Source organism: Anas platyrhynchos, chromosome 34 (genome assembly GCF_047663525.1).
Source record: "Anas platyrhynchos isolate ZD024472 breed Pekin duck chromosome 34, IASCAAS_PekinDuck_T2T, whole genome shotgun sequence".
Taxonomy (NCBI): Eukaryota; Metazoa; Chordata; class Aves; order Anseriformes; family Anatidae; genus Anas; species Anas platyrhynchos.
The window spans coordinates 5995396-6067484 of record NC_092622.1 but is presented as its reverse complement, the minus strand read 5'-3'; positions in this window follow the sequence as shown (position 1 = coordinate 6067484).

Genomic DNA, 72089 nt, shown 5'->3' with positions numbered 1-72089 from the left:
ATTGCCAGTACTAGGCTGGATGTTCAAGGGAAGGGTCCCCTCTACGCATCATGCAACTGATGCTACATGGAGCAAGTGGGTTGCACTGATTACTCAGCGGGCTCGAATAGGAAACCCCAGTCGCCCAGGAATATTGGAAGTGATCATGGACTGGCCAGAAGGCAAATACTTTGGGATATCATCAGAGGAGGAGGTGGGTCGTGCTGAAGAAGCCCCACTGTACAACCAGTTGCCAGAGAATGAAAAGAAATATGCCCTGTTCACTGATGGGTCCTGTCGTATTGTGGGGAAGCATCGGAGATGGAAGGCTGCTGTATGGAGTCCTACGCGACGAGTTGCAGAAGCTGCTGAGGGAGAAGGTGAATCGAGTCAGTTTGCAGAAGTGAAAGCCATTCAGCTGGCTTTAGACATTGCTGAACGAGAAAAATGGCCAGTTCTCTATCTCTACACCGATTCATGGATGGTAGCAAATGCCCTGTGGGGATGGTTACAGCAATGGAAGCAAAACAACTGGCAGCGCAGGGGCAAACCCATCTGGGCTGCTGCATTGTGGCAAGATATTGCTGCTCGGGTAGAGAACCTGGCTGTGAAAGTACGCCACGTAGATGCTCATGTGCCCAAGAATCGGGCTACTGAAGAACATCAAAACAACCAGCAGGTGGATCAGGCTGCTAAGATTGAAGTAGCTCAGGTGGACCTGGATTGGCAGCATAAAGGTGAATTATTTATAGCCCGATGGGCCCATGACACCTCAGGCCATCAAGGTAGAGACGCAACATACAGATGGGCTCGTGATCGAGGGGTGGACTTGACCATGGACGCTATAGCACAGGTTATTCATGACTGTGAAACATGTGCTGCAATCAAGCAAGCCAAACGGTCAAAGCCTCTTTGGTATGGAGGACGATGGCTGAAATATAAATATGGAGAGGCCTGGCAGATTGATTACATCACACTCCCTCAAACTCGCAATGGCAAGCGCCACGTACTTACAATGGTGGAAGCAACCACTGGATGGCTGGAAACATATCCTGTGCCTCATGCCACCGCCCGGAACACCATCCTGGGCCTTGAAAAGCAAGTCCTATGGCGACATGGCACCCCAGAAAGAATAGAATCAGACAATGGGACTCACTTCCGAAACAACCTTATAGACACTTGGGCCAAAGAACATGGTATTGAATGGGTGTATCACATCCCCTATCATGCACCAGCCTCCGGGAAAGTTGAACGATACAATGGCCTGTTAAAGACTACCTTGAAAGCAATGGGCGCTGGGACGTTCAAAAACTGGGATACGCATTTGGCAAAGGCCACCTGGTTAGTCAATACTAGGGGATCTACCAACCGAGCTGGACCTGCCCAATCAAACCTGTTACGTACTGTAGATGGGGATAAGGTTCCTGTAGTGCATGTAAAAAATATGCTGGGTAAAACAGTCTGGGCTACTCCTGCCTCAGGAAAAGGCAAACCTATTCGTGGAATTGTTTTCGCTCAGGGACCTGGATACACTTGGTGGGTGATGCAAAAGAACGGAGAGGTCCGGTGTGTACCTCAAGGAGATTTAATACTGGGTGAGAATAGCCCATAAACTGAATTGTACCATGTTAATTAGTATATTACACTGTATGTTATCACTACCATGATTACTATAGGTGACTAATTAGAATGTATGGAAAAGAGTGTAACCTGAGCATGACATAAATGGTATGGAATAAGGGGTGGATAGATGTCCTGGTTTCAGTTAGCACAGAATTAATTTTCTTCCTAGTAGCTGGTGGAATGCTGTGTTTTGGCTTAGGATGAGAAGAGTGCTGATAACACCCCGATGCTTTAATTGTTGCAGAGCAGTGCTTATACTAAGCCAAGGACATCTCAGCCTTTTGCTCTGTCCTGCCAACGGGCAGGCTGGGGGTGCAGTAAGAGCTGGGAGGGGACAGACCCCGGACAGGTGACCCAAACTAGCCAAAGGGGTATTCCATACCATCTGACGTCATGCTAAACAATATATAGGGGTGGCTAGCCGGGCGGAGGGGGCCGGACTGCTCGGGGTTAGGCTGGGCATCGGTCAGCGAGTGGTGAGCAATTGCATTGTGCATCACTTGTTTGTACATATTATTATTATTTCCCTATTATCACCATATTATTATTATTGTTATTATTGTTATTATTATTTTGTTATTATTATTTTCCTGTCTTATTAAACTGTCTTTATCTCAACTCACGGGCTTCACTTTCCATTTCTCTCCCCCGTCCCAGAGAGGGAGGGGGGAGGGTGAGCGAACGGCTGCGTGGTGTTTAGCTGCCGGCCGGGTAAAACCACGACACTGTCTTTGACCTGGGTTTCTCTGGCAACAGCTAAATAATAAGCAGGCAGACCCTTTTGCAAGGAACAAGTACAGAGAGTTCAGATGTGTCTGGATCTGTTCGGAGCTACAGGAGTCCTGGAGAATTTGGCATGCTGCTGCTGATTAGCCTTTAATTTGCAATGCTGTAATTAAGGCCAAGTGTAGGGAATTCCCAACAATGCTGTAATTCTCTAAAACCAGGAGATGTGAGCAAGCCATCTCTTTCTGTGCCAGGGCCGTAGTTTCCCAGTTTAGTGGCAATTCAGACTTACTGGTTCTGGATCAAAGGGGAAGCTACTGATGCTGAAAGATAAAATAAGCTTTGGTTATTTTCCTGCTCAGAACAGAGAAGAGCTGCTGCTGTCTCCTGCAAGACTTGCATGCCCAGGGTGTGCTGTAAGCTTTGAGCCAAGATTCCTCCCTAAGTGTGGTACATGACTTGTGTGCTTCATATAAAGGGGGCCACTGATGGAGCACTTCCAGCATGGTTACCATTGAGGCCACTTGTGTGGAAAACAGAGCAAGGGCTGATGATCATCTGCATTCACTGGAGAAGGCTGTGATACATGCAGTGATTGTCTTTTCCAGAGCTGTTTTGTGTCTGCAGAGTATGTGGCTGGTGATCCCAGTAAAGTTGGGTTTGTTGTTGTCTCCATCCATCGTTCCCAATCTCTATGCACAGTGACATCCTGAGAGGTGACAGGATATCTCAGGGAGGAGAAGGAATTACCCCTGCAAAGATCAGTTACCTGTGTTTGTAGGCAGTGTGTATTTAATATTTAAAGTATTATTAAAGTATTAATATTAAAGTATTTAATAATTAAATATTAAAACCATTGCTCCAACTGCGGCTATTTAATTCCCACCAACTATTCCATTCACAATATCCAAAACTGCCATTTAATGTTTTTTCTAACATCAATATATTGACAATACACATAATGCACAAGAAAATTTACAAATTACAAGTGAAGACTCCATATACTGAAGTTATAATTGCACAGGACTTTAAAAACAAGCATTTCTGTAGGTTGCATTTCACCTGTCCACATTTTGGCACTGACGGGAACAATTCAGCAAAACGTAATAAGCCAAAACACACTCTCCATCCAGCAAACGTGATGTGCTCCACTTCAGTTTGCCAGAAGTATCATTTACAGGACATCAGAGTTACCGTGGGCAGAGTTACCGTGACACATTCGTTGTGGCTCAGCACCCGTCCTGCCGGGCACCATCGGGCTCCGAGCCCCGCAGGGACGGGTGCTGAGCCCTCCTTGCTGGTCCCGGCTTCGAGGGCTTTGCGTTTTGTTTCAGTTTAGGCTGTGGAGAACGCGGCGGGGTGGGCGCGGAGAGCGCGGTCCGTGAAGGAACGGCGAGGGGAAGGAAGGGGGGCGCTGAGGGGAGGAAGGGCTGCAGCGGTTTTAAGTTTATTGTTTGGTGGTTTTTTGTTTTTTTTTTTTGCTTTTTTTCCGCGTCAAGCGTCCCCATTCGATGCGAATGGTGCAGGAATGCATCGCCTAACACGAGTCGGAGAACCTCAAAGCCTTCGCTGAGGGAACTGCAGCCGCAGAGCAGGCAGCAGAGCTCAGCTGCTGAGCACAACGAGGCTCGCTCATCTCGGCGGCTGTGTGGCCTCAGCCGCTCCCGGTGCCTAAAAATAAAGCCAAAATAAAAATAAAAGTAAAAAAAAAAAAGCCGTATGGGAGCTCAGCGGCCCCGGCCGGGGCTACGCACACGGTCCCGGGGCTGCCTCAGCTGCCCACCCGCGCACCAGCCATCAGGAGGGGAAATCGTGGGAGGAAAAAAAGCCACGATGTTTTGAAATTAACACGTGTGTTTTGTTTCTCTGTCGCAGGGTGCTCTCTCCTCCCTTTCTGCCTTCCCCCCCCCCCCCGAGGAGCACGTCTCCGCAGCACTGGAGGCAGGAGCTTGCTACACGCAGGTACGGTGGAGGTAAACGCCTTGGTAATGCACCTGTGTGTAAAAACTTACACGGTCGGTGTGTAAACCGACTCAAAAGCCCCTTTCCAGTCTTCTGGAGTTGTCAAGTGGTATTACCGCATCATGCCATGAAAATGAGCGAGGTGCATTTACGGTTCCTTAACGGTGAACAGATTCTCCAAACTAATCTGTGATAAAAGAGCATTTCCTATAAGGAAAAATAAAACTTTCACCTATCTATTTCACAACAATGAAAGGTCCGGGAATCTAGTATTTCCACAGCTCAAAGCCAAAATAGATTACTTAATTATTCATTTCTCCAGATCTTTTTGGTGTAAAATCTGAAAGTAACTCAAACAACAAAATCTTCAGAATAAATTAGGGCATGTGTTAGAACTGAGAGAAAAAATCACAAGAACAGACTTTCACATGTTTTTCAGAACACCTACAAGTAACTATCAGTTGGGTGTGGTGGCATCCTGTAAAATACCTTTTGTTAAACAGATGGAAATGAAACTTGTGTGCCATCAGCCTCTTGTGGTGGCATGTTGAGAAGTAGCAAAGCTAGTTAGAAAATAATACACATGTACAGATTTAAGAAATGGACAACGTTTCACTGTAGATGTTTATTCTAGTAACAAAAACCTGTGAAGTCCCATATTTTAATGTACAGTGATATATTTTGTCCTATAAAATACAACTTACAGAAATTTCTATCAAGTAAACCTAAACAAACACACTTGCTTTTTGCATACTTTTACGTGTATCTTTAAATTAAAAACATCTCATTAAGAAAAATCTTACACCATAGTAGATGTTTGCATTTAATACCGCCTCTTTGCATTTTAACATTTTGTCTACGGGTTCAGAATACAGACCAATATTACTAATAATTAATATTACTAAATAATTAATAATTATTAAAATTACTCAATAATTAATAATTAATATTACTAATACTTAATAATTAATATTACCAATCTTCTTTTCAAACTTAATGCAGTTTTATACCTTTTTCAGTGGACAGTCTTATATACGCTACCAGCATAAGCAGGGTCTGACAACAGTGACACTTTTTTTTTTTCTTTTTTTTTTTTCAGGAGCAAAACACTTTTAGAGTGGAAAGTACAGGACAATGGAGACATTTCTTAAATTTCCAGCAAAGTTCTGCCAAAAGAAAACCCAAGAAATGTCCCACATAATTAATTTAAATCGAAGAAATAAATTCCATGGCCCATTTAATAAACTTCTTTTATTTAACAAACTTCTTTTTCTTTCCTTTGGTATACCAATTCATTTGTAGTCTTAGCTCTTTGCCAATAGATGTCTGATTTTTTTAATTTTTTTGCTGGTTATAAAGGTGCTACTTTTATATACTCTTTAATTGCAGGTTTGTAAAAATGTGAAATTAAAAACCCCTCATCCACATGAAAAACTAGGTACGTTTTTTTTCGTTGTTGTACACTTAACAGATGGATTTCAAAACACAAAATACCTGTATATAAAAAGGAAGATAGTGCACTTTAAGCTTATAACATTCCATTTTCAAATCCTCCGTCCAATAATCAGTAACACCGTTCTTCTGCAGCCTTCTCCTAAATACGCATGACCCTTCCATCGTAAAATAAACAAGACAGCAATATTTGACTCCTTGTTTAAAGCGTGTGCTGTAGGAACAACTTTGACACCAAAATATCACATACATGAGATGTAAAGGTATGGCTCCTAAGGTCTTGATTAAATTCTTTTACAAAATTACAATTCAAGTTACTGGAAAACATAACTTTATAATTTTAAAAAGCAATATGGGCTCTTCTTAGACTTTTTCCATTTCTGTACTGTAAATGGAAATTTTAAGATAAAGATGCAAGTAGGAAAAACAAAATCTCAGAACAGGTAACGCTGTGAATTTTTATAAGAAAAACATTATGCACAAAATGCAGCAAGTGAAAGTCCAGTATGTTCTTGCCTTTTACCTATTTGAATATTGTCATTCACAGTTGTTCAAAAATTGCTAATTTGTCAGTACATTTTGTAAGGCTAGATTTACAACAGCATTTTTGCAAAAGTGAGAATATACAGTATATACAGAAGACATTGACTCAGTCCTTGCAGTGGTGTATATTATCTATGGGCAATATAACAGCAGTTATAGTTCTATGACTGATTAGTGGAAGATGAAGCTTCTGCTTCTGTTGGTTTCTGACCTTCCTTAGGTGTTTCTGGCTTCATCTCTTTACCGATCTCCCTACTTTTACTCCGATCTTTCCGATCTTTTCCTCTTTCACGATCTTGATCTCTGTCTTGATCTTGCTCTTTTTCCCTGCTTCGATCCCGGTCTCGGTCTCTGTCACGATCTCTGTCTCTGCTTCTTGATCGTTCTCTGTCACGTTGGTTTCTGTCTCTGTTTTTATCCCATTCTTTGTCTCTGTGTCTCTCCCAGTCCCTGTCTCTGTTCCAGTTTCTGCCACGGTCTCTTTCCCAAGGTCTGCCATGTTCTCGATCCCTTCGTCTTTCCTCAAAGGGTCTGCTTTGTCGATTATCTGCTTGCTGAGGCTCTGGCTGATCTAAAACCTTGTCTTTACTTCCTCCTTCGTATCTCTCTCTCTGTCTCCCTTCAAATGTCTGGCCTCTAAATTCAAGATTTTTGCCTTCTCGGAAGTCAGATCCTGACCACTGTCCTTCTGACTCGGGCCCTTGCCCAGGAATACCAGAAAGAGGTGCAGACGGCCCAGCTTCCTCCCACATCTCCTTTCTGTGGCCTGGTGGATGACTGGGAAGGTCCAGGAGTGGTCTTGGGGTTGGCTTCATATTTTGTGGCGACTGTGGTCCATGCTGTGTAGAAAATAAGGAAGGAATGGGACCCTTTTGACTTCCAAATCTTCCAGGGGCAGATCCTCTTTGTCCATCGTTATTTGGAGAAACATGCTCTTCTGAGAACTGTGGCGCTGGGCCTCTAAAATTAGGTCCATGAGGTCCTCCGTGTGCATTGAGCATCAGTGGTGCTGGAGGTCCTCCTTTCTGCCCAGACAAAGAAAACGGACCTCCAGCTCGGTTCTCCTCAAAGTGCTGTGGGAGAGGTCCACCCTCACCCTGAACTGGTGGAGATTCAGTTTGTTCTACAAATTGATGAGGCTGAGGGTTTCTTTGTTCTTCGTATTGCACCGCAGAAAGACCCCTGTCTGTTTCAAAGTGACCAGGTCCCTTTTCCTGAGAAGTAAACATTGGATTTGCCTCGTTTGACCAGGATACTTTGTGCATATCTTGCAAAGACTGACTGTCATTAGATGTGGAGAAATTAGGCTGAAAAGACGTACTTGGAGGTGTCGGAAGCAGCACTTTACGTAAAGGCCTGGATGTAGAAGGTTCTGCAGAAACTGCTTGACTCACATTTTCCAAAGTAACTTGAACAGTATTTTCAAATTTGCTATTAGGTGCCTCTTTTTGGAGCACTGCAGGAGGCTTTTCACTGGAAACCCAGTTATCACCACCGTAACTAAGCTGAGTAGCAGGAATTAAAGTTTTATCTTCCTGACCAAGTGAAGTCTGCAAAGTGTTTGGAAAACTCGCTTGAGGGTCACAGCTCTGGTTTAAAACTTGTGCTTGCTGATTGGAAGATGAAGGTAAATCTACTTTTTGCGCAGCCTGTTGGTCCTGATGGAACAATTCAGTCTCTATTAGGGAAGATTTTGGTGGAGGTGACATTAAAGCATCAGACACCGAGAAGTGAGCCACTGAAACACCAACAGCTGCTCGTTGTTGTCTGAGGGCTTCTTCTTGCTCCTCAGTTTGTCGTTTCTGCTCTTCTAATTGTTTGTTTAATTCTTCTAACATTTTTTGCAGTTCCACCAAGGATGAAGACGCAGATAAATCTGGCACATACGAGGCAGGTGTTTCCACGGAAGTGTTTTTAGTGTCTGTATACATTTTGTTAGGTAAATCATCAACCGTAACTTTTGCTTCCTCCAAGATAGTTTTGTCTTCCAGATCATAGGCCTCATCCTTTAGTTCTGCTGTGTTACTGGGCTTCTCCACACTATACAGTTTTTTGCTTTCACCGGTCTGCATTTCAAAAGCTTTCTCTGGATCATATTCTTCTTCGGTATCGTATGGCCTGTCATCCTCCTCATCTTCTGTAGCTTTGTCTTTTGACATCTGTCCAAACTGTTGTGCAATGGGATCTAGCAAAGGAACAGCTGACACACCTCCATCCACAGCTGCTTTAGCTTCCTGATTTGAAGACTGGACAATTTCAGTCTCCTTAGCAAGAGGTTCAAAAGTCTTCTTTTTACCAAAAAGTGTCTGGAGGATGTACTCAAGAGGTGTGGTAGTTTTTGAGGATGAAGAATGCGTAGCAGTAGCACTTGTAGAAGCGGTAGCTGAAACTGGTGGTGGTACAGTACTTGTGGTTCCACTCTTAATCGAGGACGGTATTTTTAATACTGAAGGTGTAACTGATGAGGTTTCTGGAACGGGAAGTGGGGGTGGAGGTGGAGGAGATCCAGGTAGTGTTGTACTTACAGCTGAGTCTCCCGAATACAGTGTGTATTTCGGAGTTTTCTTTTCTTGTGAAGAAGCTACTGGCCCCTTAGAGTACAGCGATGTTTCTGTTTCCTCTTGCACCTGAATTCGGCTGCGCTTTGTCTCTATTTTGTCTGTATCCATGGTAGTAGCAGGACGCTTCCCTTTCTGACAGATAACCAATCCAAGAATTAAATTCGGACGTGAAGACTCGAGACCTGAAAGGAAACACAAAGATTGCATATGTAAAAAAACTACTATTTTTTATCTGTGTTCTCAATAGGAACTTATCATTTTATATAATGGCAGCTATGAGTCATAACAGTAACAGTTCTTCTAAATTTCATGCAGTGACATTATCCCATAAGCCTATGTGTCTATATTTAATTACTATTTATATAAATTTGTATACAGTAACTAAAAATGTTTTAATTCTTTCCCTGATATTTTTTAATATTGCAGTAACAGGTGAATCTTACTGAAAGATGTCCTTGTAAATGTCTCTGCTGTTCAAAAATTAAAGAAAGTTTTCCTATTTTTGTATTATTACTTTCTACTTATTATTGTCCACTTCCTCCCCCAATCAAATATTTCCTTTCTAAATACTTTGCAAATACCTTATATACACAGAGATACTGATAAGTGAGAAAACCTGGACAAGCAATCTAACTTTCTGTAGGGCTACGTTGGAATTGAAGAACTAGAAATAAAGAGAAAAAAACTAATGCTATTAAAACAAACAAACAGACAAACAACAACAACAAACGCTTCACTTTCTGTTACAAAGAAAGCACAAGGCATTGTTAAACTTAATAATTACATTTCTGTTCTAATCTGTGCTAAAATACCGGACTGACATTTACACCATTCCATCAAGGTGACTTTTAACACTGTTGTAGAATTGAGTTTGATGCCACAGACCCTTCCCTAAGTAAGAAATGTGAGCAGAATTACTCCATTGTGAAAGCTTCAGGCTTGAATCCCTGGAGAAGCATTTCCAGAAATGACCAGAAAGTTTCCCATAAAGAGGAAAAATGCAAACAGCTGAAGGTCCGTTTCACATTATCGTATTCCTTCCTTGTACATTCACATTTCCCACAGGCACTCGTGGAAGACAAATACAACCAGAATAAAGAGCAGGGAATAAATCCTTTAACATACAGTCAGTGGCAAATGTAGAAAAAACATATAAAGAGAGGATTTTAACTTCTGGATTTAGTGACTTGAGATCCTCATTTGGGAGCCATATTAATATTTGCATCCAGCTAGGAATCAGGAATATAGAAACGAAACTAACAGCAAAGAGATTTACTGTGGTTATACGATGAGGACTCTAAAACCTACACTGTCCCTTATATTCATGACCCTTAAGTAAGAGTTTAAAAGAGGTGTAATATATGAATTTATGTATATCTTTAGTCTCTTACTAAACAAAACCAACTGCTCACTAAGGAACAACTTATAAATAACTAATTATTGCCACTGAAAACTTCTTGATACCAGCAAAACCCCAAACTTCCCATAGTTGCAGATAAATTCTATTTGCCATTACCAGTCATAAGTATGAACCTTTGCTGAAACAACTGAATTCAAAGTTTTAAGGGGGCTCCTAAATTTACTATCTTATGAGAAAATTACATCAGCTGTTTTTATTTGTATAGCTGAAATTATATTCACGTACGCTAAGAAAGAATTAAATGAGGTAAGCCTATTTCTTAAGTTCAATGTGAGGTTTCCTCAGCAAGAGGATTATAACCAGGTAAGTCAAGACGATGACTTCTTCAACACAGCTTCATTAAGCATAAATATTTCATTAAGCAGTAACCTGCCTAAATTCTGAAATTCTGTGTTCTTCTGACTGTGACTGGTAATAGTACAGCACGCCTGTTTTAGCCACATAATGGAGAGACCAGCAAAATCTGGTTACTCACTAGAAGGTCTTTGCAAAAAGACAGAAAAAATTGAGGCCAATGCAAAATCTACTTGAAGTTTCCTATCAGAAGCAGCTCTCATCTTAAGTATTTTGAAAAAAAATAACACTGAAATTTGATTGAATGCATTCTAGTTCCACAGCTGATTTCAGATTACTTCAAAGTTCAGTGTTTGAGTTTTACATAGTTCTGTGGTTGAGAGGATGTTGGCCATGTTGGTTTAAATAAACTTCTATACTATTTCCTACTTGTACATTTAAAACTCAGTGCCAAGTTTTTTCCTCCAGATATAGTATTTCAGTATTTTGTGTTGCCAATTTTCACTTTCTTCCATGGTTAGAAATATATATATATATATACACACGAATCATAAATGCATCAAGAAAATGACCTAGCTATACTAACCAAAACTAAGACTTGCTTATAATTTAGTTTGCTTATAATTCTATACAGATTGCCCTTGTGAGAGGGCAGGGACGGCAAGATGTACAACGAAAGGAGGCAGGACAGGAACTAAACAAGTAATTATCTTTGGTGAATCTAAGATTATTTGGAAAGGATCACAAATCCTTGATTCACCCAGTTAAAAACTCCTTTCAACCCACTGCCTAAAAGCAATCCTAGAAATTCTGATCACTATAGTTTACTACCCCAGATGAAGTTACATTAATGCATAACATCAGGGCATAGCTCAAAAGACAGCTTACTTGGGAAGACTGTGTACACTCTGAAGAGACTCAATAGTTAGGTATGATTCACTCTGAGTGACTGCTTTACATTTTTTCTTTATCAGCATGTGAGTAATGACTCCACATTTGGTCAGCATCGACCCGTGCAGAGTATCTCTCAAATCTGTGTTCACCCTAAAACTCCTCGTAAGCATTCACTGTTCTTCTGTCATTAACGTATTGGTTATCTGCTCTTCTGCAGAGACCTGTGATTTGTCCAACTAGTCACAACATGCATCTCAAACATTGACTAATTGAAACGAACAGGTTTCAAAAATCTATTGGACTGTGTATCTAAAATTAACAGCAAAAAGTTAAAAAAAACAGTTCTGAATCCCTGTAAGAGACAGAGATCATCGCTAATAAAAACAGAGTAAAACTTAAACACACGTTCAAGATAAATTCCAGATGAAAGTGTAGAGATGAAAGTGCTAAATAGTGTTGTGTGTATGTGAAACGAGACAAACAAATTCACATACAGTAAACTACCAGAAAAAAAAAAAAAAAAAAAAAAAACAATGCTGAACATCCCACCAACACATAATATCTGGTAATAAATATCTGAGGTGGTTGAAGTGAATAGATGTGAATATCCTTCCATGTTCCTCTATATTTATATCACCCATGACAAAGTTTTGTAGATCTTCTAGGCACTACAGCAGGTCAGAGGTCCCCAGTTGTGTTCCAAATCCAGTCCATCAGAAAACAGGAGAGATTCATAATCCGTATACACCTGATGGAGTTGGTTGAGACAGCTGGAATATCTTCCAACTAGGACTTCTGGAGTGATGGGATTATTGTCCTCTCCCTCCTCCCGCCCCCAGTCATATTTATCAAAGTATCTTACACTGTCATGTTTTTTGAGTACTTGCTAAACACTATTTGAAGGTACACAAATTTAAGGAGATAATGACCACTTACCAAAAAATATCTTTATTGGGTATAAAAAACAGTAAATTCCATCAGATGTCAGTAACAAGTATGTATTACAAGTCTTTTACGCTGCGGTATTAATACATGCCTGCAAGTGTTTATACCTATGTTTCTTCTGGGCAATTACCTCCAGTTTTGAAAGAACTTTTCCTATTTACATTTTGTAAAAACCAGCCTGACGTGCCTCATTTCTATGCTAACAAGTCTGTCTACTTTTGCCAGGCCTCCACTTTAAAAGCTTCATTTGAAATGAAATCTACAACAGAAATATAAGATAGTGTACAAGGACAGCCTATGTTTGCTCAAGAATGCAAGGAGGGGAAGATCATTTAAATGCTTCCCTAGAGCAGGTTAAAAGCACAGCGGAAGACTGCAGATGTAGCCAATTCAATGGCAAACTCATTCTTATATGTTACTGTCCAGAAAGGAATGTATTTCAGTTATTCGGGCTGGAAAATCTAGCCCACAGTTTAGGACTCTGTCTGCCTCCCTGTGCCAAGTGTTAACACTTACATGTTCTTGTTTTTTGGTTATGAAACAGGAATAATAGTTTTTGCCTACTTTTCAAGAACTGGGTAAATTAAAGACTACCAGGTGCTTACATTCAGCTTATAGAGACTACATGATGACTTAAGGTAGCAACAAGCCTGCCTTTTTAGCTGTAGCCTGAAAACAATGACGTAGACTGTGCACTGTTCAGGGATGGATAAGACAGGCTCAGAGTGTATGAGAAAAATCTTGTCCAAGAACACAAAGCAAGCGCCCTTTGCAATTTCATGCAGGAAAGAAGAGTATTTTCCTAGCATTACATTACTTGTTGGTGGTGTTTTTCTGTTATTGTTTTTTAAGTTGTATGCCATTAACATGTGAAAACCTGGCCAGGCAGAAGACACCTCTGTTTATGAATATAAGCCCTGAGAATGCTTTATTGAGTTTAGTCCTAAACTTGTATTTGGGTAGCAGAGGACAGTCAGCTTGTCAGAAAGGTCAGCTCCTTACATGTTTTAATGTGTAATTATTTTGCGCTGTTTAGTATTTTGCAAACCATCCTTACAACAATGAAGTATTGCCTTCATTGTAACCTGTAGCTCTTAAGCTCCTCAACCTGTTACTCTATATGAAAAAAGGTACTTATTTGGAAACTAAGCATATGCACCGCCTCCATCCTCAGATGAAGATGACTTCAAATTTTGTAATATAAAGGTGTTTCACATCTGAACTCATTCTCATTTCATTCTGTTTCCATGTTCAATGCACAAAGATGGAGCAAATTCAAGCCATACATTACTGCTGATAACTCTAACTAAAAATAGAAGAGCGTAATATATACCAACCTATACCACCTACTGTCTGCCACCTACGCAAAAGGAATTTGCCTGCTCCCAGGCAAACCAATGTTCTGAAGTCAGTGATTTGTCTGGAACTTGATCCAGGTAGCACAGAATATTTCAGACCCCGTGTACATGCATATTGCATGCACAGCGTAATACATACCATGAGATAACAACAATGTAGTGAAACCATAAACGTTACCTTTGTCTTCAGAGATTTCTTGACTGCTCCGTGGGATAAGAGTCTCCTATGTGATTTAGGGGACAGCACATGGCTTGTAGGGCCCTAAAACTTGGTGGATTTATGGGTTGTTGAAAGTAGGGTCGGTTGAATGTTCTGATAATGTTTGCTTGTTTGTCTCAATATAGTGGCTGTTCTATGTACTCCATTTTATGGGTAAACAAATCCTCCTAACAGCAGAGATTTATCTTGTTGGAAAGGCTATGTGAGTTTCAGACCATGTCACCTTGAGATGATTGACTTTGCAATTTTTTCCTATATGCACACTTTTAAAATGTTTTTATAAAATTATATATTTTTTAATTATGCTTACATTAAACATTCAAAACCAATTGGTCTCTGATTTACTCGTTTTGTAATTTGACCTAGCAGTTAACCTCCCCTAAATTTTGTGCTTACCTGGTCCCTCAAAGGGCAAGAGGTTGGAAGGAATTGGGTCCTTAGAACTCAGTGGGATCAGGTAGAGATTCTTGACATGTCTGTTGTTATTAGTTACAACACCAAAACAACCACGTCTGATAAAATAGGAGTAGAGAGAGATATAGGCAACTTCTTCTTCTTCTGTGGCAGGATGGAAACGAATCAAACGAATCAAAAACAATTCCTGAAATACAAAATCAAAGTGGAAAAATTCAACCTGTAACACATCAGCAAGTAAAATTGTTTTCCACTTTCATCCAATATAGGATGAAAGTCTGGAGCAGCTTTAAACCAAGATTTAAGAAAATACTGTCATTCAATTGGTAATATTAAACCAGAATCAATTTTGTCATTTTCAGAAATACCAACTATTTACGTATCTCACATCAAGCTACACCTCTTTAGGTTCAGAATATTCAAATAATTATGAAAGAAATGGAAAATTCTTAGATTATATTTGCATACTGTGCTTCATTTTTACTAAATCCATAAGGGTTTTAGTAGTAAAATTTATTACATACACTTACTAATAATTTCCTAGTCTTTTAAAATTGAATTTCTATCTTCAGTAACTGAATAAATAGATTGTTTATATTCAATCATTAAAAAACAATAGGTTGTATGAATGTTTAACTACTACACAGGGGAAAGACGATTGGCAGCTCAACAGGCAAACCTGTTTCTTCAATAAATCAAAAATTTCAATGGAATAAGTGGTAGCAGTAGTTTTCTAGGTATGATCGACATCAATATAAATTAGTAACAAGGAAATTCTATCAAAAGCTGCTGTATATTTCTTCCTGGTTTTCCAAAGGATTTTAAGTAAATACCTTACAAAGTGAAGATCTGAGTTTGCCAACATAATCCCAGACTGCCTTCGGTGAGATCTTCCCACCAATATGAATCGTGTCTGGTAAATCCTAAACAAGAAGCATTACATGGTCGTATAAGAAAAGGAAAGAGAGGCTACAGTTTTGAACCAGCACAGATTGCCCCATCCCAGTAGCTTAGGCGATAATACAGTACTATGTTTTACTAAACTTGCACATATACATTCCTAATTTCAGACAGGCTGTTTCCAAAATGCAAGGAGTTCATTATGGCATATTACTGGAAGGCTGGCAGTACACACAAAACAGAAAAAGCACTGCCTGACGAAGATAGCAGTGGAAGGTCAAATACTTTTGTATGCCTATCAGCCGATTCTATTTGTTAGCTTTGCTTTTACAGGGAACCTGTTATATGTAGTATAGCTTTTATCTACGCTTTCAATTTATCTGAAATTTTTGCACCCATATGAATTCTAGTTAGCTTCCTGTCATGATGACAGTGAAACCTGTTTTAGCAAAAACAACAAGAGAGCCACCAACCCTCCTAAGAAAAGACCTAAACTACATGCCTGAAACCCTCAATCACAACAAATACACTTCTTCAGAGAAGTTAAATAACTGCTCAGTTGTTTCATCACAAGCTGTCATACTACCTAATTAGTTGAATGTACACCCTCCCAAAATATAAAAGCAGTTGCATCAAAGTTAATCAAAGGATGATATTTTTAATAAATGGCCAAACTTTTCTAATAGATCACATCAGTGATCCATCCATCTGTTTGTGAGCAGAACAGGGCATCTCTTTCAAAACACATGCTGATGATGCTTCTCATCAAAAACTGATCTTGCTATTATCAAGCTATTATTCTATGTTAGATACTAACATATATATAAACATATTAACAGACATGAGAATTCTTCACAAATACGTGAGGAATTTTTTTTAAAAGGCTTTCTCTCCTCCCCCCTGCCTCAGGCTACTGTTCCTATTACTAAAGGAGATTACTAAAGGGATGCAATTTTTTTTTTTTTTGTTACACGTCCAATATAACAACATACACAGTGACCCCAGCCTTTCTAACAACAGGAACTGCAATACATTCTAAACGCATAAACATGTCAGTGCTAACCTCACTAAGATAATCAAAGCACCCAGAGACAGGATATGCTTTAGTGATAAATTTGGCCACACTCTGCAGATTAATAAATCCTTTCCAAATGGTGTTGAGGCGAGAGAGGAAGAGAGAAGTATCGCTGCCTTGAGGTGAGCGTGGCTCAGCAACACTGCAAAACAAATCCAAAAGAGAAACGTTATAGAGCACAGTAAGAATGCTTCCTTCTTCTTCTTTTCTTCCCTCCTCTTATTGATCAATTACTTTATTTTAAAAAAGCAAGTAACAGAAGCCTTAGTAAATGCTTTGTTAATGTTTTCCACTTTCATCCAATATAGGATGAAAGTCTGGAGCAGCTTTAAACCAACCCTCACAAACACTTAATATATTTGAATGCACATGCAGATTTAAAGTCAAATATCTTATAAGTTTTATTTATCTGTTAAAACACATTGAAGAATTTTTACTGTCAATATATAACGATGCTCAGAAAATTTTACCAACTAGAGAAGTTAAACAAGGAGATGACGAATTAAAAATTTAAAGTTCAGGTGATCGCATTTAAAGTTGAACATGCCTTTTGATTATTGGCAGGGGAGGGTAAGAAGCAAAGGGGGACAAACAAACTGACCATAGCGAGACCAGAGATTCAGTGGCTTAGCTTACTATTAAATATACACACCTGATATTGGGTGACTGATGAACAGCTAAGTATCTTGGATCTGGTGAGGACGATGGCTTTGTTAATATTGATTTGGGAACAGTCATAACTGGTTTTGACATTTCCTGCTTTGTCTCCCCTGTTAAAACTTCACCAGATGCAGTACCAGAACGCAGGGCTGTCGTCGTAGTACCAGAGGAGCCGCTCATTGGTGTTCTAGGCTCTCGGCCAGAAACTGTTACAGTTGTGACAACTGCACCGGTGCAAGAGGCAGGAAAAGTCGAAGGTTCTTCAGATGAAGAATCTGTGTTGTTATGGCCTTGGGTTGTAGGAATGTAAGTTCTTTCTAAGCTTGACTGGGAAACTGCTTCTGCTGCAGGTGCAACTTCGGTTTCCTCTGTGTTTTCAGAGGCTGCCTCTTTAGCAGGCTCCGCTGCTGCTGATGGTGCAGAACTTTCATATTTTCTCTGAACTTCTGGTTTAGATTTTGACACTGCTTTTTTAGCAGAAGCCATTAATTTTATCTTCTTCGGTGGTAATTCATCTTCAGATGCTGAAATCTGACCTACAAAATTAATTTTAAAGTGTTTTTGATTACTGTTTAACAATGAAAAGGTCTGAAGAGAAAAACAAGTAAGCAAGCAATGCTCTTAATAATTCTTTTACTTCAGACAAAGTCAACACTGTAGATACCTGTACAGATTTTGCAGTTCAGGTCAAAAAGATGGGCTCGATGTTCATTTGTTGTATCCTTCAACATACTGCTAAAAACGTCTAGAGAAGGAGCACTATTTACATTTTGTACAGTTTGGGTTGACTTCTGCTGCTCCTGGAAATGAACAAACACAGAAAACATTCTGGTTGATTGCTAAATTCAATCATAAAAAAATACTTTTGAAACCGTTAATTCCAGTTCTTTAAAAAGATATTAAGGGCTGTGCAGAACTACTGCTCTGAGCAGCACTTACAAAAAGATGGAATTTTGAAATATTCTTCCCCTTTTATCATTTGTTTAAGAATATCATGTCAAACAGAGTTCTCAAATAGTATTTGTCCTCATTTCATTTCATGTAATTCCGAAGTAGATACTATCACATTAACTGCTTCCTGAGAATACAGAATTGTAATACTGATCACATTTTTGGGGGGGAAAACAATTGGCTAAGATTTTGCTGTAAACTGAGGCAAAGGTCTGAAAAACACGCATCATCTGATATTTTAGAAGCACATGTGATATATGCCCGATATTAGGTTGTTGCATTCCTTCAAACCAAAAGGAAAATGCTCATAGCACACCTACTAGGTGATATTCTTACAGTTCATTGAAACAACCTGCATTTCTGATACAAAATTTGAGGCCCTAGTTAGCATTTATCTCCCTTGGCACCTCCATGCTAAAGCAATAGCTAATACTTATATCAGAATCAGACACCGGGGGAGAATCTTCCATATTTACATCTGGCACTTGTTCCCGTTTTACAGCTGCTTTCTTGATCTCGTGTGATTTGTTTCTTGACTCTAACATCTGAGAGAAACAAAAACACTTTAGTAACAAGTCTGCATACTGATTTTATAATTTTATTTTGTATTTTCTTATCAGTTGGCTAGTGGAAGAGAAAAAGCTTACGTTATTCATATTTCATTAGGAAGAAAACAATATATTAATTATGGGTGGTAAGGGCTGGTGAAGTTACTGGTAGTTCATATCTAAGGACACACTGGAGAATCGTATTGCTTACCGCTTTGGCTGGTTTCTCCTTCCATACAGACAGTTCTTTAGATAAAAGTTCTTCGGGTTTCATTCTCACTAGTTTTGACACTGAGATTTCTCCACGAAGAACACGATGAAAAAGTCCCTAAAAAAAAAAAAAAACAAACCACACTTTGTTGCCATGCTGAATAACTTAAGCAACTAACATGATTTGCAGTGCTGGACTGTCAAAACCCTTTCAGGTTTCTTAATTCCCTATTAAAAATGCCAGTTAATCTTAAGAAAACTTAGCACGGTGCAGCAACCAGAAACTAATGATGAAATCATCATGAAGTATGAATTTTCCACATTACCATAAAATAGACTATCAATTCTACTGAACAGGAATTTTGAGAGATGAACTGCCATTCCTGTTTCATATCTATAGTAGAATTTTTTTTTAAAAAATTACGTTGTCTAGTCACTATTCCCATCTGCACCAGCTTCTTTTTCCTTTAAAAGATAAATTATCATGTACACAAGTGGTCTCCCATACAAACCACAGAACGTCACAGAAGAAAAACATTTATTTTTTTTCTAAGAATGCCATTCAATAAACAAATATTTCACTACAAAGGCCAATCTTAATAAATACACGCGATCCAACTGGACTTCCATTCCAACTGGATTATTTAATATTTGAATGGCTTTAAAACAATTTTTAGAGCATAATTCATAAGTCTCTCTCTTGAAACTACATATTGATGTATTATTTAAAAAACAGAATATATTTCAGTACGTTTACTGTTTAAGTAAATTCCAAACCTGGTTTTTTGGGTCCTTGAGATTGAACATGATGCTGCGGTATTCACTCTTGTATCGGTTGTCCGTAACTTGAAACAAATTAAACATCTCCTTTTCAATATTGAGTGCTACTTTCCCTACTTCACTCTCTGTCATGACCAGATCATCACTATCATTGACTCTGTCAAAAACAAGAAAGGGTATGCGCATTTACGTTAGGCACAAATTCTTCAGGCAGCATTCATAAAAACTAAATTTTCAGAGGAAGGAGTTAACCACGCTTTTATTCACTCAGTGAGGACTTCCTTAAAACACATTTCAAAGCCAAAGTCTATCTCAGGACCTCAAAATGTCAACAATGGCAACCTTTTGCTACTGTCTACAGAAGACCACGGAAGACAGCCTTAACGAACTGAAGCCAGGTCAGTCCTTACAAATACTCCTACTCATGACACTGCAATTAGTTTTTTGTTGTTGTTTTTTGTCATGAGCTACTGAGGGAGCTAAAACACTTCAGTTTTAATCTTAGACCCTCCACTGTGAACAGCATTTCTATTTCAGAGACACTACCAGAGCACAGTGGCCTAAGTCTTGACAGCTGACAAGAGCTTTAATATTTGTGGGACAATGTTTCAGCTTTTTTTTTTTTTTTTTTTTTTTTTTAAAAAAAAATAGTAATACAGTTGCTAACTTTGGGAGAAGAAGGAACCTCTGCCTCAGCAAGCCCTTCCAACCTTTCACTGTGATATTCCCTACACTATGCTTCGTACAACCCCTACATCTCCAAACACCACCATTGCCAGATATCAGCTTCAGGTCACCTGCATTATAAACATCTCTATGCTGTGATTTAATTCTTCAACTGTAATTGTCTCTCACTACAAATGGGATAGTGACTTTTTTTTAAAGGCTTTTTCACATGCCCAATTATTTGGCATCAGATTTTTTATTTTTAATAAAGCTCTAATGCTAAAAATACTTGTAGTAATTTCTAGCACAAATTAAATCCCTTAGTATCACTTAGCAAGAAAGAAACAAAACTCTGCAGGCTAACCCTTTACTTCTAGTTGTAGTTTCCTATATAAAATAAGTGCTTTGAATTCTCACCCACCTCTTCCATAACATTTCTTTTAGGGACTGACGAATATGTTGTCGAATCTGTGAGTTGGGCTGCGACTGGATAGGGCTAGCTTGTGTTTTTGCTTGTCTACTTCCAGATGCAGTAGAAACGGAAGACAGCGAAGGCCTTTTGAGTCCTCCAGCCAAACTGGATGCAGCTAGTTTTTTGGAAACTGGCGAGTCATGAGAAGAAGCTGCTTGTTTTGAAGGAACGCCACCTGTTGAAGGCCATGGTTTCTTGGGAATTTCACCTTTGAAACTCCCAGCAGGTTTAAGCGTCTGCTTCATTAGCGATGTGCTAGACATGGAAGGGGACTTCTTTGGAGAAAAATTTTTAGTGAGGGAAGATGCATGTTTCTCCACCATAGATGCTGAAGCAATAGCTTTCTTTGATGCCCCTATAAACTCTGTCGCTTTATCTTTTTTTCTCTTCTCTTCCTTTTGAGCTGTTAAAACAAAGAAGAAAATGCAGTATTAAATGCTTAACATTATAACTTCCTGTTTATGAAGACCAGCTGCCAACCTATAAGGAAGTCTGTGAAATACCTCTGGAGAACTACCAAGTATATAATTTAAGCCATTCATTTTTAAAGCCTTTTTAAAGCCTTTTTAAAAAATGTGTAAAAGTTGACTTTTTTAAGAAGAAGTTTGCCTTTGATCCTGCAGAGAGCACTTCTCAGAGACTGTCTGAAGAGTTTAAAAGAGTTGCATTTTGGTTGTAAAGGTTGAAAATCTCAGTCACAAGCTATGCAAGAAAATTAAAAAAAAAAAAAAAGACACCACCTTCAAAGATTCCTGAGTTGGACTTCATGATTAAGCTTCAAAACAAACAAACAAACAAACAAACATTTTCACAAAGTCTTTAAAAAAAAAAAAAAAAGCAACACAACCCATATCTCACATTTAAGCAGAAATCCTCGCTCCAAACTTTCTACTTTAAGGAGCAAGCAAAGAGAGTCAAGTTAAACAACAAATCAATTGCTTAAAATTTTAAATATACGTTCAAGCCATTTGGTTGCTAGTATGAGTATCACACTGTCGCTATAAACTATCAGATCTTCTCATTTACTTTCCAGTTAAACTCTAGATTTAATACTATAATATTTAATAATTAAATATTAAAACCATTGCTCAAACTGCGGCTATTTAATTCCCACCAACTATTCCATTCACAATATCCAAAACTGCCATTTAATGTTTTTTCTAACATCAATATATTGACAATACACATAATGCACAAGAAAATTTACAAATTACAAGCGAAGACTCCATATACTGAAGTTATAATTGCACAGGACTTTAAAAACAAGCATTTCTGTAGGTTGCATTTCACCTGTCCACATTTTGGCACTGACGGGAACAATTCAGCAAAACGTAATAAGCCAAAACACACTCTCCATCCAGCAAACGTGATGTGCTCCACTTCAGTTTGCCAGAAGTCTCGTTTACAGGACATCAGAGTTACCGTGGGCAGAGTTACCGTGACACATTCGTTGTGACAGCACAAAGGTTCCGAGGGAAACCAAGAAACAACTCCTGAGATGAAGTTGTTCTGATTAGAAAAGCTAAAGTTACTTCCCCAAAAGTCTTTTTTCTCCTCATAAATCTGCATTTGACTACTGACCAGTTTGTGATTTCTTAATTTTTTCATTATTATCTGATGTTTTTAGCTAGCAAGGTTTTGTAATCAGAATTAGTCCCACAGCCCCATCTGCAGAGAGCTATGTGCTTCCCGGGAAGGATGCAGAAATTTAACTTTGGTTAATTTCACCACAAACCAAATGGACCCTTTTGGTCTTCCATACCTGCTACAGTGAGAACAGACATTATCAGGGAGGGTCTAACAACCGATTTTTCTCAGACTTGAGGGGGACAAAGGTAGGGAGCACCCTTCTGAAGCCCAGTTCGCCCAGTTCAAAAAATCCTATAACAGCATACTGTTTGAATAGAAATACACCTCAGAAAGGGGAAGATTTGGATTACCTGAGAAACAATGTCACTACTCATTTCTGAGTGAAACAGCCTTCCCACCTTTGCCGGTCGTTAAATTCTGTTAGACGCTGAGCGTTTGTAGTAGGCACCTCCAGCAGAACGCAAGCTTGTAACGAGCTGCACTACACTGCCTCTTACTGCCAGCATGTTTCACCACCAATACACAAGCTGGTGGTTAAGATGAACCATAAAACCGATGCTGTACCTGAATTTTCATAAGGCTAGGCAGAGAAGCAGGTGCTAAACGTTGCCTGGAATACAAAGTGAAGAGGAGGATGCAGAAGCACTAGCTATGTGGATCCACTGTGAGTGGATGCCTTGCTAAAGGTTTCTGAGTGAAAGTTATCTGAAGTGTAAGATGAAACACACTACATTAAATCATTCCAAAGAGCGTGAAGATCTTACTAGAGATTAAACTTCTTGTTCACCCACTGTTCCCGTACTTTTCCCTAGGGACTGGTCTCAAGTACTGACAAACTGAACACAAACCCAGGGGGATGTTGAGCTGGACTCACACGGACTTCTCTTCTGTTTCTATTATCTCCCAAAGCCTACCCCACTAACCTTACACTATCCGTCAGGAGGCATTGAGCTATCCCAGGAAGGAGAACAGGGATCAGAAACTATCAGTGACATTTTCAGTTTGGTCTAATGAGGCACCTGGAACTTAATACACTGAGGTAAAAAGCTGAACTACTTTGAATGAACAGTCTTGAAAAGCTAGAAGATGAATATCCAAAATATGTGTACAATAAGGTTGTGAGAATTTCTCTACTTCTGGTTCCTGGTTTATCTTCTGCCCAGACTTGTCTCTTCAGGCCGGTGGGACAGCGCACCTCTGTCTCACTACGGAGCGGCAGGACAGCACAGCTCAGGGTTCAAAATGACCACAGTACAATTCGGTCCTCGGTGCTATGATTTTAGTTCTTTTGGGTTGCAGCAGAAGTACAAAACATGAAATACTAAGCTTACATTCCATACTTACAGTTTTATCATCTGTTCAAATTAGTTAACAAGCACGCTGATAGAACTAAGAACAGCAGTTAAGATATTGTGTATATAAAAAATATATCCGTGCCCCAAACCTTCCTGTGTTCCAACGGCTATATCATGGTAAAACTATATACATGTAAAATAAATAAATAAATGGCACTAGCACAAAGGTAGATTGAAGTTCCCAGGGTTGATAGGCAGCAGCATCAGTATGGGTTCAAGAAGAAAGATGCACAAGCATCCTTTATTCTGCCAGTTCACGTCATGGCTATTTTGAAATGTTTCTACAGTAGAGCACAGAACTCAATGCTTCTTTAGCCAACAGAAAATGAGCAGATATTTCAGCCTCATGGAAGTCTAACAGTCTCACAAACTAAAATACTACTTTATAATTACAACTGTCTACCTAACTACTTGCTGGCAGGGATTCTGCATGTAGTAAAAGATACCTACACTACATAGGCTATTCGGTGTTTCAGAACACCTGTGAAGTACTTTCTCAAATCTGCAGGACACCTCACTACATTTGAAGGATAGTGAAGTGGTGTGTGTGTTTTGACAAAGTATTGAAGGTACTTACATCCCACATATGTTAACAACCTCATCTTAAAAAAAAAAAAAGAAAACACCCTCATATCCCATTTTGACTATGACAAAATGGATAGGCCCTGACAGATTTTTTTGGTTTACTGACAGGATTAGTGTTCTGCCAGACAATCCAGCTGCACCAACTCACGCTGTCCTTGCACAGCTCTTGTATCCAATGCACAGGAGGGCAGGAGCACACAGCCGAGCGCGGGGAAGGAGCAGGACTGTTGGCGTTAGGTCAGAAGTTGGACTCGATGATCTTGAGGTCTCTTCCAACCTAGATATTCTGTGATTCTGTGATTCTGGCAGCAGCTCACCAGTCCATTGCCTCAGCTGCAAGGCGAGCATGCCCCCCAGCCAGCACCATCTTCTGATGGGCGCTGTTTCTGGTGCGCGTTTGGAAAAGTTACCAGAAGTGAGTACTCTTTTCAGAGAGCAGTATGCCAACACAGGAGGGTCCCCGCCGCCCCTTCAGCCCACCCTAGCGCTGAGGGGACCGAAGGCTCCCCCCGGGCAGCTCCAACCCCGCAAGGCCTACCGAGGAGCCGCCTCCAACAGCCGCTCCACCGCCCCCCTCCCTGCGCCCTGAGGGCGGCTTCGCCAACCGCCATGAGGGGGCGGCTCGGCCCCTCGCCGTCCTGCCGGGCACCATCGGGCTCCGAGCCCCACAGGGACGGGTGCTGAGCCCTCCTTGCTGGTCCCGGCTTCGAGGGCTTTGCGTTTTGTTTCAGTTTAGGCTGTGGAGAACGCGGCGGGGTGGGCGCGGAGAGCGCGGTCCGTGAAGGAACGGCGAGGGGAAGGAAGGGGGGCGCTGAGGGGAGGAAGGGCTGCAGAGGTTTTAAGTTTATTGTTTGGTGGTTTTTTGGTTTTTTTTTTTGCTTTTTTTCCGCGTCAAGCGTCCCCATTCGATGCGAATGGTGCAGGAATGCATCGCCTAACACGAGTCGGAGAACCTCAAAGCCTTCGCTGAGGGAACTGCAGCCGCAGAGCAGGCAGCAGAGCTCAGCTGCTGAGCACAACGAAGCTCGCTCATCTCGGCGGCTGTGTGGCCTCAGCCGCTCCCGGTGCCTAAAAATAAAGCCAAAATAAAAATAAAAGTAAAAAAAAAAAAGCCGTATGGGAGCTCAGCGGCCCCGGCCGGGGCTACGCACACGGTCCCGGGGCTGCCTCAGCTGCCCACCCGCGCACCAGCCATCAGGAGGGGAAATCGTGGGAGGAAAAAAAGCCACGATGTTTTGAAATTAACACGTGTGTTTTGTTTCTCTGTCGCAGGGTGCTCTCTCCTCCCTTTCTGCCTTCCCCCCCCCCCCGAGGAGCACGTCTCCGCAGCACTGGAGGCAGGAGCTTGCTACACGCAGGTACGGTGGAGGTAAACGCCTTGGTAATGCACCTGTGTGTAAAAACTTACACGGTCGGTGTGTAAACCGACTCAAAAGCCCCTTTCCAGTCTTCTGGAGTTGTCAAGTGGTATTACCGCATCATGCCATGAAAATGAGCGAGGTACATTTACGGTTCCTTAACGGTGAACAGATTCTCCAAACTAATCTGTGATAAAAGAGCATTTCCTATAAGGAAAAATAAAACTATATATTGCTTGACACTCACAAAGGATAGTTATTCTACCTGTGATTATTCTTTTATTTGCTAACGAGGAACATAACATTGCACAATTAGGCTTTTAATCGGTGCCTTACCTGCTCCTGTGGTTGTCACTTCTGGTTTTGTTGGAGGTATGAAAGGAGGCCAGTGTGGCGGGTGCTTCTGGACCAGCTCAAACATCCGTAGACTCTGCTGCTTTAGAATCTCCTGAGGACAGAATGCTTTCATTTTAAAAGCTGGCTCGGGAGACGCTTCAAATACAAAACGTGTCTGCTTAATTGAAAGTGTTTTTTAATTACGCATGTCCATCAGGAAAAAAAAGTCTTTATACAGACATACTGTGAAATCCAAGCACCATGGTCTCTGTAATACATCCCTAGTTAAAACACATCTGGAAGACAGATCTCTTGAACTGTACTACAAATTATCAGTCTTATCATCTTTTGATATCAGCTTTGATATCTGCAAACCTGTAATTTTGTTTACATGTAGCAAGCACACTAGGAATGTACAATATTTTCTGCTTTTTAAAAGGAAGTTGCTTGCATAGAACTCTCCTCAAGTTTTCTGTTGATCAATAGCACAAAAGACAGATCTATCAGCTCCTCCAAAGGGGAAAAAAAAAAAACAAAAAAACGCATCAGATTTTGAAGGACAGGTTTTGGTCAGGAAAAAAGGTGTTCCTGAAGCCAAACGCTATTCCTCTTCAAAGAGAAGTTACCTTCTGTCCTGTATTTCAGTTATTTACAAACTGTTTTCCTTAGATGATTTTTTTTTTTTTTTTTAAATAAATGCCTTTAGAGGTTGATGGTACTTTACATTCAGACGTCTGGTGCTTAGCTTAACAGCTGCATGCAGAAACATCCTCAAGTCTGTTTCCTGTGGCAGCCAGCACCTTCTGTTCTCCCTAGATCAGCAGGAGCTAGAGGCCTGCAGCACTTACAGAATCAGATCTTTAAGATAGCAGGGACTAACAGTCATAATTAGAACACGCAATCTATTATGTCAAACAATAAAAAAGGATCAGGAAGCAAATCATTGATACATCACTACAATATGGCAGTTAAACCTTAGTCATTTAGTGAGAATTAGAAGTTAAAAGCAAGTGTCACCCAGTAACACCTTCAAGTGTGGATGTTTACACCCATTTTCCAACTGGCAGGGTTTGTGGCTGGTAAAGTGCTGAACAATTTCCAATTAGCAATTCAGTAGTATTGCCTTACCCTGATGCTTTAATGCATTCTTCTCCATGGCTCATACAATTTGTATACAAAGGAAAATGCAAAGGAAAATTTTACAAAAAACAGACAATAAAAACCAGACTTTATAAAGAACAAATCGAGATGCTAAGTTCCCACTCTTACCTTTTGTACAAGACTACACCGGTTATCAAAATCACATTCTTCTTTGCAAAAGAAGCCCTTAGGGGAAAAAACAAACACACAGAGTTTTACCTTTGCAGATGGTAGGTATGTGGTACCAGCAGGTAAGGCGGTTTGACCTCTGATACAGTAATGCCCTGTACGATCAGTAGATATAAGACTCCAAATATGTGGCAGCTCTAGGGAGAGAACCCACGGGGAGAACAAGGCCCTGCAAACCCCTAACGAAATAGTCAAGCAAAAAATAGCAGCAGCTCCTGTGTGCTCCTCCATGGAGCGCCACCCAGTTCCTACAGTCCAGGTATCAGCAGAAGCTGAAAACTTGTAGATGATGGACCACCTAAGGAACATTTCCATTCTGGTATCTATACTGAAAATATTTGCTCTTCATTATGATTTTGTCTGTCTCGTTGCATCATGCCACATTTTGCACAGTTACGTAGTAAAGTATTAAAACAAAACAAAACAAAAAAACTTTCTAAAAAGCAGCAGTATTAAAAAACAGGTATGTGAATGAATGACAGATACCGGTATCTTTACAGATTGTTTAAAGCTTTAGAAACACATCCCACTGGTGACAACTGCCAATCACCCAATCACAGGATACTGGCATGGGATCAGATCCAATTTTTTCAAATACCACAGTACCCCCATGACATTTTGGGTGAATTACAAATAACACATTTGTATTTGTAATTTGGGGTGAAATACAATAATTCCACTTAAACATTTTCAACTTATGATATAAAGTAAGTTTAAGTAACTTGTCTAGAGGTGACCAAACATAAAGTAGTGATAGAATAAAACACGTAAACCTGTTTCAGTTCCTTGCTCTGACCATTATAATGCCTCTTGAAAGAAGTAAAAGCTGCTCAGTAAAGAAAACAAAGCGAGCTCCTACAGTACAGACAGCTCCCCACTTGCCCTAAGATTCTCCATGTAGTTATGTACAAACTACTATGTGTTGATCACAGAAGACAGCTTTGTGATCTTGGTTCTGTTCAAGGAGATGCATTGCTGCCCTTACCAATGTAGAGAGACATTACTTTGAGATAAAGTACATGCATTCCAGATTTCCTGACACTTACTAAAGCTACTGAAGGGTCCAAATTCATGATCTTCATTCTATGTGGGGCTTCCTGGCAGTGGAAACTCTCATCGTCAACCGTGCCATTTTCTTCTGAATCTACAAAGCTTTGAGTGGTGTGAGGGTCCAGATAGATCAGCTCATTGCCTGGATGGGTAAAAGCCGTATGTTAAAAATAAGCAAGTGACATTAATAAGCACTTGGTCCAGAACTGTAAAATAGAAATTAGATTGCCATCGCAGTCAGTATAATCTAGACTTTCCAGCTAGGGATTCTTTAAGAGAATCGGAAGGTTTAGACACAGCGTTTCCCACAGGGTATTTAGTATAACTTCCTATTGTCACCTATTACTGTAATTTTTTGGTTGGTTATGTTCTATCTTTGTCACATACTTTTATTTTTCCATGTGAGATCCAGTACTTTTTTTTTTTTTTTTTAAATCTCAAGTGTTGTAAACACTAACATTTGACAGATTAAAAGGTACAGGATGTTCACAGATGCAATCTGTAATCCCATTAGGCATTCATTCAGAAATTGGAACAAAAAAGCCTAACTAAAACAGGTTAGGTTTTACAAAAGGACAAAATAGGGTTGCAAAATTTTGGCCCAAAGTGGGGTGAAATCTGAAGGAATGCATTTTAAATTAATTAGAGCAATACTTAATAACAGAAGGTATGCAAAAGGTGAAAAAGATACTGCTATCAGAAACAGTTTTGAAATACAAGAAAATAAAAGTGACATTTGACCAATACACTTGTCAAATGCTATCAGCTATTCTCAGTATGTTGCTCTTGTTGATGTCATCACTTATTTTTACACCTAGCTTTGCTGTTAACTTTCTGCTCCTGTTAAGGATCATCTCATACTGTTTCTAAACTCTTTTAGATATGCTTCTTCATTTATTTTATTCTATTCTCATCTTTCTTTACTTCTAGAGGTTCACGCTTAGACCCCTTACTATTTCCCCTTCAAAAAATGTTCTCTTTTGATCATCTGCACATTTGGAATAAGTTTCTTTTTTCCTTACCTAAAAATCCTATGAAATAATAGGCATTATTTGGTTTCCCTCCTAATGCTCCCAAAGACTGTGGCATCTTAAAGCATTCCTAGGAGTTCAAAAGGAATAAAGGAAATTGTCATTCATTTCTTTACTGACATCACAGATACCCAAACTTCTTTGACAGTAACAAGCAATGAACTGAAAGAAAACCTTACTTTAAATGCATCAATATATACGGGATTTATGTGATTTATCCCTAGTCGTAGAGGTATAATAAGCAAGAGGGCTTTCCAGCCTGTGCAGAGTCCTCCTGCCTTCTTGCTTCGGCCAAGAGCACTTCTGTGCAAATGTGCACTGCTGTGGGACGCGCTGCTGCTCTGAGGAGGGCACCAGCACATTTTTTCTGCGGGAATAAAACTAGAAATCAGTCAACGCACAGAGGAACACAAAGCAGATCTTCCTCTCAGTAGTGAATTAAGCTAGTTTGCCAGGGATCTTTATAGGGCACCCAAGACAAAACGAGCCGGGCATGGCAATTACAGCTATTTAGTAGAAGTAATTCTAGCAGACAGTATGTGCTGGCACGTCCAAGTGAGACGTTAGATCAATGATTGGGGGATGACAATTTAAGACTGCAGTGACATGTCCTATTAATGTTATTAATAGTGTCAAGCTTTGCCTATAAAACGCCAGAGAAATGAAATGGCAGCAATGATGACAGTAGAAATTCTTCAAGGAGCTCTTCACATCCAGTGATGTGAGCACGAAGTTGGCATCAGGGATCAAAAAAACACAACTGAGTTTGTATGTCCTTCTTCCCTCTTCTTACCCTTGCAAGACAAACCCATGGCCCCCCAAGTATTTGTTCATGTTTAGATACATGCTGGCAAATGGAGACAAATCAGAAACTGTTACCAGAAAACTGATGAGGTGTCACTTCCTGATGTCTTCAATGACCACCGTATTGCCCATAGATACATAAACTGCTAATGAATTCCATTCATCAAATAAAGCAAGCTTCCTAGAAAACATTAAGGTACTAATTAATATAAACTAGTTGGATCAAAAGGGTAGCTTTACACTCAGAACCATTTATTTATTTTTTTTTTCTTAAGAAAAAACATCCTTTCTGCATTTTTTAAAGTCTCCATGTAAGAAAAAGAAAACTTTAAACATTAAATGTTTAATATCTTTAGAAAAATAGGTACTGAGTGGTACCAGGAAAAACATATGCGCTGCACCATGTGCAAACTGTTTTGTCTTACTGCTAAGTGCAGTGACAGTAACAGTTCAACTACATCAAGTTTATTACTTTTTATTGCACTCGACAGTCTCTGCACTGGGTTCTTGCCCAATTGTGTCTTTTCTCATCTGGAAAAGAAAAAAATTCCTATGCCGGTTTTGCAGATTACTTTTTGCTTAAGAAATTCCACTGAATTCAGTGGAATTACTTCTGCCTGAGCCTGCGTGCACAGCAGAAATGGGGCGTTAAAAGCTAAATCAGCTAAGGGTTTGGGGCACCAAAACTTCAGTGGGAGACAGCAGCACACAGTTTTATGTCCACTTCTGCAAAATCCAAACCTTTGCGGAAGGGAGCTACACTCTTAAGCTGCACTGGCAGAATTAGCTGTTTCAAATAAGCCAGAAAGAAATGGGGGTGAGCGTTTCACCATGAAAAACTTGGCCATGAAAGATCTGGAGTCCAGGGCATGCTTCAGCTCCCCTCCCTCTTCAGATCATGTGCCTGTTCCAGGGTGTCAAAGACTTGCTGCTGAGCTCGCAGGACCTGTAGCCTAGCCCCTGCCTGAGGTAAGACACCTCCACGTACCCCTGGAGAACTGAGCAGCCTCAGTTCCTTTCAGTGTGGCTCCCAGACTATGAGGAGCTGCCCATCTTTATCCAGTAGCCTTGCTGGCAGAACTGCTGCTCAGAAAGGGAGGAATTGCAGCTCAGTTCCCTCCTCAGCCGAGATGGCTTCTCTCTGATGTTTCACACCACCACTCCGACCTACACGGTGGCACTCTCGACCTGCCAGAGCTGTGCCACTGTGCAGAAAGGAATATACATCTGTGGTGTGACTGGTGAGGGCATGCAGACGGCGTAGCAGGAGACTTTCCTGCAGTTTCTTCTCCTCAGGCTCTTCCTTTATTAAAATTTAGAGGTCACCCATTCCCAACTCAGTACCTGCACACCGAGCTGTGGCATGACATTCCATGCTGCGCTTGTAAATAGATGGCAAGTACATTCCTGACTGTGGGACAGGGGGAGATGCAGCCTTCAAAACTCTGCCTGGGCCTTCTCTTGGCTGCCCCAGGGGAGTACGTTCTGAATGAGACTGGTATGATCTCACTTACTTTAGTACTTGAGCAACTGTATTTGGTCCAAACCATTCTCCAATTGACTTCCCCTCTCCAACACCCACCTGTGCTGTTTTCATAGTGAAAAAAAGACACACGTACACAAAATCAAAGAAAAATGAGACCATAAAGAATGTGGGAACAATATACAGTAAATACTGTGACTGTCAAACATTCTAGAGTAACTGCAATCTGTATTTAGCAATAACAATTATTTTCTCAATCTATGCTCTTTTCAAAACTTAGGGAGTGCCAGTTTCTTTAATAAACAAAAGGCTTCTAAACTACAATGAGAATTACAAGTTAACAAATGTTAGTGCCCTTTATTACAAATTACAGCAATAAGCTACAAGACTGTCTATTCTAACATTACTGACTCTGGTACCCAAGGCTTACAGAGTTTATCAAGAGCTAGATTCTAGTACATGGCTTTATTTAGGTCTCAGGGAATGTTTCTGTACTACTAGTCTTTGCGCCCATCTGCATACCTTTTTATTTTTGTATAAGCATACACCTTGTCTTCACATCCACTTTTTAAAATTATGAATTAACATACTGCAAATTAGTGATTCAACACAGTAGAAATTTCAGTGGAAAAAACCTGAAAGTTTATGTTTGTTCTTACCCATCTGGTGGATTGAATAACAGCAAGCCTTCCTGTCGAGAAAGCATCGTAGGATTCTGTGATATTCTTCTGGTTGTTTTTTGTGTTTTTCCCATTGCCAATCTGAAAGGAAAAATTGATATAGAATAAAAAATGGTGACGTTTTCATTACACTGATCAAATGTCTAGACAGCAGAAAGCTTTATAATGAGATGTTAAAAGACATTTCAATTCATCTCGAATATTTACATTTTGTGTAGAGCTCCTAGAATTCCAAGCTTGTTATTTATCATCAAGCTGCCCTTTATCATCATAGGCTAGATTGTCAAAACAGGGAAAATAAAACAAAACAAAAACATCAACTGCAAACATATTCTGACGGATCATGCTGCGTGTTGATAGCCATTCCAGTATCTCTGAGCTTCCAAGATTATTTAAAAGTACAGGCTGTGTTTAGACCTTGTTGGATTTCTAAGCACCCATTAAATAACAACATAAGATCCATACAGAAAGTCCAAACACTCCACTGGCAGCATCCTGGGATGTGACATGCATGCTTAAGAGCTTGCACCAGGGGGGTTTGGACCTCGTGCTGCTGACAAGTGAGTAGTGAAGAGAAGGGTAAGAGCACTGTCCCACGGTGGCAGGTTTTCCCTTGGCCTCAACTTGGGTGTTACACTAAAAGGTTTATAAAATAATGGCGACAGGATTCCCCATTTGTTCTCCTTCTATGCCTATTTCTCTGCTTCAGGCTGGGATGATTTCACCCAGCTGAATATGAATTGATTCATTAGGAACTGTTACCAGGGCATCAAAGAAAGTCTCACTAATAAATTCAGGGTTTGTGCTTTTAATGGAGTACTTACGAAGAAGCGTCTGCAGACAATACCGAAGTTCCCTCAGGACCAGCACTCACCTCTCCCTAAGTGTCTGCAGATCAGTGCTTGGGCCAGCATCATCTGCCCGCATCGCAGCATACATCCCCAGCCAGCGTCCGACGAAGGACCCGTGCCTCCTGTTAGGAAAGTTCATCACAATCAGTGCAGGCTTTCAACTGGGTGCAGCACCACAGAGGACATTTCAGACTGCTAGAAAACAGATAGGGCTGCTGAAGCCTCCATGAACTGTCCTACAGATAAAAGGCACACAGCAAGACTTTGGTTCCATGCTGTTGGTCTAATTCTAATCTCTGCATTGCACAAATAAACAAAATTCATTTATTCCTTGTGGAGCTGACTTACTCTTTTCATTCTTCAAGCAGCATTCACAAACCATTTACTGCATGCTATACAACATGATCACCTGTTTACATACAGACATAAATAAACACTGATTTTAATAATCTTCATGTTTGCATAAACAGTTAAAATGATGCTCAAAATGCGCTGATACTCTAGAAATATTTTCCCAGCCTACGATGCCATCACTTATCTTGCTATTTAATTTAGAACAATGCAGCAAATCTGCAGTATACTCACCACTAGGCGAAAACTTTCTTCTATACGTAAACCACGTTAAACCACAGTAAACCACACGTAAACACACCTTGGCTTATTGTCTGACTTTGGCTTATGGTGCGTCTGTTGCTGTGTCCAGCACAGTGCAGCCCCTAAATTGCTACCAAAACCTTGCCACAAACCTCAATCCCCCTGTTAAAAGAGACCCTCTTGTTTGTTGCCCTTCTTTCGACACTCTCTAACAGGTTTATGTCTTTTTCTTATACTGTGGAGCCCAAAACTGCACTCAGTACTCAGTACATGGAATACCAACAGAGACTGCCTGGCATTTTCTCTTCTCTGCAGAAGCTCTGTTGCTAACACTGTCCAGAAATCACCACTGTCACAGACAGTAGTAGCATTCCCTCCTCCCACAGTTTGTTCTGCCCCCCAAGACTTAGACACCACCCAGAAAAAGAAGAATAATAATACTAATAAAATAAAATAAAATAAAATAAAATAAAATAAAATAAAATAAAATAAAATAAAATAAAATAAAATAAAATAAAATAAAATAAAATAAAATAAAATAGTCAAAAGCCATCAGGAAGGCAGTGGTGCAGACTGTGGAGAGCCTGGGTTCAAATCCTTCTTCTGTGAGGCTCTGAACCTATATCCCACCACAATCTCTCTGCTAATGTATGGCAGGGAAAGGAGGAAGAAAGAACATATCTCCTGCACTTTCCATTTATTGTTGACTGACAATTCTGTAGAGTTATAAAGCCTCAGTCAGTGAGATACAGGGTTCTTCTCACACTGTCTCACTGTGCCCTAAGCAGAACAGCTCTCATTTAATAGATGCTTCACCACAAAATCATGAGTCATCTGCAGTTTTGAACTTTTCTGGGATCAAGTCCCTTCAGATGGTTGAGGAATCTGCTCCAGCACCTATGTAAACTGGTGCTCTACTAAGCTAGTGAGTGAACAAGAGAGAAATCCTCTGCTAGATGACTTGACAAATTGGGTCTGAAAATAGTGTTGAGGCAGAATAGTCCACGATTTTTGCCTTGGGTGCACAGAGGGATTGGGTGTTGTAGACTTCTTTTATTCTTCATTAAGATAAACATTTTCAAAAATGTGCTTGTTCAACCTTGCTCCCACTGTGTGCATGGGAGGGAGATAACTGAAGGTGGGGAGCGTTGCTTGGATCCTGCAAGTGGCTGAGGTCCAGTGGGGTTGGAGGCTTTCTTCCTCCTTTTGGAAATGCAAAGCAACCCTGCACCTCCCCTGCACTTGCAGAAGGATCGTGACAGCCCAAAGCACAGCGGCTTTGTAATTGCTGCATACACTTCGATCGGATTTACGTGGCAAGGGTTTGGTAGCAGGGGCCTGCAGGGATGGCGTCTGTGAGAACAATCCAGACAACAGCCAGCTCCAGATAGCTCCAAAAGGGCCCCGGCGCTTGCCAGAGCTGAGCCAATAAGCGATGTTGTTTGCACCTCTGGGAGAGCAGATGTAAGCAGGGGGAAATACTGCTGCACAACAGAAGCTGGAAGAGCAAGGAGTGAGAAGCAGCCCTGCAGCCCCCAAGGTGAGTGCAGCAGGAGGCAGGAGGTGCTCCAGGCTCACAGCAGCAGTTCCCCTGCGGGCTGTGCAGGGAGAGGCCCCTGGTGGAGCAGGCTGTCCCCCTGCACCCATGGGTCCCCCATGGAGCAGATCTCCACGCTGCTGCCCCCCTGTGGGTGGAGGAGCCCCCGGTGGAGCAGGTGGCTGTGGCCTGGAGGAGGCTGCGGCCTGTGGAGAGCCCCCGCAGGAGCAGGCCCCGGGCCGCAGCTGCAGCCATGGAGAGGAGCCCCCGCAGGAGCAGGGGGGCTGGGGGGAGCTGCCGCCCAGCCGTGGGGGACCCGTGCTGGAGCAGTTTGCTCCTGGGGGATGGATGGATGGATGGAGCCCGTGGGACGGAGCCGTGTGGGAGCAGTGCTTGAGGAGCTGCTGCCTGTGGGCAGCCCGTGTGGGATCAGCTGGGGAAGGACGGCATCCCATGGGAGGGACCCCACGGGGAGCAGGGGCAGGGAGGGACCCTGAGGGTCACTCTGCTGAGTCTGCTTTGCCCGTCACGATACTTGTTGAGCCATCGCCCTGTCCTTATCTCAGCCCTGGAGCCCTTTGCATCGTATTTTCTCCCCCTTTCCCTTTGAGGAGGGGGAGTGAGAGAGCGGCCGTGGTGGAACTCGGCTGCCCACCCGCTTTGAACCACCGCAGTTGCAAAGTCCCGGGAAAGATTTCTTTCAAGAAATTAAACAAGGTGTTTAACAAAGAAATGCAGAGTTTCCTTTTGAAGGCTTCCTGGAGAATTGGGCTTCTTTCCTATTCCCAGCTCAGAGGAAGGGAATTGTTGATTTCACCTTCTTTTTTCTGACATGGAAATCAAAGGTGAACTGCTCTACAAGGACGAGGAATGTCTCAGAATCAAGCTCTTTTGCTCTGTAGTCCTTTCTCAAGGAAAAGATTGATCACCCACCTTCCACAGATGTAGGGGAGCAGGGAATAATTTGGGAACTACTCTAATTCAAGTCAGTTTGGGCATAGTGGTACTTCCCTAGCTGTTTCTGAGACAGACGCATTAGCAACAGAGAGTGTTGTGCCGTCACTGGGAGGCGCCTGCGGTGATGACTTCAGAAACAGAACTGAATTGTGTCACCACAGCACTTTGGCAACAGCTGCCTCTGTGCACGTTTAGCTGGGAGGCACAGAGAAGGGTGCTGGATGCGATGAAACCACGTGAGGATTTGTGGATCTCCCCTTGAGGTGCACAGAGAGGGACCATGCCCTTCTGTAAGTGTTTTGATGCTTGGCTGCGGAAAAAAATGTGGTTTTGTTGTGAATGCTTCATTGTAGTATTCTGTAGTTTGTGTCAAGTCCTTACAGAAGCCTCAAGGTTGGTACTTTGCTCAATGATGGAGCTGCACAGAGTGAGAACAGACCCAATGTACGGGTGAGGGCCTCTGCACGTTCTCTTCTTCCTACAGACAATCAACAAATAAGGGGAGACAGAGAAGAGTGTGCTGTGGTCCTCCCATAGACCGCAAGTACTAAAGCATAAACAAGAGGCTTAAGAGTCCCCCTGTCATGTTAAAATTCAGGCAGCAATGGACTTCCTCACACGGGCTGGCCTGTCGACTAGTGTCTCAGGCTGTGGCGTATGAAGATGCACTCCATCTGCTTTCAGGGTAGCAATGGCAGTGGGCAAGCTGCCTGACCTTAACATTTGTCATTTCATTTCTCACCTGAGTTTTGGTGGTTCTCCACGATTCATTCTTGGTCTAGAAAAAAAAAAAAAAAAAAAAAAAAAGTGAATTTGGATCAAAATAAAAGGATAAAAGGATTTCCTTTCCATTAATTACATGTTCTTACCTTTGTAACAGATTTGGTTATTGACTTAGAAGGCAAATATCTGGCCAGACTGCAAGACTTGTGCTCGCAGCGTGGGACAGCTCTCGTAAAGGTGATTCAGGGCAGTTTCTGGAAAACAAGACATCAGATCTCCCAAACAGCTTTCTTTGTGCTAATGTAGGAAGGGTGAGTAAGTGTAAAGGTAAGAGCCCAGATACCGTAAGAAGCAGAAAGTGTGAAGGAAACTTCCTTCTGGCTGATACAGCTCCATATCTAGTTGTCAAGTATGAAGAGAGCAGTGCTAAGTTTCTTGGGGAGAGGAAAACAAAGAGGCTGGGAGAGTGTACAAAGAAAAAAATGGGATGAGCTATTTCAGGAAATCCTAGGAACTGGAAATAGAGATTGGAAGAGTGCTTTAAGCCAAGACAGACATGTTTTAAAACTAAAACCTAGGAGTTGAATGAACCAAGAAATGAATCCCTTTTGATTATGCAGTTGTGTCCAGTGTTATCTTGGGAAATATGGTTTCCACATAAAACATATCTGGGGCTTGAAGTTCTCCTAAGGCCCTTCTCTGTGTATTCCCTACTGTTTGGTAAGCGCTGAGGTCACACTGCAGACAGCAGCACGTCCTCTCCCCACTACTTAGCTGTCTGTTCTCACAACACGTCTAGGAACAGAATGGCTTGGACACAACTGCGCCTAGGACCGAGTTCATTCAAGCTGCTGGACGAGGTAAAAGCTCTGGACAAGCGAAGGGGAGGGAGGGATGGGTGGACATACAATATGATCACTTTAATCTCATTTCTCTAAGAATCCTGGCTGAGAAAACAAAACAAAACAGAATCAAAAAGAACAGAACAGAACAAATGAAGCAAGCAGCTAGCTTGCTGGAGACATTGTCTGGGAAGCAGTGAAAACACTTGCAAACAAAAACACGTCAAAGGACTAACTCTTTGAGCTTAATTCTAATCCAACAGCATAACCTCAAAGTCCTGTTTCTGTTCGTAACAGGCTGGTCCAGTAACATGTCCCATTGGATGACTTTGCAGCATAGATGTCAGGAATGCAGCTTGGGATCCCCTCCTTCTACTCAGAGTTCACTTTGAAGGGATGAGCAAGTAATTCTTCCTGGGTTGACGGAAATCTAAAGTCTGTTTTCTAACACTCTTGCAGACGCTTCTCTGTCCATCGGCCTGTCCTGCCAACTCTGGTGTGAGTGTGAAGTTGTGGCAAGAGGGATTTCCCATTCCTATTTGACCTGATGGACACCAGCTTTCCTCGGAAATGGCTGATGTTGCTGAGGAGGCAGCAGTATCAAAGCCCTTGCTGATGAAGGTACAACCAGCTAGGGAGGCTTTGGCATTTCTGCACAACGCTGCTCCCTGACTGTCACTCCAGACTCAGATTCGGAAAGAAGCAAAGCAAGCTAGAGGAAAACTGGATGTCCTGGTAATTTTCTTTTTCTTTTATTTCTTCATTCTTCACTTGTAAGAAAATCTAAATCTTAACCCTTTGTTTGAAAACACGGCTTTATGGAAATGCTTATGGGTGTGCTCCTTCACCTTGTGTGGAACCTGCTTCACCTCGCTTCAGCTATAGGACACCTATGCTCCAATTTATGCTTCCCATGATAAAGCGGTGTTCTTTCGGTGTTCTTTTCTGTGATGCTTGCAGGCGAGGTTGAAAAGAGTTGTCAGTAGGATTCTTCGTTTCCTTTGCAGTATCCAAAGCTCCGTATTACCGTGGATCTTCTCCTCTGATCTGGAAAGCTTCACAGGCCAAAAGAGAATTGAGATGAAGAAGGAAATAGAGAATGCTGACCAATATTGCCAAGTACCACCCGTAAGTTTTGTGAAAGAATCCGGTGCATTTCTGTAGTGGTAGAAAGTTCATAAAATCATCGTCGTGCACTTGAAGGCAAGCAATGCTGTAAAAATGAAGAATGCAAGGCCCTGCTTAAGGACAATCTTCAGGCTGCTTCTAGATCAACAGCTTATTTGCTTCTTCCACAACCTCATCTCCGCTTGCTTAGAAGTTGTGAAGGTCGGAAGCACACTCCGTCTTTTTCATCCCCTCTGTGTATCTTTTCCCTGACAGCAACTTCTGTCTTGGCTCTTCACATCCAGCCAGAGCAGTTGCTTTGCCTCCGCAACCTGCAGGCTGACCTCTCGTGTGTACCTGTGCTGGACTGAGGGTAATGCTTGTAACGCACACAGATGCTGCATTCACTGTGACTTTTAGAAAAGAGAGCAAGAAGCTAACCTGCACAGCAGACTCTTAGGTTTCTGTATCTCTCTCTCTCTCTCTCTCTCTCTCTCTCTCTCTCTATCTGCATATATATTTCAGTACTTATTTACTTCTTTAAAGATACCTTAAATAGAATAGATACTTTAAGAAAGCTTACTTGTTCTTCCCCTTTCCTTGTTTTGAACGTTTGCTTTTCTAACCAATCCTTAATGTTACAACATGGGATTGATGCAGTACTCAGTCCTTAGAAGTTCTCAAAGCACATCAGTGATTTCTCTATTTCTCAACCTTTCCATCTTCATTGAGATCTCTCATCTGAATTTAGGTACGAGGTGAAGAAGAACACTGCAAGCAGCTGAAGCCGTATCAGACACATGCTTCTGCTAGGAAGTCATTCCGAGTGATTCCACGGTGTACTTTAGACAGGTTTGCTCTGGTCCTCTGGACTCAGCATCCCCAAGGGATATTTCAAAGCTCTCGGAAGGACCCGTCATTATCTCTGACACTGCAGCCTCCAGTAGGAAGGGGTAGATATTCCTGGCCCTTGTGCAAAGGAACTACTCAGTTAGCTGTTTCTAACCCAAATCTCGTTGTTGTCTTCTATTGACAGACACCACCCGGCTAGCCAAGCTAAACCACGGAAAATGGAAGGAGTGGGACATCTTGCAAAGCCTGCTGCTGCTTCTAAGCAGAAGTGCGCTGTAGGTGGGGACACAGCAAGAGGAAACGTCCAGGCCACGGTGGAACTGCAAGGCACCTGTCTGAGCCACACAACGAAGTCAGCGATTCCCAGTTGGAGACTGTTGCTCGACCAGTGACACAGCAGCTGGAGCGCTTCTGGTTGCTGCTGATGGGTTCCCGTGAATCAGCCAGGGACAGGAGCTATGAGAACGACTGAAGCGATTTGAAGTTACCCGAAAGAAAGAAGAGAGGAGAGAAGAAGACAAGAGGGGAGGGAAGGGGAGGGAATAAAAGGAAGGGAGGGCAGGGGAGGGGAGGGCAGGGGGAGGGTAGGATAGGATAGGATAGGATAGGATAGGATAGGATAGGATAGGATAGGATAGGATAGGATAGGATAGGATAGGATAGGATAGGATAGGATAGGATAGGGTGGGGTAGGGTAGGGTAGGGTAGGGTAGGGTAGGGTAGGGTAGGGTAGGGTAGGGTAGGGTAGGGTAGGGTAGGGTAGGGTAGGGTAGGGTAGTGTAGCATAGCGTAGTGTAGCGTGTTAGAGGGGAGGGGAGCATAGGAGAGTATAGGGTAGTGTAGGGGATCGGAGTTTAGGGGAGTGTAGGGTAGGATACTGGAGGGGAGTGTAGGAGAGTGTAGGGGAGGGGGGCATAGGGTATTGTAGGGTAGTGTAGCGAACGGGAGTTTAGGGTAGGATAGGGGAGGGGAGTGTAGGAGTGTGTAGGGTAGTATAGGGGAGGGGAGTGTACAGAGTGTAGGGACAGGGAGCATAGGGGAGGGGGTGTAGGGGAGGGGAGGAGACGGGAGGGGAGGGGAGAGGATGGGGGGGAGGGGAGGGGAGAGGATGGGGGGGAGGGGAGGGGAGGCAAAAGTGGGGAGAGGAGGCAAAAGAGGGGAGGGGAGGGGAGGGGAGGGGAGGGGAGGGGAGGGGAGGGGAGGGGAGGGGAGGGGAGGGGAGGGGAGGGGAGGGGAGTGCTACCATAAATAAAATTGCCAAATACATGACATTTTGGATCTGGAGGCAAATCTTTGTGTACATGTCCTCTCCGTAGCCCCACGTGCTGACCACCCACCCGAATCTATCATACTGTTGGTCAGAAAGAACAGGGAGCATAGGGGAGGGCAGGGGAGTGGAGGGAAGGGAAAAGAGGGGATGGGAGGGGTGGGGAGCGCTACCATCAATAAAATTGCCAAATACGATGAAGGAGCAGCAGAGCCTGCAACCTCCAGTCCCCAACATCCTCCAACCACCCCCCACTGCTCCGTGGGAAATAGATAGAAGAATCAAGACTGAGGTTTAGCCCGGGATGGAGGTAGTGTGGCGAGGTGGTTTTCTGTTTGGTTGGTTGGTTGGTTGGTTGGTTGGTTTTAAAGTTTTTAAATTCTCACTGTCCTACTTTGTGATCAGTTGGCAATAAATTCAATTACTCTTCCCCAAGCCAAGTCTGTTTTGTCCATGAAGCCATCTTCCAGTCCTGAAATAAGAAAGGAAACAGACCTGCAAGCAACTGTTACACAAGTGCAGGAAGAGTGACAAAGGAGGGTTTTGAGGCATGAAGTTCCTGCAAGGATGCTCTGCTCTTTCCTCACTTCAGTATGAAAAGCACGGCACTAGTGGGTGGTCTGTGGTGGTAGTTGTTTTTTTGTTGTTTGTTTGTTTGTTTGTTGTTTTGTCAGCTCCACCCCACAGTATTTTGCTTGTTCTACTTGTTTTGGTGTGCCCCCATTCCCTCCCTCAAGGTAAAACATCCCTAGGGGCCATAACTTGCTGTTAGCAAACAAGATCTTGCAAAAGAGTGAAGTTAACATGGCACCACCTGCACTGGTGTATAAATAGTTCAAATATTTTCCCTCACTTTCCTGTAACTTTCCTGTAAATTGCTGGTCAGGAGATAACAAGTGGAGAAATTTAGGATAAGAGAGAGAAAGTTGTGTTTCCTATTGCCCTGGAGTTTCTGTTGGTCTGGCCACGGAAATGGAGTACTCAAAATCCTCAGGACACTCAGTTTATACCAGATTTATCCTAAAACTGCAGTATTTCTAGGCCCTTGGGATTCTTATCAATTAAAACATACTTTTTCACGCACAGAAGATGCAAAAAAGTGCGTCTACTGCAGTATGCAGACAGAGCCAGTCCTGTCTCTTGATTCCTTCTGCCTTCTGCCTGAAGAGCAGCAGACAATCGAGTTCTTGTCTTCAGTAGCTACGGCCTTAACCAACTGTGCAGTCTGTCCATTCATACACAGAGGAGGAAAAATAGCGTGGAATAACTCCTCTCCTTTGTGCTAACAGAGGAGGGTACAGCTTCCTCACTCCAACCCCACCGAGGCAAACCAGTCAGCAGTGCACGCCAGAGCCTCTGTCTCTTCCCCGTCTCATGATGTGCAGCTGGATCACTCTCCCTTCTATCCCCAGGATCGCTTTCAGCACAGTCACAGAAGGGTCAGACTCACAGCTTTAGGAGCCATCAGAAGAGGCTTTCACTCTTCTGCCACCACACCCCCTATACACATGCAATTTCACACATGCAAAGAGACACCATGGATTGGGGAGTTGCACAGAGAGGAGACCACACCCGTTTGCCTGCCTGCAGTTTGACACCAGTAGGGAGGTAATTCCCGTCAGGAGTTTCCATAGAGATGACAGAATATGGCCCTAGGGTCCTGCTGCTTCTTTCAGCCCTAATTCTTCAAATCCATAGGAACGGAAGAAACCTTCCCAGCCAAGTGCTGCATATCTTGAAGGTTGGAGAACCCACAGCCTTCTGCTTCATTTCATTTTAAAGATCAATCCCAATGTCACTCCCATAGAAGTAGTGGAAGCCATCTGGCTGGCTTGGCTTTCTCTCCAAAGAAGACCAAATGAGAGTTGGTCACGGGTGAGGATGAGCCCTGACAGTTCCTGCATTTTGGTTCTCCTGCAGCCCACAAAGCTCTCACTGCCTTGCCTGAATTTGAACCCCTTTGGAACCAAATCTACAGATTATCTCTGTAAATCCAAAACAGCACTTATTCACCATGTGAACAACAAATGCCTGGGATGGTTAACAGCACTTAGGTGCAAAAAAGAGCCCCCGCAGGAGCAGGCCCCGGGCCGCAGCTGCAGCCATGGAGAGGAGCCCACGGGGAGCAGGGGCAGAGAGGGACCTTGGAGGAGGGAACTGTATCCTCTTTTTTCATCGGTGCTGAGATTGAGGATCAGGATTTCGTGGTAGGAATTTGTTTAGATGAACCAATTTACCTCCATATGGGTTTTGTATGTTTGTTTCACCTTGTCTTGCAGGACCATCTTGGCTGGGTCTGCAGTGTTGTGCAAAAGTGAAGTTTTTCACAATAAAGAGCAGCTTTTTTTTCGGGGAAAAGGCTGAGGTGGCCTTCATCAGAGTCTTGTGACCTGAAAATGCAGAAAATGGGTGCATGGCTGGCTGGATGGGTGGGTGGGAGTTGGGAATTCAGCCTTGGGATCAGAACTGGGACGTTGTTGGGATAGGAAATGATCAGTGGGATGGGAAGTGATGATGGGGATAGGAACTCATTGGGATGGGATAAATGGGTTTTATTTTTATTGCATTAAATCCACTTTATTGACTGTGTTGTACAGTATGGCGTTGTTTTATTACTATAAAATTATGATGATTATTATTTAATCTTATTAATTAAACAATTTTTATACGTTATTATATTATAAATTATAAATATTAATATTTATTATATTGTTTTTATTCCTTTTCTACCCTATTAAACTCTCTTTATCCCAGTGCACTGCTTTGGACTTTAGTTTTCCTTCCGAGTCGTTGTGGATTCACTCCGGATGGGGGGACATTAGTGAACGCCTGTGTGCTTCAGATCCAAGGTCACCTTTGCCCTCAACTCAAGATACATGTTTGCATCTATTGTCGTGAAACAATGTTAACAACATCAACAAAAAAGTTCCCTACTTGCTAGCAGCATCCCTACGTTTGCTGGGGTCTGCTCTGTGCATTTTGAAGACCGTTCCATGCTATTCAGCCCCTTCAGGAGGAAATGGATGGTTCTAGGAAAATGCGTCTTGACCTGATGCAAAGCTGTGACTCAGCACCCTGCAGCCCCCGCAACCCCTGGCATTTTACCTGCAGCCCCTCCAACAACTCTGATGTTCCCTGCATCGACTTCAACCACTGCGCTGGGACCTGAGGCCCCTCAAACCCGTGTCACTCGCCCTGCAGCCCCTCCAGCCCCTGGCATGTTCCCTGCAGCACCTCGAGCCCCTGGCATGTTCCCTGCAGCCACTCCAAGCCTGGCACAGGCCCTACAGCTGGCTGCGGGGACTATCCAGAAATCTGCTCCAGAAATACAGTGATGGCAAGGAGCCCTCCACTTCATTCTTCCTTTTTTTTCTAGCTGGAAGCATTCAGAGTTGTCAACGGAATTGGTTTGGAGGAGTAGGAAAGACAGAATTGCTGGGTTTCTGCTTTCTCCCAGAAACTATCAGACCACAACATGACAGTTGTCTTTCTTTTACGTTCTTTTACACCTGGATCTTTCTCACTTTTATGAGTGTGGGGTATTCCTTCTTTCTCCCTTTACCTTCCTCCCTCCCTCCCTTTACCTTCCTTCCTTCCTTCCTTCCTTCCTTCCTTCCTTCCTTCCTTCCTTCCTTCCTTCCTTCCTTCCTTCCTTCCTTCCTTCCTTCCTTCCTTCCTTCCTTCCTTCTTTCCTTCCTTCCTTCCCTCCTTTCGTTCTGTCTGTCTGTCTGTCTGTCTCTCTTTCTCTCTTTCTGTCCAGCACTGATTTTATGGCTACGTGTGCATATCCACAGTGTACAGTTTTTCTCCGTTCCGTTTCTTCCCTGAGTCTTGCCCCTCTTCCCTGCAACTGAACAGCATTTGCCTTGATCAAGGAAGTGGCAACATGCGGCTTACACAGTAAACTGCTGAAATTACAGCTATAACCATGGAGCACAGCTGCCGATCAACACAAGACCACCAATCGCTCACATTTCTAAACTGCTCGTCACAATTCTTCCGTATGTAGGCTGTGATGCTGCTCATTTCTTAAGCACCCATCCATTTCTTCTCTTCCCAGACCCTCAAGGTGTCCTGGTCAAACCACCTCCCTTCCTCTTGCTCCATCTGGCTCTCCCACCTTCCTTTTCCCTCAAGGCTCAACTTTTTTTTTTTTTTTTTCCAGCATAGCTGCTCCATAGAAGCTGCTGCTGCCCACCTCCGAGTTGAGTAGGGCTGAACTACTGAAAAAGAAAAGAAAATCTATAAATAAAAGTGAGAGATGGTGAATACCCAACCATCTCTTAAAAGCAGGATTTTAAGAGAATAAGTAATTGATAAATGGAGTTAAGATCGGAGGGAAAAAAGTCCACTGTTGCAATCAATAGAGTTAAGAATTTTTTCAAGTACATTAGGAACAAAAATTAGAGTAATGACACAGATCTGATACGGGATGGGTATTGCTTCAGTGAGAAATGATGGAAAAAAACACAACACAACACATGTGTATGTGTTGTTGGGTATTTGTAAAAAAAAAAAAGAAACAAAAAACAGGTTAATGAAAACTGCATGCTCAATTAGATGATTTTTTTGTTGTCATTGGTATGGAATTGTGGGCTTTACAACACAATATGTGTTATATATATATATTATATATGTTTTATATATGTTTTAATAAAATAAGGAAATGATATTTTTTTCTACGTTTGTGGTTTCCAAACTGTAGTTAATAAACATTAAACAAGATGCAATAGGATCTCGTTAACTCTTTTGTTTGAAAAAACAGTGGCCCTGATCGAGAGGTGCAAGTGAGAGGAGACAATATTCAGTATTTCTCTATGTTGTCATTTATTGGTGAAGATGAAAGTCTGCAATTCATGTTCATTACACTAGCATGACAACATGACCACAAGGGGGACTGTCTGGTAGTGAAAAGGAACTTCAGCATGGATTAAAAATCTTTGCCTTTCTTTATTCTGAACTGTTTTTCTTATGGCTGCTAGAGAGAGATTCTCTGCCTTAGAAATAAAACTGCCCAGGCTGTTCTGATAAACCTGTAGGGTTAAGGCACTTCTACCAAAACAGATTTCAAAAGGCAAGAAGTCAAAAAGCAACAATTCAGTAATCTGTGTACGCTTCTATATTAAGTTTTAAGATCACCTGGTTTATATTTAGTTCACACAAATTAACCAAACATAGCAGCATACAACCTAAGAAAAGCTTAAGAAATTTATTAGATGCACAGATAAAGTGCTGTAACAGAGAAACTTGTGTAAATCTATTCTAAAATAAATAAGGTACAGTTAAACCACCTTTGACTCGTTTTAACTCGGAAAGAAATAACCTAAGTTTTAATCATTTGAATTTTAAGGTCAAGGTGAAATATACCATAACTATAACAGTGGTTGTGATCTGTATCAACTATTTGAGGCTCCTGTTCCTCTTGAGGTCTCCCAGAAACAGGAAGGCTATTGCAAAATGAGTCCATTAGACATAGTTCCTTTTACAGAAACATTTTTGTAATAAAGTCTGGTTGCTCAAATACATGTTAAAATATTTAACAAGGAAACAATTTTCTCCTGATCCAGTCAATCTTTTAAACAAGACAATGTATTTTTCCTATGACGCAGCCCACAGGAGGGAACAGAAGTAAACATCCTCCTGAACTGAAGACTGTTTTGCTTGAAGAACTAAACTATTGCATTATTATATGAGAGCAAGAAATATCCATTTGGGTTATCCCTTTCTCCAAACATGGTGCCCAGTGATACATGTATTTTTGCCTTAATCTCAAAGGCCCGTTTGTCTCCAGGTAAGGTACGTTAAAAAGAGATTCCCTTTAAGCATCTTATCACAAGATCTCTTACTGCCTTTCCACCCGGGGAAGCTTGTGTGTTAAACTGCCCTTGGAGTTTTGGATGCTACTAGATTTCTGTGCTCTGTTATCCATAATTTCAGGCACTTCGGGGCTAACATGGCTGTTTAAGTCAATGCAATAATATTACCAATATATTCAACACTCAGAAGAGTCACCACAGTTTCCTTCACACACTCAGGATTTCAAATTCTTCTTCCAATTCAAATAGCTTGTCAGTAGATTCAATGAGTTCTGTAAAAAAAGATAAAGAAAAAAATGCTTCTAAAGACATGCCTGATTTTGTTCACTTAAAAAAAAAAACTTTGAAAGACGCATTCCAGAAAAGTACTTTGTAAGAGTGAAAAAAAAAATCTGTGCTAGCAATTGTATGGCTTGTTTGGATACATGCCTGCTATATATTGCTTGACACTCACAAAGGATAGTTATTCTACCTGTGATTATTCTTTTATTTGCTAACGAGGAACATAACATTGCACAATTAGGCTTTTAATCGGTGCCTTACCTGCTCCTGTGGTTGTCACTTCTGGTTTTGTTGGAGGTATGAAAGGAGGCCAGTGTGGCGGGTGCTTCTGGACCAGCTCAAACATCCGTAGACTCTGCTGCTTTAGAATCTCCTGAGGACAGAATGCTTTCATTTTAAAAGCTGGCTCGGGAGACGCTTCAAACACAAAACGTGTCTGCTTAATTGAAAGTGTTTTTTAATTACGCATGTCCATCAGGAAAAAAAAGTCTTTATACAGACATACTGTGAAATCCAAGCACCATGGTCTCTGTAATACATCCCTAGTTAAAACACATCTGGAAGACAGATCTCTTGAACTGTACTACAAATTATCAGTCTTATCATCTTTTGATATCAGCTTTGATATCTGCAAACCTGTAATTTTGTTTACAGGTAGCAAGCACACTAGGAATGTACAATATTTTCTGCTTTTTAAAAGAAAGTTGCTTGCATAGAACTCTCCTCAAGTTTTCTGTTGATCAATAGCACAAAAGACAGATCTATCAGCTCCTCCAAAGGGGGAAAAAAAAAAAAAAAAACGCATCAGATTTTGAAGGACAGGTTTTGGTCAGGAAAAAAGGTGTTCCTGAAGCCAAACGCTATTCCTCTTCAAAGAGAAGTTACCTTCTGTCCTGTATTTCAGTTATTTACAAACTGTTTTCCTTAGATGATTTTTTTTTTTAAAATAAATGCCCTTAGAGGTTGATGGTACTTTACATTCAGACGTCTGGTGCTTAGCCTAACAGCTGCATGCAGAAACATCCTCAAGTCTGTTTCCTGTGGCAGCCAGCACCTTCTGTTCTCCCTAGATCAGCAGGAGCTAGAGGCCTGCAGCACTTACAGAATCAGATCTTTAAGATAGCAGGGACTAACAGTCATAATTAGAACACGCAATCTATTATGTCAAACAATAAAAAAGGATCAGGAAGCAAATCATTGATACATCACTACAATATGGCAGTTAAACCTTAGTCATTTAGTGAGAATTAGAAGTTAAAAGCAAGTGTCACCCAGTAACACCTTCAAGTGTGGATGTTTACACCCATTTTCCAACTGGCAGGGTTTGTGGCTGGTAAAGTGCTGAACAATTTCCAATTAGCAATTCAGTAGTATTGCCTTACCCTGATGCTTTAATGCATTCTTCTCCATGGCTCATACAATTTGTATACAAAGGAAAATGCAAAGGAAAATTTTACAAAAAACAGACAATAAAAACCAGACTTTATAAAGAACAAATCGAGATGCTAAGTTCCCACTCTTACCTTTTGTACAAGACTACACCGGTTATCAAAATCACATTCTTCTTTGCAAAAGAAGCCCTTAGGGGAAAAAACAAACACACAGAGTTTTACCTTTGCAGATGGTAGGTATGTGGTACCAGCAGGTAAGGCGGTTTGACCTCTGATACAGTAATGCCCTGTACGATCAGTAGATATAAGACTCCAAATATGTGGCAGCTCTAGGGAGAGAACCCACGGGGAGAACAAGGCCCTGCAAACCCCTTACGAAATAGTCAAGCAAAAAATAGCAGCAGCTCCTGTGTGCTCCTCCATGGAGCGCCACCCAGTTCCTACAGTCCTGGTATCAGCAGAAGCTGAAAACTTGTAGATGATGGACCACCTAAGGAACATTTCCATTCTGGTATCTATACTGAAAATATTTGCTCTTCATTATGATTTTGTCTGTCTCGTTGCATCATGCCACATTTTGCACAGTTACGTAGTTAAGTATTAAAACAAAACAAAACAAAAAAACTTTCTAAAAAGCAGCAGTATTAAAAAACAGGTATGTGAATGAATGACAGATACCGGTATCTTTACAGATTGTTTAAAGCTTTAGAAACACATCCCACTGGTGACAACTGCCAATCACCCAATCACAGGATACTGGCATGGGATCAGATCCAATTTTTTCAAATACCACAGTACCCCCATGACATTTTGGGTGAATTACAAATAATACATTTGTATTTGTAATTTGGGGTGAAATACAATAATTCCACTTAAACATTTTCAACTTATGATATAAAGTAAGTTTAAGTAACTTGTCTAGAGGTTACCAAACATAAAGTAGTGATAGAATAAAACACGTAAACCTGTTTCAGTTCCTTGCTCTGACCATTATAATGCCTCTTGAAAGAAGTAAAAGCTGCTCAGTAAAGAAAACAAAGCGAGCTCCCTACAGTACAGACAGCTCCCCACTTGCCCTAAGATTCTCCATGTAGTTATGTACAAACTACTATGTGTTGATCACAGAAGACAGCTTTGTGATCTTGGTTCTGTTCAAGGAGATGCATTGCTGCCCTTACCAATGTAGAGAGACATTACTTTGAGATAAAGTACATGCATTCAAGATTTCCTGACACTTACTAAAGCTACTGAAGGGTCCAAATTCATGATCTTCATTCTATGTGGGGCTTCCTGGCAGTGGAAACTCTCATCGTCAACCGTGCCATTTTCTTCTGAATCTACAAAGCTTTGAGTGGTGTGAGGGTCCAGATAGATCAGCTCATTGCCTGGATGGGTAAAAGCCGTATGTTAAAAATAAGCAAGTGACATTAATAAGCACTTGGTCCAGAACTGTAAAATAGAAATTAGATTGCCATCGCAGTCAGTATAATCTAGACTTTCCAGCTAGGGATTCTTTAAGAGAATCGGAAGGTTTAGACACAGCGTTTCCCACAGGGTATTTAGTATAACTTCCTATTGTCACCTATTACTGTAATTTTTTGGTTGGTTATGTTCTATCTTTGTCACATACTTTTATTTTTCCATGTGAGATCCAGTACTTTTTTTTTTTTTTTTTTTTTAAATCTCAAGTGTTGTAAACACTAACATTTGACAGATTAAAAGGTACAGGATGTTCACAGATGCAATCTGTAATCCCATTAGGCATTCATTCAGAAATTGGAACAAAAAAGCCTAACTAAAACAGGTTAGGTTTTACAAAAGGACAAAATAGGGTTGCAAAATTTTGGCCCAAAGTGGGGTGAAATCTGAAGGAATGCATTTTAAATTAATTAGAGCAATACTTAATAACAGAAGGTATGCAAAAGGTGAAAAAGATACTGCTATCAGAAACAGTTTTGAAATACAAGAAAATAAAAGTGACATTTGACCAATACACTTGTCAAATGCTATCAGCTATTCTCAGTATGTTGCTCTTGTTGATATCATCACTTATTTTTACACCTAGCTTTGCTGTTAACTTTCTGCTCCTGTTAAGGATCATCTCATACTGTTTCTAAACTCTTTTAGATATGCTTCTTCATTTATTTTATTCTATTCTCATCTTTCTTTACTTCTAGAGGTTCACGCTTAGACCCCTTACTATTTCCCCTTCAAAAAATGTTCTCTTTTGATCATCTGCACATTTGGAATAAGTTTCTTTTTTCCTTACCTAAAAATCCTATGAAATAATAGGCATTATTTGGTTTCCCTCCTAATGCTCCCAAAGACTGTGGCATCTTAAAGCATTCCTAGGAGTTCAAAAGGAATAAAGGAAATTGTCATTCATTTCTTTACTGACATCACAGATACCCAAACTTATTTGACAGTAACGAGCAATGAATTGAAAGAAAACCTTACTTTAAATGCATCAATATATACGGGATTTATGTGATTTATCCCTAGTCGTAGAGGTATAATAAGCAAGAGGGCTTTCCAGCCTGTGCAGAGTCCTCCTGCCTTCTTGCTTCGGCCAAGAGCACTTCTGTGCAAATGTGCACTGCTGTGGGACGCGCTGCTGCTCTGAGGAGGGCACCAGCACATTTTTTCTGCGGGAATAAAACTAGAAATCAGTCAACGCACAGAGGAACACAAAGCAGATCTTCCTCTCAGTAGTGAATTAAGCTAGTTTGCCAGGGATCTTTATAGGGCACCCAAGACAAAACGAGCCGGGCATGGCAATTACAGCTGTTTAGTAGAAGTAATTCTAGCAGACAGTATGTGCTGGCACGTCCAAGTGAGACGTTAGATCAATGATTGGGGGATGACAATTTAAGACTGCAGTGACATGTCCTATTAATGTTATTAATAGTGTCAAGCTTTGCCTATAAAACGCCAGAGAAATGAAATGGCAGCAATGATGACAGTAGAAATTCTTCAAGGAGCTCTTCACATCCAGTGATGTGAGCACGAAGTTGGCATCAGGGATCAAAAAAACACAACTGAGTTTGTATGTCCTTCTTCCCTCTTCTTACCCTTGCAAGACAAACCCATGGCCCCCCAAGTATTTGTTCATGTTTAGATACATGCTGGCAAATGGAGACAAATCAGAAACTGTTACCAGAAAACTGATGAGGTGTCACTTCCTGATGTCTTCAATGACCACCGTATTGCCCATAGATACATAAACTGCTAATGAATTCCATTCATCAAATAAAGCAAGCTTCCTAGAAAACATTAAGGTACTAATTAATATAAACTAGTTGGATCAAAAGGGTAGCTTTACACTCAGAACCATTTATTTATTTTTTTTTTCTTAAGAAAAAACATCCTTTCTGCATTTTTTAAAGTCTCCATGTAAGAAAAAGAAAACTTTAAACATTAAATGTTTAATATCTTTAGAAAAATAGGTACTGAGTGGTACCAGGAAAAACATATGCGCTGCACCATGTGCAAACTGTTTTGTCTTACTGCTAAGTGCAGTGACAGTAACAGTTCAACTACATCAAGTTTATTACTTTTTATTGCACTCGACAGTCTCTGCACTGGGTTCTTGCCCAATTGTGTCTTTTCTCATCTGGAAAAGAAAAAAATTCCTATGCCAGTTTTGCAGATTACTTTTTGCTTAAGAAATTCCACTGAATTCAGTGGAATTACTTCTGCCTGAGCCTGCGTGCACAGCAGAAATGGGGCGTTAAAAGCTAAATCAGCTAAGGGTTTGGGGCACCAAAACTTCAGTGGGAGACAGCAGCACACAGTTTTATGTCCACTTCTGCAAAATCCAAACCTTTGGGGAAGGGAGCTACACTCTTAAGCTGCACTGGCAGAATTAGCTGTTTCAAATAAGCCAGAAAGAAATGGGGGTGAGCGTTTCACCATGAAAAACTTGGCCATGAAAGATCTGGAGTCCAGGGCATGCTTCAGCTCCCCTCCCTCTTCAGATCATGTGCCTGTTCCAGGGTGTCAAAGACTTGCTGCTGAGCTCGCAGGACCTGTAGCCTAGCCCCTGCCTGAGGTAAGACACCTCCACGTACCCCTGGAGAACTGAGCAGCCTCAGTTCCTTTCAGTGTGGCTCCCAGACTATGAGGAGCTGCCCATCTTTATCCAGTAGCCTTGCTGGCAGAACTGCTGCTCAGAAAGGGAGGAATTGCAGCTCAGTTCCCTCCTCAGCCGAGATGGCTTCTCTCTGATGTTTCACACCACCACTCCGACCTACACGGTGGCACTCTCGACCTGCCAGAGCTGTGCCACTGTGCAGAAAGGAATATACATCTGTGGTGTGACTGGTGAGGGCATGCAGACGGCGTAGCAGGAGACTTTCCTGCAGTTTCTTCTCCTCAGGCTCTTCCTTTATTAAAATTTAGAGGTCACCCATTCCCAACTCAGTACCTGCACACCGAGCTGTGGCATGACATTCCATGCTGCACTTGTAAATAGATGGCAAGTACATTCCTGACTGTGGGACAGGGGAAGATGCAGCCTTCAAAACTCTGCCTGGGCCTTCTCTTGGCTGCCCCAGGGGAGTACGTTCTGAATGAGACTGGTATGATCTCACTTACTTTAGTACTTGAGCAACTGTATTTGGTCCAAACCATTCTCCAATTGACTTCCCCTCTCCAACACCCACCTGTGCTGTTTTCATAGTGAAAAAAAGACACACGTACACAAAATCAAAGAAAAATGAGACCATAAAGAATGTGGGAACAATATACAGTAAATACTGTGACTGTCAAACATTCTAGAGTAACTGCAATCTGTATTTAGCAATAACAATTATTTTCTCAATCTATGCTCTTTTCAAAACTTAGGGAGTGCCAGTTTCTTTAATAAACAAAAGGCTTCTAAACTACAATGAGAATTACAAGTTAACAAATGTTAGTGCCCTTTATTACAAATTACAGCAATAAGCTACAAGACTGTCTATTCTAACATTACTGACTCTGGTACCCAAGGCTTACAGAGTTTATCAAGAGCTACATTCTAGTACATGGCTTTATTTAGGTCTCAGGGAATGTTTCTGTACTACTAGTCTTTGCGCCCATCTGCATACCTTTTTATTTTTGTATAAGCATACACATTGTCTTCACATCCACTTTTTAAAACTATGAATTAACATACTGCAAATTAGTGATTCAACACAGTAGAAATTTCAGTGGAAAAAACCTGAAAGTTTATGTTTGTTCTTACCCATCTGCTGGATTGAATAACAGCAAGCCTTCCTGTCGAGAAAGCATCGTAGGATTCTGTGATATTCTTCTGGTTGTTTTTTGTGTTTTTCCCATAGCCAATCTGAAAGGAAAAATTGATATAGAATAAAAAATGGTGACGTTTTCATTACACTGATCAAATGTCTAGACAGCAGAAAGCTTTATAATGAGATGTTAAAAGACATTTCAATTCATCTCGAATATTTACATTTTGTGTAGAGCTCCTAGAATTCCAAGCTTGTTATTTATCATCAAGCTGCCCTTTATCATCATAGGCTAGATTGTAAAAACAGGGAAAATAAAACAAAACAAAAACATCAACTGCAAACATATTCTGACGGATCATGCTGCGTGTTGATAGCCATTCCAGTATCTCTGAGCTTCCAAGATTATTTAAAAGTACAGGCTGTGTTTAGACCTTGTTGGATTTCTAAGCACCCATTAAATAACAACATAAGATCCATACAGAAAGTCCAAACACTCCACTGGCAGCATCCTGGGATGTGACATGCATGCTTAAGAGCTTGCACCAGGGGGGTTTGGACCTCGTGCTGCTGACAAGTGAGGAGTGAAGAGAAGGGTAAGAGCACTGTCCCACGGTGGCAGGTTTTCCCTTGGCCTCAACTTGGGTGTTACACTAAAAGGTTTATAAAATAATGGCGACAGGATTCCCCATTTGTTCTCCTTCTATGCCTATTTCTCTGCTTCAGGCTGGGATGATTTCACCCAGCTGAATATGAATTGATTCATTAGGAACTGTTACCAGGGCATCAAAGAAAGTCTCACTAATAAATTCAGGGTTTGTGCTTTTAATGGAGTACTTACGAAGAAGCGTCTGCAGACAATACCGAAGTTCCCTCAGGACCAGCACTCACCTCTCCCTAAGTGTCTGCAGATCAGTGCTTGGGCCAGCATCATCTGCCCGCATCGCAGCATACATCCCCAGCCAGCGTCCGACGAAGGACCCGTGCCTCCTGTTAGGAAAGTTCATCACAATCAGTGCAGGCTTTCAACTGGGTGCAGCACCACAGAGGACATTTCAGACTGCTAGAAAACAGATAGGGCTGCTGAAGCCTCCATGAACTGTCCTACAGATAAAAGGCACACAGCAAGACTTTGGTTCCATGCTGTTGGTCTAATTCTAATCTCTGCATTGCACAAATAAACAAAATTCATTTATTCCTTGTGGAGCTGACTTACTCTTTTCATTCTTCAAGCAGCATTCACAAACCATTTACTGCATGCTATACAACATGATCACCTGTTTACATACAGACATAAATAAACACTGATTTTAATAATCTTCATGTTTGCATAAACAGTTAAAATGATGCTCAAAATGCGCTGATACTCTAGAAATATTTTCCCAGCCTACGATGCCATCACTTATCTTGCTATTTAATTTAGAACAATGCACCAAATCTGCAGTATACTCACCAATAGGCAAAAACTTTCTTCTATACGTAAACCACGTTAAACCACAGTAAACCACACGTGAACACACCTTGGCTTATTGTCTGACTTTGGCTTATGGTGCGTCTGTTGCTGTGTCCAGCACAGTGCAGCCCCTAAATTGCTACCAAAACCTTGCCACAAACCTCAATCCCCCTGTTAAAAGAGACCCTCTTGTTTGTTGCCCTTCTTTCGACACTCTCTAACAGGTTTATGTCTTTTTCTTATACTGTGGAGCCCAAAACTGCACTCAGTACTCAGTACATGGAATACCAACAGAGACTGCCTGGCATTTTCTCTTCTCTGCAGAAGCTCTGTTGCTAACACTGTCCAGAAATCACCACTGTCACAGACAGTAGTAGCATTCCCTCCTCCCACAGTTTGTTCTTCCCCCCAAGACTTAGACACCACCCAGAAAAAGAAGAATAATAATACTAATAAAATAAAATAAAATAAAATAAAATAAAATAAAATAAAATAAAATAAAATAAAATAAAATAAAATAAAATAAAATAAAATAAAATAAAATAAAATAAAATAAAATAGTCAAAAGCCATCAGGAAGGCAGTGGTGCAGACTGTGGAGAGCCTGGGTTCAAATCCTTCTTCTGTGAGGCTCTGAACCTATATCCCACCACAATCTCTCTGCTAATGTATGGCAGGGAAAGGAGGAAGAAAGAACATATCTCCTGCACTTTCCATTTATTGTTGACTGACAATTCTGTAGAGTTATAAAGCCTCAATCAGTGAGATACAGGGTTCTTCTCACACTGTCTCACTGTGCCCTAAGCGGAACAGCTCTCATTTAATAGATGCTTCACCACAAAATCATGAGTCATCTGCAGTTTTGAACTTTTCTGGGATCAAGTCCCTTCAGATGGTTGAGGAATCTGCTCCAGCACCTATGTAAACTGGTGCTCTACTAAGCTAGTGAGTGAACAAGAGAGAAATCCTCTGCTAGATGACTTGACAAATTGGGTCTGAAAATAGTGTTGAGGCAGAATAGTCCACGATTTTTGCCTTGGGTGCACAGAGGGATTGGGTGTTGTAGACTTCTTTTATTCTTCATTAAGATAAACATTTTCAAAAATGTGCTTGTTCAACCTTGCTCCCACTGTGTGCATGGGAGGGAGATAACTGAAGGTGGGGAGCGTTGCTTGGATCCTGCAAGTGGCTGAGGTCCAGTGGGGTTGGAGGCTTTCTTCCTCCTTTTGGAAATGCAAAGCAACCCTGCACCTCCCCTGCACTTGCAGAAGGATCGTGACAGCCCAAAGCACAGCGGCTTTGTAATTGCTGCATACACTTCGATCGGATTTACGTGGCAAGGGTTTGGTAGCAGGGGCCTGCAGGGATGGCGTCTGTGAGAACAATCCAGACAACAGCCAGCTCCAGATAGCTCCAAAAGGGCCCCGGCGCTTGCCAGAGCTGAGCCAATAAGCGATGTTGTTTGCACCTCTGGGAGAGCAGATGTAAGCAGGGGGAAATACTGCTGCACAACAGAAGCTGGAAGAGCAAGGAGTGAGAAGCAGCCCTGCAGCCCCCAAGGTGAGTGCAGCAGGAGGCAGGAGGTGCTCCAGGCTCACAGCAGCAGTTCCCCTGCGGGCTGTGCAGGGAGAGGCCCCTGGTGGAGCAGGCTGTCCCCCTGCACCCATGGGTCCCCCATGGAGCAGATCTCCACGCTGCTGCCCCCCTGTGGGTGGAGGAGCCCCCGGTGGAGCAGGTGGCTGTGGCCTGGAGGAGGCTGCGGCCTGTGGAGAGCCCCCGCAGGAGCAGGCCCCGGGCCGCAGCTGCAGCCATGGAGAGGAGCCCCCGCAGGAGCAGGGGGGCTGGGGGGAGCTGCCGCCCAGCCGTGGGGGACCCGTGCTGGAGCAGTTTGCTCCTGGGGGATGGATGGATGGATGGAGCCCGTGGGACGGAGCCGTGTGGGAGCAGTGCTTGAGGAGCTGCTGCCTGTGGGCAGCCCGTGTGGGATCAGCTGGGGAAGGACGGCATCCCATGGGAGGGACCCCACGGGGAGCAGGGGCAGGGAGGGACCCTGAGGGTCACTCTGCTGAGTCTGCTTTGCCCGTCACGATACTTGTTGAGCCATCGCCCTGTCCTTATCTCAGCCCTGGAGCCCTTTGCATCGTATTTTCTCCCCCTTTCCCTTTGAGGAGGGGGAGTGAGAGAGCGGCCGTGGTGGAACTCGGCTGCCCACCCGCTTTGAACCACCGCAGTTGCAAAGTCCTGGGAAAGATTTCTTTCAAGAAATTAAACAAGGTGTTTAACAAAGAAATGCAGAGTTTCCTTTTGAAGGCTTCCTGGAGAATTGGGCTTCTTTCCTATTCCCAGCTCAGAGGAAGGGAATTGTTGATTTCACCTTCTTTTTTCTGACATGGAAATCAAAGGTGAACTGCTCTACAAGGACGGGCAATGTCTCAGAATCAAGCTCTTTTGCTCTGTAGTCCTTTCTCAAGGAAAAGATTGATCACACACCTTCCACAGATGTAGGGGAGCAGGGAATAATTTGGGAACTACTCTAATTCAAGTCAGTTTGGGCATAGTGGTACTTCCCTAGCTGTTTCTGAGACAGACGCATTAGCAACAGAGAGTGTTGTGCCGTCACTGGGAGGCGCCTGCGGTGATGACTTCAGAAACAGAACTGAATTGTGTCACCACAGCACTTTGGCAACAGCTGCCTCTGTGCACGTTTAGCTGGGAGGCACAGAGAAGGGTGCTGGATGCGATGAAACCACGTGAGGATTTGTGGATCTCCCCTTGAGGTGCACAGAGAGGGACCATGCCCTTCTGTAAGTGTTTTGATGCTTGGCTGCGGAAAAAAATGTGGTTTTGTTGTGAATGCTTCATTGTAGTATTCTGTAGTTTGTGTCAAGTCCTTACAGAAGCCTCAAGGTTGGTACTTTGCTCAATGATGGAGCTGCACAGAGTGAGAACAGACCCAATGTACGGGTGAGGGCCTCTGCACGTTCTCTTCTTCCTACAGACGATCAACAAATAAGGGGAGACAGAGAAGAGTGTGCTGTGGTCCTCCCATAGACCGCAAGTACTAAAGCATAAACAAGAGGCTTAAGAGTCCCCCTGTCATGTTAAAATTCAGGCAGCAATGGACTTCCTCACACGGGCTGGCCTGTCGACTAGTGTCTCAGGCTGTGGCGTATGAAGATGCACTCCATCTGCTTTCAGGGTAGCAATGGCAGTGGGCAAGCTGCCTGACCTTAACATTTGTCATTTCATTTCTCACCTGAGTTTTGGATCAAAATAAAAGGATAAAAGGATTTCCTTTCCATTAATTACATGTTCTTACCTTTGTAACAGATTTGGTTATTGACTTAGAAGGCAAATATCTGGCCAGACTGCAAGACTTGTGCTCGCAGCGTGGGACAGCTCTCGTAAAGGTGATTCAGGGCAGTTTCTGGAAAACAAGACATCAGATCTCCCAAACAGCTTTCTTTGTGCTAATGTAGGAAGGGTGAGTAAGTGTAAAGGTAAGAGCCCAGCTACCGTAAGAAGCAGAAAGTGTGAAGGAAACTTCCTTCTGGCTGATACAGCTCCATATCTAGTTGTCAAGTATGAAGAGAGCAGTGCTAAGTTTCTTGGGGAGAGGAAAACAAAGAGGCTGGGAGAGTGTACAAAGAAAAAAATGGGATTCCCTATTTCAGGAAATCCTAGGAACTGGAAATAGAGATTGGAAGAGTGCTTTAAGCCAAGACAGACATGTTTTAAAACTAAAACCTAGGAGTTGAATGAACCAAGAAATGAATCCCTTTTGATTATGCAGTTGTGTCCAGTGTTATCTTGGGAAATATGGTTTCCACATAAAACGTATCTGGGGCTTGAAGTTCTCCTAAGGCCCTTCTCTGTGTATTCCCTACTGTTTGGTAAGCGCTGAGGTCACACTGCAGACAGCAGCACGTCCCCTCCCCACTACTTAGCTGTCTGTTCTCACAACACGTCTAGGAACAGAATGGCTTGGACACAACTGCGCCTAGGACCGAGTTCATTCAAGCTGCTGGACGAGGTAAAAGCTCTGGACAAGCGAAGGGGAGGGAGGGATGGGTGGACATACAATATGATCACTTTAATCTCATTTCTCTAAGAATCCTGGCTGAGAAAACAAAACAAAACAGAATCAAAAAGAACAGAACAGAACAGAACAGAACAAATGAAGCAAGCAGCTAGCTTGCTGGAGACATTGTCTGGGAAGCAGTGAAAACACTTGCAAACAAAAACACGTCAAAGGACTAACTCTTTGAGCTTAATTCTAATCCAACAGCATAACCTCAAAGTCCTGTTTCTGTTCGTAACAGGCTGGTCCAGTAACATGTCCCATTGGATGACTTTGCAGCATAGATGTCAGGAATGCAGCTTGGGATCCCCTCCTTCTACTCAGAGTTCACTTTGAAGGGATGAGCAAGTAATTCTTCCTGGGTTGACGGAAATCTAAAGTCTGTTTTCTAACACTCTTGCAGACGCTTCTCTGTCCATCGGCCTGTCCTGCCAACTCTGGTGTGAGTGTGAAGTTGTGGCAAGAGGGATTTCCCATTCCTATTTGACCTGATGGACACCAGCTTTCCTCGGAAATGGCTGATGTTGCTGAGGAGGCAGCAGTATCAAAGCCCTTGCTGATGAAGGTACAACCAGCTAGGGAGGCTTTGGCATTTCTGCACAACGCTGCTCCCTGACTGTCACTCCAGACTCAGATTCGGAAAGAAGCAAAGCAAGCTAGAGGAAAACTGGATGTCCTGGTAATTTTCTTTTTCTTTTATTTCTTCATTCTTCACTTGTAAGAAAATCTAAATCTTAACCCTTTGTTTGAAAACACGGCTTTATGGAAATGCTTATGGGTGTGCTCCTTCACCTTGTGTGGAACCTGCTTCACCTCGCTTCAGCTATAGGACACCTATGCTCCAATTTATGCTTCCCATGATAAAGCGGTGTTCTTTCGGTGTTCTTTTCTGTGATGCTTGCAGGCGAGGTTGAAAAGAGTTGTCAGTAGGATTCTTCGTTTCCTTTGCAGTATCCAAAGCTCCGTATTACCGTGGATCTTCTCCTCTGATCTGGAAAGCTTCACAGGCCAAAAGAGAATTGAGATGAAGAAGGAAATAGAGAATGCTGACCAATATTGCCAAGTACCACCCGTAAGTTTTGTGAAAGAATCCGGTGCATTTCTGTAGTGGTAGAAAGTTCATAAAATCATCGTCGTGCACTTGAAGGCAAGCAATGCTGTAAAAATGAAGAATGCAAGGCCCTGCTTAAGGACAATCTTCAGGCTGCTTCTAGATCAACAGCTTATTTGCTTCTTCCACAACCTCATCTCCGCTTGCTTAGAAGTTGTGAAGGTCGGAAGCACACTCCGTCTTTTTCATCCCCTCTGTGTATCTTTTCCCTGACAGCAACTTCTGTCTTGGCTCTTCACATCCAGCCAGAGCAGTTGCTTTGCCTCCGCAACCTGCAGGCTGACCTCTCGTGTGTACCTGTGCTGGACTGAGGGTAATGCTTGTAACGCACACAGATGCTGCATTCACTGTGACTTTTAGAAAAGAGAGCAAGAAGCTAACCTGCACAGCAGACTCTTAGGTTTCTGTATCTCTCTCTTTCTCTCTCTCTCTCTCTCTCTCTCTATCTGCATATATATTTCAGTACTTATTTACTTCTTTAAAGATACCTTAAATAGAATAGATACTTTAAGAAAGCTTACTTGTTCTTCCCCTTTCCTTGTTTTGAACGTTTGCTTTTCTAACCAATCCTTAATGTTACAACATTGGATTGATGCAGTACTCAGTCCTTAGAAGTTCTCAAAGCACATCAGTGATTTCTCTATTTCTCAACCTTTCCATCTTCATTGAGATCTCTCATCTGAATTTAGGTATGAGGTGAAGAAGAACACTGCAAGCAGCTGAAGCCGTATCAGACACATGCTTCTGCTAGGAAGTCAGTCCGAGTGATTCCACGGTGTACTTTAGACAGGTTTGCTCTGGTCCTCTGGACTCAGCATCCCCAAGGGATATTTCAAAGCTCTCGGAAGGACCCGTCATTATCTCTGACACTGCAGCCTCCAGTAGGAAGGGGTAGTTATTCCTTGCCCTTGTGCAAAGGAACTACTCAGTTAGCTGTTTCTAACCCAAATCTCGTTGTTGTCTTCTATTGACAGACACCACCCGGCTAGCCAAGCTAAACCACTGAAAATGGAAGGAGTGGGACATCTTGCAAAGCCTGCTGCTGCTTCTAAGCAGAAGTGCGCTGTAGGTGGGGACACAGCAAGAGGAAACGTCCAGGCCACGGTGGAACTGCAAGGAACCTGTCTGAGCCACACAACGAAGTCAGCGATTCCCAGTTGGAGACTGTTGCTCGACCAGTGACACAGCAGCTGGAGCGCTTCTGGTTGCTGCTGATGGGTTCCCGTGAATCAGCCAGGGACAGGAGCTATGAGAACGACTGAAGCGATTTGAAGTTACCCGAAAGAAAGAAGAGAGGAGAGAAGAAGACAAGAGGGGAGGGAAGGGGAGGGAATAAAAGGAAGGGAGGGCAGGGGAGGGGAGGGCAGGGGGAGGGTAGGATAGGATAGGATAGGATAGGATAGGATAGGATAGGATAGGATAGGATAGGATAGGATAGGATAGGATAGGATAGGATAGGGTAGGATAGGATAGGGTGGGGTAGGGTAGGGTAGGGTAGGGTAGGGTAGGGTAGGGTAGGGTAGGGTAGGGTAGGGTAGGGTAGGGTAGGGTAGGGTAGGGTAGGGTAGGGTAGGGTAGCATAGCGTAGTGTAGCGTGTTAGAGGGGAGGGGAGCATAGGAGAGAATAGGGTAGTGTAGGGGATCGGAGTTTAGGGGAGTGTAGGGTAGGATACGGGAGGGGAGTGTAGGAGAGTGTAGGGGAGGGGGGCATAGGGTATTGTAGGGTAGTGTAGCGAACGGGAGTTTAGGGTAGGATAGGGGAGGGGAGTGTAGGAGTGTGTAGGGTAGTATAGGGGAGGGGAGTGTACAGAGTGTAGGGACAGGGAGCATAGGGGAGGGGGTGTAGGGGAGGGGAGGAGACGGGAGGGGAGGGGAGAGGATGGGGGGGAGGCGAGGGGAGGCAAAAGTGGGGAGAGGAGGCAAAAGAGGGTAGGGGAGGGGAGGGGAGGGGAGGGGAGGGGAGGGGAGGGGAGGGGAGGGGAGGGGAGGGGAGGGGAGGGGAGGGGAGGGGAGTGCTACCATAAATAAAATTGCCAAATACATGACATTTTGGATCTGGAGGCAAATCTTTGTGTACATGTCCTCTCCGTAGCCCCACGTGCTGACCACCCACCCGAATCTATCATACTGTTGGTCAGAAAGAACAGGGAGCATAGGGGAGGGCAGGGGAGTGGAGGGAAGGGAAAAGAGGGGATGGGAGGGGTGGGGAGCGCTACCATCAATAAAATTGCCAAATACGATGAAGGAGCAGCAGAGCCTGCAACCTCCAGTCCCCAACATCCTCCAACCACCCCCCACTGCTCTGTGGGAAATAGATAGAAGAATCAAGACTGAGGTTTAGCCTGGGATGGAGGTAGTGTGGCGAGGTGGTTTTCTGTTTGGTTGGTTGGTTGGTTGGTTGGTTGGTTGGTTTTAAAGTTTTTAAATTCTCACTGTCCTACTTTGTGATCAGTTGGCAATAAATTCAATTACTCTTCCCCAAGCCAAGTCTGTTTTGTCCATGAAGCCATCTTCCAGTCCTGAAATAAGAAAGGAAACAGACCTGCAAGCAACTGTTACACAAGTGCAGGAAGAGTGACAAAGGAGGGTTTTGAGGCATGAAGTTCCTGCAAGGATGCTCTGCTCTTTCCTCACTTCAGTATGAAAAGCACGGCACTAGTGGGTGGTCTGTGGTGGTAGTTGTTTTTTTGTTGTTTGTTTGTTTGTTTGTTGTTTTGTCAGCTCCACCCCACAGTATTTTGCTTGTTCTACTTGTTTTGGTGTGCCCCCATTCCCTCCCTCAAGGTAAAACATCCCTAGGGGCCATAACTTGCTGTTAGCAAACAAGATCTTGCAAAAGAGTGAAGTTAACATGGCACCACCTGCACTGGTGTATAAATAGTTCAAATATTTTCCCTCACTTTCCTGTAACTTTCCTGTAAATTGCTGGTCAGGAGATAACAAGTGGAGAAATTTAGGATAAGAGAGAGAAAGTTGTGTTTCCTATTGCCCTGGAGTTTCTGTTGGTCTGGCCACGGAAATGGAGTACTCAAAATCCTCAGGACACTCAGTTTATACCAGATTTATCCTAAAACTGCAGTATTTCTAGGCCCTTGGGATTCTTATCAATTAAAACATACTTTTTCACGCACAGAAGATGCAAAAAAGTGCGTCTACTGCAGTATGCAGACAGAGCCAGTCCTGTCTCTTGATTCCTTCTGCCTTCTGCCTGAAGAGCAGCAGACAATCGAGTTCTTGTCTTCAGTAGCTACGGCCTTAACCAACTGTGCAGTCTGTCCATTCATACACAGAGGAGGAAAAATAGCGTGGAATAACTCCTCTCCTTTGTGCTAACAGAGGAGGGTACAGCTTCCTCACTCCAACCCCACCGAGGCAAACCAGTCAGCAGTGCACGCCAGAGCCTCTGTCTCTTCCCCGTCTCATGATGTGCAGCTGGATCACTCTCCCTTCTATCCCCAGGATCGCTTTCAGCACAGTCACAGAAGGGTCAGACTCACAGCTTTAGGAGCCATCAGAAGAGGCTTTCACTCTTCTGCCACCACACCCCCTATACACATGCAATTTCACACATGCAAAGAGACACCATGGATTGGGGAGTTGCACAGAGAGGAGACCACACCCGTTTGCCTGCCTGCAGTTTGACACCAGTAGGGAGGTAATTCCCGTCAGGAGTTTCCATAGAGATGACAGAATATGGCCCTAGGGTCCTGCTGCTTCTTTCAGCCCTAATTCTTCAAATCCATAGGAACGGAAGAAACCTTCCCAGCCAAGTGCTGCATATCTTGAAGGTTGGAGAACCCACAGCCTTCTGCTTCATTTCATTTTAAAGATCAATCCCAATGTCACTCCCATAGAAGTAGTGGAAGCCATCTGGCTGGCTTGGCTTTCTCTCCAAAGAAGACCAAATGAGAGTTGGTCACGGGTGAGGATGAGCCCTGACAGTTCCTGCATTTTGGTTCTCCTGCAGCCCACAAAGCTCTCACTGCCTTGCCTGAATTTGAACCCCTTTGGAACCAAATCTACAGATTATCTCTGTAAATCCAAAACAGCACTTATTCACCATGTGAACAACAAATGCCTGGGATGGTTAACAGCACTTAGGTGCAAAAAAGAGCCCCCGCAGGAGCAGGCCCCGGGCCGCAGCTGCAGCCATGGAGAGGAGCCCACGGGGAGCAGGGGCAGAGAGGGACCTTGGAGGAGGGAACTGTATCCTCTTTTTTCATCGGTGCTGAGATTGAGGATCAGGATTTCGTGGTAGGAATTTGTTTAGATGAACCAATTTACCTCCATATGGGTTTTGTATGTTTGTTTCACCTTGTCTTGCAGGACCATCTTGGCTGGGTCTGCAGTGTTGTGCAAAAGTGAAGTTTTTCACAATAAAGAGCAGCTTTTTTTTCGGGGAAAAGGCTGAGGTGGCCTTCATCAGAGTCTTGTGACCTGAAAATGCAGAAAATGGGTGCATGGCTGGCTGGATGGGTGGGTGGGAGTTGGGAATTCAGCCTTGGGATCAGAACTGGGACGTTGTTGGGATAGGAAATGATCAGTGGGATGGGAAGTGATGATGGGGATAGGAACTCATTGGGATGGGATAAATGGGTTTTATTTTTATTGCATTAAATCCACTTTATTGACTGTGTTGTACAGTATGGCGTTGTTTTATTACTATAAAATTATGATGATTATTATTTAATCTTATTAATTAAACAATTTTTATACGTTATTATATTATAAATTATAAATATTAATATTTATTATATTGTTTTTATTCCTTTTCTACCCTATTAAACTCTCTTTATCCCAGTGCACTGCTTTGGACTTTAGTTTTCCTTCCGAGTCGTTGTGGATTCACTCCGGATGGGGGGACATTAGTGAACGCCTGTGTGCTTCAGATCCAAGGTCACCTTTGCCCTCAACTCAAGATACATGTTTGCATCTATTGTCGTGAAACAATGTTAACAACATCAACAAAAAAGTTCCCTACTTGCTAGCAGCATCCCTACGTTTGCTGGGGTCTGCTCTGTGCATTTTGAAGACCGTTCCATGCTATTCAGCCCCTTCAGGAGGAAATGGATGGTTCTAGGAAAATGCGTCTTGACCTGATGCAAAGCTGTGACTCAGCACCCTGCAGCCCCCGCAACCCCTGGCATTTTACCTGCAGCCCCTCCAACAACTCTGATGTTCCCTGCATCGACTTCAACCACTGCGCTGGGACCTGAGGCCCCTCAAACCCGTGTCACTCGCCCTGCAGCCCCTCCAGCCCCTGGCATGTTCCCTGCAGCACCTCGAGCCCCTGGCATGTTCCCTGCAGCCACTCCAAGCCTGGCACAGGCCCTACAGCTGGCTGCGGGGACTATCCAGAAATCTGCTCCAGAAATACAGTGATGGCAAGGAGCCCTCCACTTCATTCTTCCTTTTTTTTCTAGCTGGAAGCATTCAGAGTTGTCAACGGAATTGGTTTGGAGGAGTAGGAAAGACAGAATTGCTGGGTTTCTGCTTTCTCCCAGAAACTATCAGACCACAACATGACAGTTGTCTTTCTTTTACGTTCTTTTACACCTGGATCTTTCTCACTTTTATGAGTGTGGGGTATTCCTTCTTTCTCCCTTTACCTTCCTCCCTCCCTCCCTTTACCTTCCTTCCTTCCTTCCTTCCTTCCTTCCTTCCTTCCTTCCTTCCTTCCTTCCTTCCTTCCTTCCTTCCTTCCTTCCTTCCTTCCTTCCTTCCTTCCTTCCTTCCTTCTTTCCTTCCCTCCTTTCGTTCTGTCTGTCTGTCTGTCTGTCTCTCTTTCTCTCTTTCTGTCCAGCACTGATTTTATGGCTACGTGTGCATATCCACAGTGTACAGTTTTCTCCGTTCCGTTTCTTCCCTGAGTCTTGCCCCTCTTCCCTGCAACTGAACAGCATTGCCTTGATCAAGGAAGTGGCAACATGCGGCTTACACAGTAAACTGCTGAAATTACAGCTATAACCATGGAGCACAGCTGCCGATCAACACAAGACCACCAATCGCTCACATTTCTAAACTGCTCGTCACAATTCTTCCGTATGTAGGCTGTGATGCTGCTCATTTCTTAAGCACCCATCCATTTCTTCTCTTCCCAGACCCTCAAGGTGTCCTCGTCAAACCACCTCCCTTCCTCTTGCTCCATCTGGCTCTCCCACCTTCCTTTTCCCTCAAGGCTCAACTTTTTTTTTTTTTTTTTTTCCAGCATAGCTGCTCCATAGAAGCTGCTGCTGCCCACCTCCGAGTTGACTAGGGCTGAACTACTGAAAAAGAAAAGAAAATCTATAAATAAGAGTGAGAGATTGTGAATACCCAACCATCTCTTAAAAGCAGGATTTTAAGAGAATAAGTAATTGATAAATGGAGTTAAGATCGGAGGGAAAAAAAATCCACTGTTGCAATCGATAGAGTTAAGAAGTTTTTCAAGTACATTAGGAACAAAAATTAGAGTAATGACACAGATCTGATATGGGATGGGTATTGCTTCAGTGAGAAATGATGGAAAAAAACACAACACAACACATGTGTATGTGTTGTTGGGTATTTGTAAAAAAAAAAAAGAAAAAAAAACAGGTTAATGAAAACTGCATGCTCAATTAGATGATTTTTTTGTTGTCATTGGTATGGAATTGTGGGCTTTACAACACAATATGTGTTATATATATATATTATATATGTTTTATATATGTTTTATATATGTTTTAATAAAATAAGGAAATGATATTTTTTTTCTACGTTTGTGGTTTCCAAACTGTAGTTAATAAACATTAAACAAGATGCAATAGGATCTCGTTAACTCTTTTGTTTGAAAAAACAGTGGCCCTGATCGAGAGGTGCAAGTGAGAGGAGACAATATTCGGTATTTCTCTATGTTGTCATTTATTGGTGAAGATGAAAGTCTGCAGTTCATGTTCATTACACTAGCATGACAACATGACCACAAGGGGGACTGTCTGGTAGTGAAAAGGAACTTCAGCATGGATTAAAAACCTTTGCCTTTCTTTATTCTGAACTGTTTTTCTTATGGCTGCTAGAGAGAGATTCTCTGCCTTAGAAATAAAACTGCCCAGGCTGTTCTGATAAACCTGTAGGGTTAAGGCACTTCTACCAAAACAGATTTCAAAAGGCAAGAAGTCAAAAAGCAACAATTCAGTAATCTGTGTACGCTTCTATATTAAGTTTTAAGATCACCTGGTTTATATTTAGTTCACACAAATTAACCAAACATAGCAGCATACAACCTAAGAAAAGCTTAAGAAATTTATTAGATGCACAGATAAAGTGCTGTAACAGAGAAACTTGTGTAAATCTATTCTAAAATAAATAAGGTACAGTTAAACCACCTTTGACTCGTTTTAACTCGGAAAGAAATAACCTAAGTTTTAATCATTTGAATTTTAAGGTCAAGGTGAAATATACCATAACTATAACAGTGGTTGTGATCTGTATCAACTATTTGAGGCTCCTGTTCCTCTTGAGGTCTCCCAGAAACAGGAAGGCTATTGCAAAATGTGTCCATTAGACATAGTTCCTTTTACAGAAACATTTTTGTAATAAAGTCTGGTTGCTCAAATACATGTTAAAAAATTTAACAAGGAAACAATTTTCTCCTGATCCAGTCAATCTTTTAAACAAGACAATGTATTTTTCCTATGACGCAGCCCACAGGAGGGAACAGAAGTAAACATCCTCCTGAACTGAAGACTGTTTTGCTTGAAGAACTAAACTATTGCATTATTATATGAGAGCAAGAAATATCCATTTGGGTTATCCCTTTCTCCAAACATGGTGCCCAGTGATACATGTATTTTTGCCTTAATCTCAAAGGCCCGTTTGTCTCCAGGTAAGGTACGTTAAAAAGAGATTCCCTTTAAGCATCTTATCACAAGATCTCTTACTGCCTTTCCACCCGGGGAAGCTTGTGTGTTAAACTGCCCTTGGAGTTTTGGATGCTACTAGATTTCTGTGCTCTGTTATCCATAATTTCAGGCACTTCGGGGCTAACATGGCTGTTTAAGTCAATGCAATAATATTACCAATATATTCAACACTCAGAAGAGTCACCACAGTTTCCTTCACACACTCAGGATTTCAAATTCTTCTTCCAATTCAAATAGCTTGTCAGTAGATTCAATGAGTTCTGTAAAAAAAGATAAAGAAAAAAATGCTTCTAAAGACATGCCTGATTTTGTTCACTTAAAAAAAAAAAAAACTTTGAAAGACGCATTCCAGAAAAGTACTTTGTAAGAGTGAAAAAAAAAAATCTGTGCTAGCAATTGTATGGCTTGTTTGGATACATGCCTGCTATATATTGCTTGACACTCACAAAGGATAGTTATTCTACCTGTGATTATTCTTTTATTTGCTAACGAGGAACATAACATTGCACAATTAGGCTTTTAATCGGTGCCTTACCTGCTCCTGTGGTTGTCACTTCTGGTTTTGTTGGAGGTATGAAAGGAGGCCAGTGTGGCGGGTGCTTCTGGACCAGCTCAAACATCCGTAGACTCTGCTGCTTTAGAATCTCCTGAGGACAGAATGCTTTCATTTTAAAAGCTGGCTCGGGGGACGCTTCAAACACAAAACGTGTCTGCTTAATTGAAAGTGTTTTTTAATTACGCATGTCCATCAGGAAAAAAAAGTCTTTATACAGACATACTGTGAAATCCAAGCACCATGGTCTCTGTAATACATCCCTAGTTAAAACACATCTGGAAGACAGATCTCTTGAACTGTACTACAAATTATCAGTCTTATCATCTTTTGATATCAGCTTTGATATCTGCAAACCTGTAATTTTGTTTACAGGTAGCAAGCACACTAGGAATGTACAATATTTTCTGCTTTTTAAAAGAAAGTTGCTTGCATAGAACTCTCCTCAAGTTTTCTGTTGATCAATAGCACAAAAGACAGATCTATCAGCTCCTCCAAAGGGGAAAAAAAAAAAAAAACGCATCAGATTTTGAAGGACAGGTTTTGGTCAGGAAAAAAGGTGTTCCTGAAGCCAAACGCTATTCCTCTTCAAAGAGAAGTTACCTTCTGTCCTGTATTTCAGTTATTTACAAACTGTTTTCCTTAGATGATTTTTTTTTTTTAAATAAATGCCCTTAGAGGTTGATGGTACTTTACATTCAGACGTCTGGTGCTTAGCTTAACAGCTGCATGCAGAAACATCCTCAAGTCTGTTTCCTGTGGCAGCCAGCACCTTCTGTTCTCCCTAGATCAGCAGGAGCTAGAGGCCTGCAGCACTTACAGAATCAGATCTTTAAGATAGCAGGGACTAACAGTCATAATTAGAACACACAATCTACTATGTCAAACAATAAAAAAGGATCAGGAAGCAAATCATTGATACATCACTGCAATATGGCAGTTAAACCTTAGTCATTTAGTGAGAATTAGAAGTTAAAAGCAAGTGTCACCCAGTAACACCTTCAAGTGTGGATGTTTACACCCATTTTCCAACTGGCAGGGTTTGTGGCTGGTAAAGTGCTGAACAATTTCCAATTAGCAATTCAGTAGTATTGCCTTACCCTGATGCTTTAATGCATTCTTCTCCATGGCTCATACAATTTGTATACAAAGGAAAATGCAAAGGAAAATTTTACAAAAAACAGACAATAAAAACCAGACTTTATAAAGAACAAATCGAGATGCTAAGTTCCCACTCTTACCTTTTGTACAAGACTACACCGGTTATCAAAATCACATTCTTCTTTGCAAAAGAAGCCCTTAGGGGAAAAAACAAACACACAGAGTTTTACCTTTGCAGATGGTAGGTATGTGGTACCAGCAGGTAAGGCGGTTTGACCTCTGATACAGTAATGCCCTGTACGATCAGTAGATATAAGACTCCAAATATGTGGCAGCTCTAGGGAGAGAACCCACGGGGAGAACAAGGCCCTGCAAACCCCTAACGAAATAGTCAAGCAAAAAATAGCAGCAGCTCCTGTGTGCTCCTCCATGGAGCGCCACCCAGTTCCTACAGTCCTGGTATCAGCAGAAGCTGAAAACTTGTAGATGATGGACCACCTAAGGAACATTTCCATTCTGGTATCTATACTGAAAATATTTGCTCTTCATTATGATTTTGTCTGTCTCGTTGCATCATGCCACATTTTGCACAGTTACGTAGTTAAGTATTAAAACAAAACAAAACAAAAAAACTTTCTAAAAAGCAGCAGTATTAAAAAACAGGTATGTGAATGAATGACAGATACCGGTATCTTTACAGATTGTTTAAAGCTTTAGAAACACATCCCACTGGTGACAACTGCCAATCACCCAATCACAGGATACTGGCATGGGATCAGATCCAACTTTTTCAAATACCACAGTACCCCCATGACATTTTGGGTGAATTACAAATAATACATTTGTATTTGTAATTTGGGGTGAAATACAATAATTCCACTTAAACATTTTCAACTTATGATATAAAGTAAGTTTAAGTAACTTGTCTAGAGGTGACCAAACATAAAGTAGTGATAGAATAAAACACGTAAACCTGTTTCAGTTCCTTGCTCTGACCATTATAATGCCTCTTGAAAGAAGTAAAAGCTGCTCAGTAAAGAAAACAAAGCGAGCTCCCTACAGTACAGACAGCTCCCCACTTGCCCTAAGATTCTCCATGTAGTTATGTACAAACTACTATGTGTTGATCACAGAAGACAGCTTTGTGATCTTGGTTCTGTTCAAGGAGATGCATTGCTGCCCTTACCAATGTAGAGAGACATTACTTTGAGATAAAGTACATGCATTCAAGATTTCCTGACACTTACTAAAGCTACTGAAGGGTCCAAATTCATGATCTTCATTCTATGTGGGGCTTCCTGGCAGTGGAAACTCTCATCGTCAACCGTGCCATTTTCTTCTGAATCTACAAAGCTTTGAGTGGTGTGAGGGTCCAGATAGATCAGCTCATTGCCTGGATGGGTAAAAGCCGTATGTTAAAAATAAGCAAGTGACATTAATAAGCACTTGGTCCAGAACTGTAAAATAGAAATTAGATTGCCATCGCAGTCAGTATAATCTAGACTTTCCAGCTAGGGATTCTTTAAGAGAATCGGAAGGTTTAGACACAGCGTTTCCCACAGGGTATTTAGTATAACTTCCTATTGTCACCTATTACTGTAATTTTTTGGTTGGTTATGTTCTATCTTTGTCGCATACTTTTATTTTTCCATGTGAGATCCAGTACTTTTTTTTTTTTTTTTTTAAATCTCAAGTGTTGTAAACACTAACATTTGACAGATTAAAAGGTACAGGATGTTCACAGATGCAATCTGTAATCCCATTAGGCATTCATTCAGAAATTGGAACAAAAAAGCCTAACTAAAACAGGTTAGGTTTTACAAAAGGACAAAATAGGGTTGCAAAATTTTGGCCCAAAGTGGGGTGAAATCTGAAGGAATGCATTTTAAATTAATTAGAGCAATACTTAATAACAGAAGGTATGCAAAAGGTGAAAAAGATACTGCTATCAGAAACAGTTTTGAAATACAAGAAAATAAAAGTGACATTTGACCAATACACTTGTCAAATGCTATCAGCTATTCTCAGTATGTTGCTCTTGTTGATGTCATCACTTATTTTTACACCTAGCTTTGCTGTTAACTTTCTGCTCCTGTTAAGGATCATCTCATACTGTTTCTAAACTCTTTTAGATATGCTTCTTCATTTATTTTATTCTATTCTCATCTTTCTTTACTTCTAGAGGTTCACGCTTAGACCCCTTACTA